The following is a 72089-nucleotide window of genomic DNA, read 5'->3' on the forward strand; positions in this document are numbered from 1 at the left end:
TCAAGGTGTGTACAGTCTATTAGGGGAGACAGACATTAAACTAAATTAGAAGTAGGGAAAGGAGCAGGGTATATGGATATGAACATGAGCGCCATGGGCACGTGGGTGGGTCACCACCAATCCCGGCCCTCCCTGCCACATCTCGGCTCTGTTGCCCCATCCCCGCTGCACCAAGCCCCAGCCCCAGATCACGTCTTCCAGCCCCAGTCATCCCCATCCTCAGCACCGCCTACATAGCCACCCTTAGTATTCAGGGTTTTACTTCTTTGTTTATTCCCTGGGGTCCAATATTAAAATTGCTCACACGGTTGTTCTGGCTTCCTTAACCATTTGGATCCACTCTCTCTCCTCCATTAGAGGGAAGGGACCATGTCTCTTACTTCTTTTAGGCTTCCCAAAATGCCCAGTACACACAAAAGGCACCCAGTGCAGCACTGGGCACATAGCAATAAAAATAACCATGATTATGGGATTCGTTGAGCGCTTACTATGTGCCAGGGACTGTACTAAGCTCTAGGGTAGGTACAAGCAAATCGGGTTGGACACAGTTCCTGTCCCATGTGGGGCTCCCAGGCTCAATCCCCATTTTACAGATGAGGTAACTGAGGCACAGAGAAGTGAAGTGACTTGCCCAAGGTCACAAAGAAGACAAATGGCGGAGCCAGGATTAGAACCCAGGACCTTCTAATGCCCAGACCCATGCTTTATCCAGTATTCCATGCTGCTTCTCAGTAGTCACCCAGTACAGTGCTCCATACACAGAAGGCACCGAGCACAGTGCTCCTCACGTTAGGCCCTTACTACAATTCTCCACACACAATTGGTGCTCACACTGTGCTCTGCACACAGCGGTTGCCCACTCCAGTGCTCTTGCAGACAGGTTCCAGTAATAACAATAATAATGGCATTTGTTAAGCGTTTACTATGTGCAATGCACTGTTCTAAGCGCTGGGGAGGATACAAGGTGATCAGGTTGTCCCACGTGGGGCTCGCAGTCTTAATCCCCATTTTACAGATGAGGTAACCGAGGCACAGGGAAGTTAAGTGACTTTCCCAAAGTCACACAGCTGACAAGCGGTGGAGCCAGAATTAGAACCCATGACCTCAGAATCCCAAGCCCGGGCTCTTTCCACTGAGCCACGCTGCAGTACAGTGCTGGTGATACTGGCATTGTGCTGCCTTATTCTGCTCCTCCTTGACCCCCCACCACAGCCCAACAAGATCACCGCTGCTACTGTGGAACAATTTTCAAACCACAAACACCACTTGGGGACTCTTTCTTTGATTGGAGCCAAGTTCCGGCCCCCTTAGGGAGGGCCTCGAGGCTGGGGACAGAAGGCTCAAATGACCTTTTCCCCCCACCCTTAATACTAATGATGGTATTTGTAAAGTGCTTACTATGTGGCAAGCATGTTCTACGCGCTGGGGTAGACAAAAGCTAATCAGGTTGGACCAGTCCCTGTCCCACATGGGGCTCAGGGCCTTAATCCCCATTTTATAGATGAGGTAACTGAGGCCCAGAAAAGTGAAGTGACTTGCCCAAAGTCACACAGAAGTGGCGGAGCCACAATTAGAACCCAGGTCCTTCAGGCTCCCAGGCCCGCACTCTAATCACTAAGCCATGCTATTTCCCATAGGCAGAGTTTACCCACCTGATGTTACCTTCCAGTCAGTCCATCAGTGGTATTTGATTGCTGACTGCATGCAAGGGGCTGTACTCGACGCTCAGCAGAGTCTAGTACTATAGAGTCGGTAGCTAGAATCCCTGTGTCGGAGGAGATTCCAGTCTAGAGGTAGAGAGGGGGAAATTTGGGGTGTTTCCCGAGCCAGTGTGGGTGCCGACATCCTGTACAGCCCCCAGCCCCACGAGCAGCTGGGCTCCTCTGCCCCCAGACCATCCACTTCTAACCAGCATCCAGCCACACTTTAAATCATACGTCATTTATCGAAGAATAAAGATCTCCACTTAAGGCTTGGAAATAAAATCCCCCAAAAGGGGCCTGACCATTTCATTCCCCAGCCCCACCTCCACCCTCACCCCTCACCGGGCACCCCTCACACATTCAGCACACCGGGAAACACTTCAACTTTTATTATCTCTAATCAGTCGTTTGGGACTTTTCCAAAGTGCAACAGTTATACGTGCCTGTAGGGGACTATCACAGTACAAAAAAAAAATTATAAACAAAAGGCAGTGACACAGCTTGTCATAAATGTTTTGGCAGTATTCTAGTTGCCTATCTAGAACTAAATATACACACACCGATGTATAACATCACCATTATTGTCTACCCCACACAGATGTATAACATCACCATTATCGACTAGCCCTCTGGGCAAAGCCGGGGCGGTCTTCCCAAGCAGACACGCCACGTTCCTAAGGAAATGTGGGGTGGGGACAGGAGGAAAGCCATCTCCCAGCGGGAGGGGGCTTTGATTGTCGTGATGGAGAGAGGAGGGCAGGGGCGACCCAAGGGCACAACGAGAATCGCGTGGACACAGAGGTCTCCTCCGAGGAACCTGCCCCAACTAAGCCTGGACCAGGGAGCGGAGAGTGGGGTGGGCCCTGGAATGAGGCAGGAAGCCAGAATGAGGTAGGAATTGTTTGGGCTGCAGTAGGGGAGACGCCCTGCGCTCGGTTTCACAGGTGGGACTATCGGGCCGGGCCGGGTCCTGAGTGAACCTTAGTGGCCTCCGCACCCTTGGTTCTTCCCGTACAAGGTCCAGGGTGGGGACATAGTAGCAGCAGCGTCGGGGGGCTGTTTCTGGCCCTTCTGGGGCATGCCTGCCCAGAAGGAATGCAGAAGTGGAAGCTGAGCTGGCTCTTCCTGGAGGCTCCCGCTGCCCATTCGGGGCTGAACCCAGGAACCCCTTGGAGGGAAAGCTGACCTCCCCACCTCCTGCCCTATGGACCCACGAGAAATCATGTGGCTTCCTCAGGGCAGTGGGGAATGGACAGAAACCAAGGGTTGGCTGGTGCCTGGGCTTCAGAGGTCAAGTGTGACCCAGTCGGGCCTGATCCAGGGCCAAGCTGGAGATTCTTTCTCCGCTCTGGCCCCTGGTCACTTTCCCAAGGTCTAGGCTGGCCTGGGGGCCTGGAGCGGGAGGTGGGCACAGAGGTGTCGGGGCTGCATGGGCTTGGGGTGAAACCCGGGCCAGTTTAGGCGGGGAGGGGTGTCTGATGCTGCCAAGGAACCTACCGCCTCCGTTGTTATGGCTCTAGAGGAACGGAGTCACTGCTTAGGACTTTTGGCAGCATCAGCTGGGCTGGTTCGGGGCACCTCCAAATACGATGCTCCCCATCGACTACAGAGGGCAGGAGAAACCCTGCCCCACTCAGATCGGGGGACCTACCCCACAGGGGGCACAGAAAAGGGGGTGCCTGCAAGGTGCAGCCCCTCAGGCCTCCCCGCTTTAGGCTCCTGGCCAGAGGACTTTCTCCTCAGATTTCGCTAGAAGCTGCGACGATGAGCTCTGCTCTCTGCTCCATTCTCGTCTCAGCTGTGGCCACGACCCTATGGGACCCAACCCCTCAGAAAGACTTCCGGTTCGATGCTTCGAATGGTAAAAACCCGGCCCCTCCTGAGTCCCCGTGTGGGATTGTGCTTTGGCTCGAGGACAACGTGTCACAAGCTCCACACATAGAACTATTGAAGACAGTAGTAGTAGTAGTATTATACACAGTTAGTACACCGACTAACTCAACTAGGCTCAACGCTAGCAGAAATCCATTCAGGGGAGGGCTCCTGTCCATCCTGTGAATATCCCATTGGCCTTCTGCATCCCGTGAATGTTAACAGAGGAGGATGCTATTGCCCTGGTGCCTGGGATTGTCACAAGTGGTTTTGGATCTTGAGCTGGGCCCGGGTCTCCAGGAGGAGAACTCCACAGGCGTCCGGAGCGGTCCCTTCTCCGGTCCAGGGTGGGTAGAGCAGTGGATGGCGTCCTGGGGTGGACAACTATTTACATAATTACAGGGGGCAGTGGGGGGTGGCATCTGCAGCAAAGGGACAGGGAGGCCTTGGGCCAAGGGTGGGGAATTTCCAGGCAGCCACAGATGCTGCTGAGATTCTCCCCCTCCTCCCTGCTGAGAAGTGCACACTAGAAATGTCCACTTGGGCCCAGCGAGCCCAGTTCCAGGGCCCCGGGGGTCCGTCGGGGCCACTCACCTCTTTTGGTATAGGCCAGAGGCTTCTTGGGGCTTCTTAATTGCAATAAAGTGGTTTTCGGCCAGATGGGGAGGGGCGGGGGGGACACGGATGCATCCCGGGACTAGGGGGGTTGGGGGGACTGTGGGAGGCTGCCCTCCACCTGCTCCAACGATTCGCTGTCAGCGTCATTGTCCGCCAGGTCGATGTCCTCGCCGGTCTTGTTCTCTACCTGGATGTTGAACCAGCTGGTGGAAACCTTCTCGGCGCTGCTGTGTTCAAACATAGGGGAGCTGGGGAGCGAGCAAAGGGCCCGTGGAGTCGGGGAGTCGGGGGGGGGGGGCAGCGGCAGGGTGGAATTCCAGGGCTCCCACCCTTGGGGGTAGAGGCATCCCCTCCAGAAGTGGATAAGGGGACCACGACCCCCAGAATGGCACCACGGCCCCAGGGGCATCGGGGGGAGCCGACCTTCCAGCCCGACACGCTCCGCCCACCGCCTTCCCACTCCTCCTGGAAGACCAGACCCTGCAAAGCTGCCCCTGGGCGGGCAGGGAGGAGCGGGGGCTGTTCCCATCCTCCTGAACTGAGCCATACCACTCTGCGGGCCCCCGGGGACCGGTGCCCGGGGTAACCTCTGCGGTTGGCCCCTCAGGGGGAGGCACTTAACCTCAGCGGACAGTGCCAGTGCCTCTGACACTGTGGCACAATGGGAAGCAACGGCTCCTAGCACAGGGGCTCGGGGACTGAAACCCACAAAACATTCTCCTTCCCCCCTCATCCCTGCTTTCCTCGCCAACCTTTCAGTAGAGCCGGGTAGAAGCAGAGCAGCTTCCATAGATGGATTTGTTCCTGTGAGCAATCTATCGCTTGGCTTTACCACTCCCAAACCCCCTCATACCCTTCCGACTATGCGTCTAGGCATCATTTTATGTTGATTTGTCACCCTCATTAGACTGGGTTTCTCAACAGTGGGAACTGCAGCTCTTATTTCTGTCTGTCTCCCAAGCACCTTCTGTAATGCTTTGCCTACACTAGGTGCCCAATACAGTACTCTGCACACAGCAAGCACCCAATACACTACTCACCCTCCCTCTGCATCACCTTTACCCTTTGATTTAGACCCTCCCTGAGCCCTACAGCATTTACGTACAAATCCATAATTCATTTATACTCATGTCTGCATACCCCACTACACTGTAAATTCTATTTATTCTGATGGTATTGACACCTATTAATTTTGCTTTTTTTTTGGTCTCTCTCCCCCTCCTGGACCGTGAGCCCGTTGTTGGGTAGGGACCGTCTCTACATGTTCTCTACATGTCTCTACATGCGCTGAGAAGCAGCGTGGCTCAGTGGAAAGTGCATGGGCTTTGGAGTCAGAGGTCATGGGTTCAATTCCCAGCTCCGCCAATTGTCTGCTGTGTGACATTGGGTAAGTCACAACATCTCTGGGCCTCAGTTACCTCATCTGTAAAATGGGGATTAGGGCTGCGAGCCCGACGTGGGACAACCTGATGACCTTGTAACCTCCCCAGAGCTTAGAACAGTGCTTGGCACATAGTAAGTGCTTAATAAATGCCATTATTATCATTATGTTGCCGATTTATACTTCCCAAGCACTTAGTACAGTGCTCAGCACACAGTAAGCGCTCAATAAATGCGAATGAATGTAAGCTTGTTGGGGACAGGGAATGTGTCTGTTATATCCTACTTTCCCAAGTTCTTTGTACAATGCTCTGCACACAGTAAGTGCCCAATAAATACGATTGAATGAATGAATGTAAGCTCGTTGGGGGCAGTGAATGTGTCTGTTATATCCTACTTTCCCAAGTGCTTAGTACAGTGCTCTGCATACAGTAAGCGATCAATAAGTATGACTGATGGATTGATCTGCACACAACAGGCACCCAGTATGCTACTCTGCACCCAGTATAGTCCCGGGACAGTGCTCTGCATACAGCAGGCTTCTAGTACAGAGCCTAGGGGAGAGGGAGGGGAGGCTGGCAAGTTATCTGAAGTCCAGACCCTATAAAGGGCCAATCCCAACCAATCGGGTAGGAATACCTCCCCTGCTCTTCCCCAGTTACCGGGGTCAATTAAACAATGGGGTTTTTTTTTGAGCAGCTTACCATGTGCAAAGCGCTGTACCCAGCAGACGGCTCGCCCGAGGTGACTTAGCCAGAGCTCGGGAATTCCACTGCCTTGGAAAGGTGGGCAAGGCAGATGGGGAATTGGTGGTCCCCAGAAAACTCAGCATCAGGGCAAGGGGTTCCCAGTCAGTCCGTCAGTCAGTGGTACACTGAGTGCTTGCTCTATGCACAGCATTGTACTAAGTGGTTGGGAGAGTACAATATAACAGGGAGTTGGTAGACACACTCCCTGCCCACAAGGAGCTTACATTTGGGCAAAATCTCCCAAACCTCCAATCTGTAGGCTTGACTGTGTCTGCCCGGTCTGTGTGAGGTGTGGGGGATGACAGGTCAGCGAGCACCACATAGTGGGCGAGAAGATGGTTAGGACCATGGAGCTGGGGGGTGTGGAGGGGGTGGCCAGGGAGCAGGTACCTGTACCCTGTTACTCTTGCTGAGGTCGTCCTCCTCACTGGTGTCGGAGTCCAATAGGGGGTTGACGTAGTCTCTGTCGGCGCAGCTGAGTCTCCGCCTGTCCAAGCTGTCCTCCCACTCCTCGTTCTCACAGGTGTCACCCACGTGTGGCTTGACCCTCTCACCTCTTGTCGGGGCCACGGCCGAGTGGTCACTCTTCAGGAAGTCCTGTTGGATTTTCTCGTACCTCTAGGGATACACAGCGGGCCCTGATTACTATGGGCTGAAGCCCGGGCTATGTTGGGCTTCGGAGTAACGGTGAGAGCAACGACGGGGTTTACTAAGTACCCACTGGGTGCCGAGCGTTGTGCTAAGTGCCAGGCTGGTCGCGGAGGGAGAGAGAGCAGGGATCTTAAGCCCCGCTTTGTGAAGGAGGAAACTGAGGCCCAGAGAAGTGAAGGGAGTTGCCTAGGGTCATCCAGTGAGCCCGGCATTCCCAGCAGCCCGGACCCCTCTGGAACTCCGCAGCCCGGCCCCTCCGCCCCTGCAGCGCCAGCCCACAGTGGGCGAACCTCCTTGTAGTGGCTGGGCAGCATGGTCTCCACTGTCTCGCTCAGCTCGTAGAAGGATGGTCTATTCTCGGGTTCCTTGTTCCAGCACTTGAGCATGATGTCATATCTGGAGAGGGAGGGGAAGGGGATGGGCCAGGGAGGGGAGCATGCAGGCGTTGGGGGGAGAAGACTTAATAATTATAACACTAATAATAATAATAATAATAATAATAATAATTGAGGTATTTGTTAAACGTTTACTACATGACAAGCACTGTACTAAGCTCTGGGGTGGAAACAAGCAAAATTTGGTCGGACATAGTCCCTGTCCCATGTGGAGCTCACAGTCTCAGTCCCCATTTTACAGATGAGGGAACTGAGGCAGAGAGAAGTGAAGCGATTTGCCCAAGGTCACCCAGCTGAAAAGCGGCGGAGCCGGAATCAGAACCAATGACTTACACCTCGCTGGTGGCGTGTTCCGGCTTGGGCATTCGATAGCCGCTCTTGATCTTCTCATAAAATGTGGCGTTGACCGTTATGCCCGGGTAGGGTGCGCGCCCTGTGGACAGAGCGGTACCATTTGCGTCAACCGCGGTGTGCCCTCGCGGCCTCGGAGGGTCCGGCCTTCGGTGACTTAGCCAGCACTTAGGAGACCGGATTGCCAGTTCCACAGCCGTGGAGAGGTGGGCAGGGCGGATGGGGAATTTGTGGTCCCCAGACACCGTGGCGTTGGGGTAAGGGACTCTCACAAGAATGAGAAGCTGGCAAGGCCAAAGGGCGACACAAGGAAAGGGGGTGAGCACGGGACTCCCTTCCCCAAAAAGCTGCTCAGCCTGAAACGCCAACAGGGATGGAGGAGATTGGACAGAGCCATGGACGAGGAGTTCGTGCTGGATCAGTGCTGGGGAACTGGAGGGAGAGTCAGGGGTGGAAAGGGGAGAGTCAGGGGTCCCATGCTGGGTTGACTGGGTGGGGGGTGACAGGGGTCCGTGCTTGGTCACCGGAGGGAGGGTCGGCGGTGGAGAGGGGAGAATTAGGGGTCTGTGCTGGGTCACTGGTGGGAGAGGCAGAGATGAAGAGAAAGAGGTGCATGCCCATCCACAGCATGAGGGTGGGTGTCCAGGAGGGAAGCTGGTGACCAGTCCCTTCCGGCGGGCCAGCTGGGGGGCTGCCAGGGGGCAGGGCAGGGGGGTTGAGAGGGACGTACCAAGAGAGAAGATCTCCCACAGCAGGACCCCATAAGACCAGACATCACTCTGCCTGTAGTACACGTTGTCGAAGATGCTCTCCGGGGCCATCCACTTTACGGGCAGGAGCATCTGCTGTATGGAGGAGGAGGCATACAGAAAGGACTCAAAACCAACACCACCCCTGCCGCCCCCAGGAATAATAATAACAGGACTAACAATAATTACGGTACTTGTTGAACTCTTTCTCTGGCTCAAATAATAGTAATAATATTAATAATAATAATAATAACTGGTATTTCTTAAGGGCTTACTATATGTCAAGCACTGTTCTAAGCACCGGGGTGGATCTGAACTATGATATTGGACATAATCCCTGTCCCACGTAATAATAATAATGGCATTTATTAAGCACTTACTATGTGCAAAGCGCTGTTCTAAACTCTGGGGAGGTTACAAGGTGATCAGGTTGTCCCACGGGGGGCTCACAGTCTTAATCCCCACTTTACGGATGAGGTAACTGAGGCACAGAGAAGTTAAGTGACTTGCCCAAAGTCACACAGCTGACAGTTGGCAGAGCTGGGATTTGAACCCAGGACCGCTGACTCCAAAGCCCTGGCTCTTTCCACTGAGCCACGCTGCTTCTCTGCAACTACCTGACTGAACGATTGACTGGACAATTCTCTGCCCTCGGCCCGTCCCCTCCCCTCCCCTCCAGCATCTTGAAGCTCCACGAGCTAGGCAGCCTCCCCCCAGCCCACAAAATTCATGCTTATGGCCACCCCTGGACCCTGCGGGCTAGGTCTGAGCTCTACGTACGCAGCTCTTAGCCATGTAGCTGGAGTTTTGCTTGAGATTCCTCGCCAGCCCAAAGTCGCCGATCTTCACGATCTTCCCTCGGGTCAGCAGGACGTTCCGTGCGGCCAGGTCCCGATGGATGCACTTTGGGGAGGGGGAGAGGGGCGCGGTCATCGTGGGGGCCACAGCCTCCCCAGTACTCGGTGGCCAGTCGCTTACCATGGACCCGGGGCTCTTCCCTCTGCCCAGCTCACCAGGGTCGGGGTAGAAGTATTGAAATGCTGCAAGGAGATAGTCTGAGTACATGGTGGGCGAAGGGCCTACATGTGTCTGGAGTCAAGAGGAGGAATCTAGACTTTGGTCGGGGAGAGGCCCATGCCCACTCCAGAAGTGCCCATTTCCACCAGAAACATGGACACCTGGACAGGGACCCCCGAGCCTCCACCCCCACCCCCGCACTGCACACCCCACTGCACCCTCCCAGAGACACGCACATTTCTCGAAGCCAAGAACTCCATCCCGCGGGACACCTGGTAGGAAAAGCTCAGCAGTTCCAGCACGCCAAAGCCTTCCGAACCGTCATCTGACAGGAGGTCCAGGACTTCAGGTTTTGCCAGTGGTCCTGGGTGAGGGGAGGGCAGAGAGAGGATGTCAGGAATCCAGGATGCGTTCCCCCCATGACAGAGCATTGCCAACCTGGAGGGCCGGGCGGGCCCCCCACGAGAAGCCCCCGGAAAGGGTCTCCTGCCCCAATTCCGGGCACCGGGCCCCACCATGACTGCAGAATCCTCCTGTCGTCGAGACCGCCCTCCCCAGCCCCAGGAGAAAAAGGCCACTACTAGCCCACAGTCTCCAGCTCTCTACTCCTTGCCTCATTCTGACCCCATCTCCTGCCACTTCCTTCCTCCTCCTCCTGCCCTAGAGATTATCATTATTATTACTATTATAATGGTATTTGTTAAGTGCATACTATGTTCCAGGCACTGCACTAAGCACTGCACTAAGCACTGCGGTGGACACAAGCAGATCAGGTTGGACACAGTCCCCATCACAGTGTCAATCCCCATTTTACAGATGAGGTAACTGAGGCACAGAGAAGTGACTTGACTAAGATCACGCTGCAGACAAGTGGAGGAATTGCGATTAGAACTCATGACCTTCTGGTTCCCAGGCCCGTGCTCTACCCACTGGGCCACGCTGCTCCTCCTGCTAAGAATTATGGTGCTTGTTAAGTGCTTACTATGTACCAAGCGCTATTCTAAGCACCGAGATGGATACGAGGTAATCGGGTTGGACACAGTCCCTAGCTCACGTCTCAATCGCCGTTTTACGGATGAGGGAATTGAGGCCCAGAGAAGTGACTTTGCCCAAGGTCAGGCAGCAGGAAAGTGGCAGAGACGGGATTAGAACCCAGATCCTCTTACTCCCATGCCCATACAGAGGACTTGGCTCCCAAGGTGGCAGAGCAAATGATCCCGGGCCACGTGCCGCAGCCCCCAAATGGCCTGGCATTTGCGGCATTTTCTGTCCAGCCAGCCTCCACCGGTAATGCCCTCAGCCCTTCACCTGGACGTGCTGCCCCCTGCCCACCTCTCCACCCGACAGTCGCAGGGACCGTCACTCACCCGATATGGACTTCTTGTCGCGGGCACAGGCATTTATGCAAGTCCACATGCTCGGACGATTCTTTCCTCTCCAACTTGGACACGTTCTGCGTGCCGACCTCCTGTGTCACGTCCGCGTCGTCCCGATTTTTTTCAGATGTGAGACAGGTGTAACTGCATTGGCCAAAGAGAAGTGTTAGGAAGGGGGACCCCGGACCCTCTGAGGGAAACATTCGTCTAGGAAACAGGTCTTAATGGAGGGGGCAGGGGGCTGGCCCTGATGGCCTCTCATTGGTCGGGGATTCTACAGAGCGGGGCCACTTCCGGCCCCTCCTTCCCACTTTGGCAAAGAGACTTCCCGCATCTGATTCCTGATTCCTCCCCAGCCCCGGGAAAGCCCCCATTTACAGAAACAGAGGCCCAGGGACCACCGGATCTTGAGAAGCACCTGCCAGCCCACCTGACTCTCCCGTCTCCACCTCTGACTCTCCTCCAGTGACCCAGCACAGACCATCCAACCCCCGACTCTCCCCTCCCAATTCCTGACTCTCCCCCAGTGACCCATCTTGGACAGTCCAACACCCCTGCCGCTCCTGTCTCTATTTCCCGGCCTTGAGAGTGGGCGTTCAGGAGGGCGATCAGTACACGGCCCCACCCCCTCTGGTTTCAGGGAGACACCCAGCATGCCCCGCCCTAGCCCACTTAATGGTGCTCTTGTCGTTGGGGCTCAAGGTGTCCAGCTCTTCCTCCGTCTTCTCCGAGTGGACAGCCAGAAACCTGTTGCGGTTCTTGCGCAGGTAGTCGCCCAGATCGCCGTAGAGGCAGTACTCCATGATGATGTAGATGGGTCCTGAGGCCGGGTTAATGGCAAGTGAGTGGGGTGGCAGGGGTGCACCCACAGAGCCCCAGTCCCTTCACCCCAGTCGTCCCTCGGCCCGACGTGCCGGGGCATGTCCCTGGCCACCCACACCCACCTGATTGGGTGCAGGCTCCCAGGAGGTTGGCAACGTTCAGATGGGGGCCCAGATGTATCATGATGTCCAACTCCACCAAGAGGGCCTGCCTCTCGCTGTATCGAGACGTGGCTGTCAGGGTCAAGAAAAACACATCGGTCAGTCTGGGCAGTCCGGCCCCCAGGAGCTCGAGCGCCCGCGGCACGGCTGCAGACCTCCAGGGGTCCCCCACCGCCCGACTTCCCAGCCATCAGGATGTTGTAAAACAAATTTCCCCGATATCTCCCATCTCCTGTAGACTTCAAGTGCCTGGTGGGCAGGGATCGTATCCACCAACTCTGTTATACCGTACTTAGCACAGTGCTGTGCACACAGTCGGTACTCGGTAATTCCAAGCACTGCCCCACTCCTCACGGCACACAGAGGCCTCTCCGTCCACTCGACTCTATGACCCGAGCCTGGCCACTTAATGGTGGCCAGTTAATGAGCCCAGAGCACTGGCTGAAGGTCACCAGTCTTAGAGCAGGGTGATGGGTGAAAGGCGAGCCCCCACAGCCACAAAGAGGGGAGACCATGATGACAGAGATGCACGAGACCCCCAAGATGTGGGAGGAGAGAACATTTCTCCAACAGTTTTCCGCACCTTCCCCACCCCAGACCACCAATATATGGCAACGGGATAGTAGTTTCACCCTTCCCGGCCTCGGGGAGGGGCTGACAAGGGGCGAAGGGAGAACAGGAAGGGGAAGGTGGGGGCCCTGGATAATCCACATGGTGGAGAAACAGTCCCTAACAGTTTACGACGGTCACCATGAGTGGCGTGTAAGCAGTCCCTGAGCATTGCCTATCGTTCCCCCTATTACGACGATCACCGTGAGTGGCGCAGAGCAGTTGCGTTGCGGCTGGGGGCCCGGCTTGGACTGCACTCCCTTTTAGGGGCTGAGGGCATTGCAGGAAAAATGTAAGGCGGTTGCCCTGCTCTCAAGGAGCTCCCCCTGGTGGTGGGGGCTGTTCTACATGAGCTCTCCCTATTACAATAATAATATTTGTTAGGCGCTTACTATGTGAAAAGCACTGTTCTAAGCGCTGGGGAGGTTACAAGGTAATCAGGTTAATAATAGTAATAATAATAATAATGGTATTTATTAAGCACTTACTATGTGCAAAGCACTGTTCTAAGCGCTAGGGAGGTTACAAGGTGATCAGGTTGTTCCACAAGGGGCTCGCAGTCTTCACCCCCATTTTACAGATGAGGGAACTGAGGCCCAGGGAAGTCACACAGCTGACAAGTGGCAGAGGCAGGATTTGAACCCATAACCTCTGACTCCAAAGCACGGGCTCTTTCACTGAGCAACATTGCTGGTTGTCCCGAGGTGGGGGTGGGGGTGGGGCGCTCAGCTTTAATCCCCATTTTACAGATGAGGTCACTGAGGCACAGAGAAGTTAAGTGGCTTGCCCAAAGTCAAACAGCTGACAGTTGGCAGAGCTGGGAAAATAATAATGTTGGTATTTGTTAAGCGCTTACTATGTGTAAAAGCACTGTTCTAAGCGCTGGGGTAGATACAAGGTAATCAGGTTGTCCCACGGGGGGCTCATAGTCTTCATCCCTATTTTACAGATGAGGGAACTGAGGCCCAGAAAAGTGAAGTGACTTGCCCAAAGTCACACAGCTGACAAGTGGCAGAGCCGGGATTTGAACCCACGGTCTCTGACTCCAAAGCCCGGGCTCTTTCCACTGAGCCACGCTGCTTCTCCAAGACAGACAGACCTGGGCCCTACGGAGGAGGAAGAGCTGGAAGGTGGGATGAGGAATGTGTGCAGCAGGGGCGTGGTTAGTTAGGGGAGGCTTTCTGGAGGAGGGGGGCTGAGGAGAAGGGCTCTGATGGGAGTGGGGAGGCTATTTCAGCTGGGGAGAATGAGGGGCGGGGGCACGTAATGGCACGGGAGAGGGGACGGTGGTTGAGGAGGAGAGGCCAGCCAGCTACAGGGCAGCTGGCCAGTGGAAAGCTGAGGGGCCAGAAGGGGAAAAAACTCAGTCCAGGAGAGTGGGCGTGGGTGTGTCATATGAGGAGGGGACAGGGGCTTGTTGAATGACCTTGAACAAGTCACCGAACCTCTCTGGGCCTCAACCTCCCCATCTGTAAAATGAGGATGAGATTCCTGCTCCCCCTGACTGTTCGGGGGCGACAGGGACTGTGTCCAACCTGATAATCCTAAATTTACTCCAGCGCTCAGCATAGCCCTCGGCATGTAGTATGCCCTTTATCAATACCACTACGAGAGAGATTGGGGCGGAGAGGCGAGGAGCTGGGGAAACCAGCAGCACCCACCCACCCTGTTGCACCCCAGAAGAGCGAGTCAATCCCAGGGGATTCACCCCGGCAGGGTAGGGGGATGGAGAGAGAAGGGTGGCGACTCCTGGGGGGTCTCAGAGGGAGGGCCCACCCGGTCCCCCCCGCCATGCACCTATGGAAGCCCCCAAGGGCATCGGGAGAGTCACTCACATCCTAATATTTTCACAGCCACCTTCATCTTGGGCTGGGACTTGCTCAGTCCGTTTGCAGTGCCTTCAACCACCTGTCCAAATGCTCCGGACCCAAGGAGTCGACCTGTGGGTGACAGGGCTGGTCAGGGCAGGAGCGAGCCAGCCCCGCCTCCCTCCCACTGCTTCCTGCCTGCCTGCCTTCCTGGGGACCCCTCCGGGAGGGCTGTGACTTGGCCGGCGGGCTCGTGTTGCATGTGCGGAGGTGAGTGTGCGTGTGCCTATGGGGGTATGGATTTGTGCACGTGTCAGGGTGTGCGTGGGCAGGAGTGCTGCACAGGAATAAAGATCCCCACTCTCCCTCCCTCGTAGACTGTGAGGAGCAGGGTCTGTTTCCAATCTGACGGTTTTGAGTCTACGCAGCACTTAGCACAGGGTTCTCCATTAACACAGGTTCTCCATGCTCACTCTGATCCTCAGACACTCCAGCATCCACATGGATGTCCCTGGTGACTTCTCTGCCGCCCACATTCTATCTCTCCTTGATGCAGCCAACCTCCTGCTCCACCACACCTCGCCCACTCACCAACTTGGTCACACCCTCGACCTCGGCATCTCCTACCGCTGCAATATCTCCACCCTCACCAACTCTGAAATCCCTCTCTCTGATCATACCCGTCTCACCTGACTCCTCTCTACAAATATCTCCAAGTGCTGTGGGGAGGGGAAGGAGGTAGGGCGATGCGGAGGGGAGGAGGAGAGGAGAAAGGAGGCTCAGTCTGGGAGGGCCTGCTGGAGGAGGTGAGCTCTCAGTAGGGCTTTGAAGGGACGAAGAGGCTAGTTTGGCGGATGTGTGGAGGGAGGGCATTCCAGGCCAGGGGAAGGATGTGGGCCGGGGGTCGACGGCAGGACAGGCGAGAACGAGGCACAGTGAGGAGGTTAGCGGCGGCAGAGGAGCTGAGGTTGCGGGCTGGGCTGGAGAAGGAGAGAAGGGAGGTGAGGTAGGAGGAGGTGAGGTGATGGAGAGCCTTGAAGCCGAGAGTGAGGAGTTTTTGCTTGATTCGTAGGTTGACAGGCAATCACTGGAGATTTTTGAGGAGGGGAGTGACATGCCCAGAACGTTTCTGTATGGGTAGCAGAGTGAAGTATAGATCGAAGTGGGGAGATTTAGGAGGATGGGAGATCAGAAAGGAGGCCGATGCACGTAATCCAGTCGGGATAGGATGAGAGATTGAGCCAGCAAGGTAGCCGATCTGGACGGAGAGGAAAGGGCGAATCTTGGCGATGTTGTGGAGTTGAGACCGGCAGATTTTGGTGACGGATTGGATGTGTGGGGTGAATGAGAGGGCGGAGTCGAGGATGACACCAAGGTTGCGGGCTTGTGAGGCGGGAAGGATGGTAGTGCCTTCTACAGTGACGGGAAAGTCAGGAAAAGGACAGGGTCTGGGAGGGAAGATAAGGAACTCAGTCTTAGACATGTTGAGTTTTAGGTGGAGGGCAGACATCCAGATGGAGATGTCCTGAAGGCAGGAGGAGATACGAGCCTGGAGGGACAGAGAGAGAGCAGAGGTCGAGATGTAGATTTGGGGGTCATCAGCATAGAGATGATAGTTGAAGCTGTGGGAGTGAATGAGTTCCCCAAGGGAGTAAGCTTAGATAGAAAACAGAAGGGGACCAAGGACCGACCCTTGAGGAACCCCTACAGTAAGGGGATTGGAGGGGAAGGAGGAGACCCGTCTACCTGTTTTGTTTTGTTGTCTTCCTCCCCCTGCAAGACTGTGAGCCCGTTGTTGGGTAGGGACTGTCTCTGTTGCCAAATTGTACTTTCCAAGCACTCAGTACAGTGCTCTGCACACAGTAAGCACTCAATAAACACAACTGAACGAATGAATTAAACGGCCCATAAAGGCACTGTTAGTCCTCACTATCGCTAGCCAGTCGCCTTCGCCCCCTAGGCCGCTCGCGTGGGGCAGGAGTCCCCGAGGCTCGGCAGCCGCCATGTACCGAGCACCAGCTGGTCCTTCGGAACCTCCCAGCGCGAGTCGTAGGGGAGCAGCACCGGTTCCATGCAGAACGACTCGTGGCGGTTCTGGCTCATGGACTCCATGTACCTCCATCGGATCACAGAGCGCGGCCTCTGCAAGGCGAGAGGGGCATCAGCCCGGGGAGGCTGGGCCGAGCAGAGACACCGGTCGGCCCCCGTGGAGAGGAGGTGGGAGGGCTCTGCCCGGGGGTCGGGGCTGGGGGGGGAGCTGACCTGTTTCCACGTGATGACCATCATGATGAAGGAGACGATCACAACCAGGGGCACCAGGATGGCAGCAACCAGGTTCACCTCAATGCACAGGACTGGGGGTGGAGAAATCCGAGGGTCAGCACAGCCCCGGGGTGGGAGGAAGGGTCCAAAACTCCTGCCTACCCACCTACCCCACACGGGAGCCCCCGCTCCAGACGTCGGCCCCGTCGGCACTGTTCCCAGTGTACACGTCATTCCCGATTTGGGCGGAGGTCCCCGGCAGTCCCCGCCCCCGCCACTGTCCCCTACCAACTCACCGGGGGCCTTGAGCTTCAGCTCCCGCGTCACGGCCCCGAGGTGGTTCTTGGCCAGGCAGCGAACCAAAAGGGTCTCCTCCACCTGCTGGAAGGTCACCTGACTCTCAATCATGTCCCGGTCGCCCCTGTGGGCCACCATGGTGATGTCCGATGTGTTGGTGGCCAGGAGGGTCCACAAGGTCTCATTTTTGCACCTGGGGAGAGCAGGGAGGCCGAGACTGAAGCAGGAGGGAGGCAGGATTTATCCAGCATTCCCCCCACCACACCCGACACCCCTGCTGGTCCCCGCACACTCTGCTGGTCATCTCAGAGAAGAAAACGGGCCAGGAACTGCACTAAGTCCCCAGTGGACCGCAGCTCCTGTCTAAGCCCCCTACTGAAACCCTCAGCGGCCCCAACGTCCCTTGGCCCCTCAAAGCGCATACCCCTCCACCCCCCCCAGGACCGCTGGGCTCAGACCGCCGGTGCACACCCTCAGATCGGGACCGGGGAAGAGGAAGTGGTCAGGCTTCGTGGGCTGCTCTGCATACATTTTAATGTCCGCGCAAATCAGCCAGTCGATGTCGGGCAGCGGGATCCCTTCGGCGACACAGCGGACGGTCTGGCGACCCTCCGAGCCGTGGGGGTCGTCCACCAGATCCAAGATGGAGGCCGGCACTGAAGGGAGAGATGGAGCGAGAGGGGTGTGGGGAGGGAACGGCTTTCAGCACTGGGCCTGGGGCACGTCGGGCGTGCGGAGCGCCATGCTGGATGCCTACTTTGAGCAGGGCGCTGTGCCGGGCACCCACTACTGTGAAGGGCCTGTGCTGGGGAGAGACCCCCACATTTACACGAGCGCCACCCCCGCCCTATAAGACCAGCTGTTCTCCCCCTCCGCCGAGGACCGAACAAGAGAAAAGGGGCTTGAACCGCAGCAAGACGCAAAAAGAGCGGAGACTGGCAGTGCCTCGGGAACGGGGCTCTCTGGGAGCCAGTGGCCAGCAAGCGTGGAGCCGAACCGCCCCAAATAGTTACTCTCCACCCCTTTGGAACTCGCCATTTCTAGTAGTGGGGAATGGGGAGCCCGTGTGCTCTATTCTGAGCTTGTCACTGAGAACTAGCCCCACAAAAAGCTCACCAGCCCCGTGACTAGGGTGAGTCTTCAGAGCTTTTCTAAAAACCCGTCTCCCCGGGAAACCTTCCCTAATTGACTGAATTAGTCAATGGTATTTATTGAACACTTACCTGTGCAGAGCGCTATACTAAGCGTATAAGAGAAGGCAGTATAATAGAGCTGGTAGGTTTTATCCCTGCCCTCAAGAATCTTACAGGCTAGACTAATTTCTACAACTCCAGTCATATCAACCTTCAACACTTCCTCATTTTATTTCTACACTCAGCACTCGCGCAGGCAACTGATTTAATCCTTCTGCCTTTATCTGTACATTTAATTGTTCAGCTATTTCACCCAGTCAGAGGTCATGGGCTCCAATCTTGGCTCTGCCAACTGTCAGCTGTGTGACTTTGGGCAAGTCACTTAACTTCTCTGGACCTGTTACCTCATCTGCAAAATGGGGATTAAAACTGTGAGTCCCCCGTGGGACAACCTGATCACCTTGTAACCTCCCCAGCGCTTAGAATAGTGCTTTGCACATAGCTAAGCGCTTAATACCATCATTATTATTATTATCTACTTTAATCAATCATATTTACTGAGCACTTACTGTGTGTAGAGTACTGCAGTCAATCCATAAACCAATCAATGGTGTTTACTGAACACTTACTATGTGCCAAGCACTGTGCTAAGCACTTGGGAGAGTACGATGTAAAAGATTTAGTAGATAAGATCCCTGTAAGTAATTTTTGCCAGCCACCCATAGTAGATCATGAGCACGCTGAGTGCAGGGAACACGCATCTGGCTACTGTTATACTCTCCCAAGCGCTTAGTACAGTGCCGTGTGTACGGCCGGTGCTCGGGGAATCTTGCTGATTCATTGATTGGCTGACTGGATGGGGAGCGGCTGCCCTGCTCTCACCCCCGGACCGGAAGCGTTGCCCCTAAATCTTACCGTGAACCCTGCAGCTCAAAAGTGTAGCTCGCAATATCATCCTCATTTTGCACCACAATTGTGTAGTGCCCTCTGTCTTCCTCCTTTGCACGGATCAGCTTCAGCCTGCTCTGATACCTGGTGACATCGAAGAGGACCGACGGGAATACACTCATTAGGCACCACAGAAAACCCACACGTAGAAGGTTTCTCGCTAAATCATTCTGCAAAAGGGGAAAGTCTTCATCTCTGCTATTTCACTTCAACAGCAGGAAAGCAGTATGGCCTAGTAGAAAGAGCACTGGCCTGGGGGTCTCCCCCAGGGTGCCAGGACCGTGGAAGGAACTGCACGCTGGTTGCCCCACAGGATGCCCAGTGCAGACCTGTGCCCACGCCCGTCCCAGGGCAGGCAGGGGAGGGGAAAACAGGGGAGGCGACAGACCCCGAGGGCATCTCCTTCATCTGGCACAGCCCAGGTGGGGCCAGTGGTCAAGGTGGCTTCGTCCCGCACCAAACAGACATTTCAGATGGAAGGGACCTTCTGGGTTCTGACTATAAGCTTGCTGTGGGCAGGGAATGTCTCTGTTTACTGATAATAATAATACTAATAATAATGACGGTATTTGTTCATCCATCCATTCATTCATTCAGTTGTATTTATTGAGCGTTTACTACGTGCAGAGCACTGTACTAAGCGCTTGGGAAGTACAAGTTGGCAACATATAGAGACGGTCCCTACCCAACAGCGGGCTTACTATTCATTCATTCATTCATTCATTCACTCGTATTTATTGAGCACTTACGGTGTTCAGAGTACTGTATTAAGCGCTTGGGAAGTACAAGTTGGCAACATATAGAGACGGTCCCTACCCAACAGCAGGCTTACGATGTGCGAAGCATGGTTTTAAGTGCTGGGGGGATACAAGGTGATCAGGTTGTCCCACATGGGGCTCACAGTTTTAATCCCCATTTTACAGATGAGATAACTGAGGCACAGAGAAGTTGTGACTTGCCCGAAGTTACACAGCTGACAAGTGGCAGAGCCGGGATTAGAACCCACGACCTCTGACTCCCAAGCCCGGGCTCTTTCCACTGCGCCACGATCGTACTCTCCAAAGTGCTTAGTACAGTGCTCCGCACACAGTAAGCGATCCAGACTGAGCCCCCTCCTTCCTCTTCCCCTTCTCCTCCTCCCCACCCCGCCGCCTTACCTCCTTCCCCTCCCCACAGCACCTGTATATATGTATACGTGTTTGTACGTATTTATTACTCTATTAATTTAATTTGTACATATTTATTCTTTTTATTTTGTTACTATGTTTTGTTTTGTTCTCTGTCTCCCCCTTCTCGACTGTGAGCCCACTGTTGGGTACATGTTGCCAACTTGTACTTCCCAAGCGTTTAGTACAGTGCTCTGCACACAGTAAGTGCTCAATAAATACGATTGAATGAATGAATGAATGATAAGTACAATTAAATGAGTGAATGAAATATCCCACACCAGGGCCAGAGCAATCCAGATGGCTCTTGTGTAGTTTATTTTGTTTTTTATAATGGCATTTATTAAGCGCTTACTATGTGCAAAGCACTGTGCTACGTGCTGGGCAGTGTTCTAAAAGCATTTCTGTCTGTCTGCTCCAGCAGTCTTGAGGGGGACCCAGGAGGCTGGGATCCCCATGTGGCCAGCCTCCAGAGGAGGCAGCCGGCCAACGGCCAAGCTAGGGAGTTAGTGGGGTGTCGCAGGGCTGGGGGAGCCAGGTCTCCGCAACAATTCATTCATTCATTCAATCAATCGTATTTATTGGGCGCTTGCTGTGTGCAGAGCACTGTACTAAGCGCTTGGAAAGTACAATTCGGCAACAGATAGCTACAACCCCTACCCAACAACAGGCTCACAGTCTAGAAGGAGGAGATAGACAATGAAACAAAGCAAGAAGACAGGCATCAACCTCCAGCCGTGGAATCCCAGGGGCCCTGGGCCTGGCCGCCGCTGCCTCTCCTGGGGCCAGGAGCCCCGACACTTCACCTGAACCCGGGCCGGGCTGGAGCCCGACATTCACCATACGGGGCCAGAACCTCCTGACATCCCCGCCTGGGTCACTGTGGTCACTCCGGAGCAGGCGTCCCCTCCCTCAACGAGGAAGTTATGGGCCACTAGACCTGGAGCTTCTTTAGAGCAGGGATCACATCTAACTCTGTTCCACTCTCCCCAGCATTCATTCATTCATTCAATTGTACTTATTGAGCGCTTACTGTGTGCAGAGCACTCTACCAAGCGCTTGGGAGGTACAAGTTGGCAACAACTTAGTTGCACTTAGTGCAGCGCTCTTCACACCACAGCCTGGAAGCTCTCTCAGAGCAGGGACTGTGTCTCCTAACTCTGTTGTCCTTCCTCAAGTGCTTAGTGCAGTCCTTTGCACACAGTAGGGCAGGGGTTGCTCTTCTAATCCTAAGGGACCCTCCCAAATATACGGCATAGTGCTCTGCATGCCATAGGTGCCCGGTACGGCATTCTGCACCCAACGTCCTCAGTACAGTGCTCTGCACACAATAGGCACCCGATACAGCTGCAAGAAGCAGCATGGTCTAATAATAATAATAATAATAATAATAATAATAATGGTATTTGTTAAACTCTTACACTGGTCTAAGCGCTGGGGAGATACAAGATGATCAGGTTGTCCCACGTGGGGCTCACAGTCTTAATCCCTGTTGGGTAGGGACCGTCTCTATATGTTGCCAACTCGTACTTCCCAAGTGCTTAGTACAGTGCTCTGCACACAGTAAGCGCTCAATAAATACGATTGAATGAACAAATGAATCCTCATTTTACAAATGAGGGAACTGAGGCACAGAGAAGTTAAGCAACTTGCCCGAAGTCACACAGCTGACAATTGGCGGAGCCGGTATTTGAACCCATGACCTCTGACTCCAAAGCCTGGGCTGCTTCTCTCCTTCTACAGCCCAACCCTCACCCTCCGCTCCTCTGCCGCTAATCTCCTCACCGTGCCTCGTTCTCGCCTGTCCCGCCATCGAACCCCGGCCCACGTCATCCCCCGGGCCTGGAATCCCCTCCCTCTGCCCATCCGCCAAGCTAGCTGTCTTCCTCCCTTCAAGACCCTACTGAGAGCTCACCTCCTCCAGGAGGCCTTCCCAGACTGAGCCCCTTCCTTCCTCTCCCCCTCGTCCCCCTCTCCATCTCCCCATCTTACCTCCTTCCCTTACCAACAGCACCTGTATATATGTATATGTGTTTGTACATATTTATTACTCTATTTATTTATTTATTTATTTATTTATTTATTTATTTGTTCATATCTATTCTATTTATTTTATTTTGTTAGTATGTTTGATTTTGTTCTCTGTCTCCCCCTTTTAGACTGTGAGCCCACTGTTGGGTAGGGAGTGTCTCTGTATGTTGTCAACTTGTACTTCCCAAGCGGCTGTTTCCACTGAGCCACGCTGCTTCTCTAGTGGACAGAACACGGGCTCGGGAGTCAAAAAAAACCTAGATTCTAATCCTGGCTCCACCAGTTGTCTGCTGGATGACCTTGGGCAAGTCACTTCACTTCTCTAGGCCTCAGTTACCTCATCTGTAAAATGGGGATTAAAACTGTGAGCCCCCCGTGGGACAACCTGATCACCTTGTAACCTTCCCAACGCTTAGAGCAGTGCTTTGCACATAGTAAGCGCTTAATAAACACCATCATTGTTATTATGTGGGACAGGGACTGTGTCCAACCTGATTAGCCTGTGTCTACCCCAGTGCTTAGCACAGTGCCTGGCATATAGAAAGTGCTTAACAAATACTGAGCGGCGTGGCTCAGTGGAAAGAGCCCGGGCTTTGGAGTCAGCGGTCATGGGTTCAAATCCCGGCTCCGCCAATTGTCAGCTGTGTGACTTTGGGCAAGTCACTTCACTTCTCCGTGCTTCAGTTACCTCATCTGTAAAATGGGCTTTAAGACTGTGAGCCCCCCGTGGGACAACCTGATCACCTTGTAATCTCCCAAGTGCTTAGAACAGTGCTTTGGACAAAGTAAGCACTTAACAAATACCATCATCATCATCATCACCACCTTGTAACCTCCCCAGTGCTTAGAACAGTGCTCTGCACATAGTAAGTGCTTAGTAAACACTATTAAAAAGAAAATACTATAAATAAGGGACGGCACTCTGCACGTAATATGTGTTCAGCATAGAGTAGGAGTCCAACACAGCACTTCGTATATGTAGGAACCCCATACAGCACTCTGCCCTCAGGCGTCCAGCAGGGGCCACGGACTCGTGAAAGGGGTGTGGGACAGCACTGGGGGAGACCCCGCGGGGGAAAGCCTCCGTCACCTGTACTCATGGGTCTTCTGCAGGCTAGTGGAGATCCCAGTCATGTTCTTGGTGAGCGACTCGTTGTTCTTCAGCCAGGACACCCTGGGCGGGGGGTAGGCCTCCAGGTCCACGTCAAAATGCCAGATCGCGTGCAGGTTCACGGCCTCCACCGGGTCGGAGACAGGCTGGAGCCAGACGAAGCCTTTCTCTGGGGACAGGAGGGGGGTTCGATGAGCAGGGTGGAGGCCGGTTGGCCACGAGCCCCGCCCCGGGGAATGTACCTAGGACGGCGATGGTGACCTTCTTCGTCTGCTGCACCTCCCTGGTGACGTGGCCGACGGCACACTCGTAACTGCCGCGGTCCTTGGCCGTGGCATTGGGGACCGTGAGGGTGAACACCAGCTTGACGGACGGGACCGTAATCTTGTCCATCTTGACGACTCCCTTGTCCCTCTGTGACGGAGAGAGGGGGCGGGGTTCAAGCCACCCGGCTGGGAGAGGGGACACCCGGGGGGAGGACAGAGGGTCCTTTGGGCTTTCCTGGGTCGGATGCGCCGTCCTTTCTCCCTGCCCTTTGGCCTGGAACTGGGACCGGGGTGGGGGGGGGGGGGGTGGACCGACAGATGCCGAATAGGTGAAAATGGGGGTGGAAGAAGGGGAGGAAGAGTGAGAAGCAGGAGGGAAGATACCGGGGCAGGGGAGAGAGAGGAAGAAGGTGGGAAGATGGAAGAGGAAAGTGGGGGCAGAGAATCAGGAGGAGGAGATGGGGGGAGAGACTAGGCAAGGAGGCGTGCGCTTGGGCAGTGGAGGGAGGGGAGGGGAGGGGAGGGAAACAACTCTCTCCTGCCCACGAGGGCCGGCGAGGTCGCGTCCCGCAGATCCACAGAGGAGAAAAGGCCGTTACCTGGACAGTGACCGTCAGCTTGGCTCCCCGACTCAGGTTCCGGGCTCCTCTCAAGCCACGGGTGGCCTCGCCTCTCCCACCTCTGATCCCTCCTCACAGCCCCGCCTTGGTCTGAAGCTCTCTCCCTCCTTACAGCCGCCCGACTGCCTGCAGACCTTCAAAACCTCCTAAAACCCTTTCCTGTTCCTCCTCCTCCTCCTCACGAGACCTCTCCCCAGGTCCCAACCTCACAACATCATCCACCATAGTACCGGAAGCGCTTTTTGTTCCTCTCAGCACGCATTCCCTGTGGCTCAATCACTTAGTAATTCACTTCTTCACTTCACTCTGCTTCTCTCTGCCCATCTCCTCCAATGACACTAGAAGTAGTAGTACGGGTATTAAGCAGCGTGGCTCAGTGGAAAGAGCCCAGGCTTTGGAGTCAGAGGTCACGGGTTCAAAATCCCGGCTCTGCCGCTTGTCAGCTGTGGGGCTTTGGGCAAGTCACTTCACTTCTCTGGGCCTCAGTTACCTCATCTGCAAAATGGGGATCAAGATTGTGAGCCCCACACGGGACGACCTGATCACCTTGTACCCTCCCCAGCACTTGGAACAGTGCTTTGCACATAGTAAGCGCTTAACAAATACCTGAGTTCATTATTATTATTATTATTAAGCAGTTAGTGTATGAACTAGGCACTGGGAAAGAGTACACAGATGGGGATTAGACCCAGTTCCTATCCCTTGAAAGGGCTCGAAATCTATGAGGACAGAGACCATGCGTTTTTCCTCCGTCGTACTTTCCCCAGTGCTTCGTACAGTGTCTAGCACCTAGGATGGTGTTTTACCCCCACAAGGAACTGAGTAGACTCCCAAGGCGGTACTCCTCCCCCAGTAGGCGCTTAATCGATTGACGGAGGGGGTGTCTCCGCCACTTGGTCTCCCTGTCCATCGGGCCTGAGGTCGTGCCTCCGGTGCTCTGCACACAGTAAGTGCTCAATACCTCAGTCCTCCTACCTCACCTCCCTTCTCTCCTTCCACAGCCCAGCCCGCACCCTCCACTCCTCTGCCGCTAATCTCCTCACCGTGCCTCGTTCTCACCCATCCCGCCGTCGACCCCCGGCCCACATCCTCCGCCTGGCCTGGAATGCCCTCCCTCCGCACATCCGCCAAGCTAGCTCTCTTCTTCCCTTCAAAGCCCTACTGAGAGCTCACCTCCTCCAGGACGCCTTCCCAGACTGAGCCCCCTTTTTCCTCTCCTCCTCCCCATCCCCCTGCCCTATCTCCTTCCCCTCCCCACAGCGCCTATATATACGTTTGTACAGACACATTGCTCTATTTTCCTTGTCCATATTTACTATTCTATTTATTTTGTTAATGATGCTCATTTAGCTTTAATTCTATTTGTTCTGACGACTTGACACCTGTCCACATGTTTTGTTTTGTCGTCTGTCTCCCCCTTCTAGACTGTGAGCCCGTTGTTGGGTAGGGACCGTCTCTACGTGTTGCCAACTTGTACTTCCCAAGCGCTTAGTACAGTGCTCTGCACACAGTAAGCACTCAATAAACACGATGATTGAATGAATGAACAAATACGACTGAATGAATGAGACTCCTTCTGCGTCACCCTAACTCGCTCCCTTTATTCATCCCCACTCCTAGTTCCACAACTTACGTCCAGACCTGTAATTTACTTATTTCTACTAACGTCTACCTCCCCCTCTAGACTGCAAGCTCGTTGTGGCCAGGTACTGTGTCTCATATTATTGTATTGCACTCTCCCAAGTGCTTAGTACAGTGCTCTGCAAATAGTAAGCATTCAATAAGTACGCTCGACTGACTCCTGCTCGAAGCCCCATCCCCACCACACCCTCACCAATAGGCGCGCCGGAAGCGGGACGTACCGCCTCCCCCGGGTAGTTCCACTGGAAATCGACCAGCTCGATGCCCAGGACGGAACAGGTGACCACGATGGTTTCGCCTGTCTTGTATACCGTCTTCGGGGCCTCCATCTCCAAGACGATCTCCTGGGAGACTGCAGGCGAGCCAGGGAGGTCAGGAATGGGCAGGGGAATCACCAACCCAGTCTCTGCACGGTGCCCAGCCCGGGGCCCCTTGGGGGCCAGACCCAGCCAACTGGCCAGCAAGAACGCCGAACCAAGGGGTCCCCAAATAACTGTGGGATTTGTTAAGCACTTCCTAAGTGCTTAAGCGCTGGGGTAGATACAAGCTAATCGGGTTGGACACAGACCCCATTCCACATAGGACTCACAGTCTTAATCCCCACTTTTACAGTTGAGGGAACTGAGGCACAAAGTAGTGAAGTGACTTGTCCAGGGTCACATAGCAGACAAGTGACAGAGCCAAGATTAGAATCCGGGTCCTCCTGAGTCCCAGGCCCGGGCTCTATCCACTAAGCCACGCTGTTTCTGGCGCAGACCCACGCCACCTGGGACTCATGATTTCTGACTGATGGGGAGAGGCAAGGTTATTGGCCCCATTTTACAGATGAGGGAAAATGAGGCTCGGAGAGACTTAAGTGACTGACATTCAAGGTCACCCGGCAGTCCAGGACAGAGCCGGGACTAGAAGTCAGGAGTCCTGGCCACCCAGGTGCCCTGCCTCCCTGAAATCCTCCCACGAGCAGGTGGCCCCAGGGAACTGTCCTCCCCTCGGAGAAAGAAGCGGTGGCCTTCCGGGAGGATGCTCTCGGCCCTCCGGAAAAGGGACCGAGTTCGCCGGGCCTCAGGTGCTCAGGGAACCTCCCGCCAGGGACGGCACGGACTGACCGGGGGCAACAGGGATACCTCGCAAGGTGTGGACGTTAAACTCGGGGGTCCGGAACTTCCTGCCACGGATGGTCGTCTCACACGTGTAGGACCCCGTGGCGAAGTGACCCAGGAAGCCTCTGCGTCGGTCGTAGGTGGCAGAGACCTCCTTGCCATCGCTGGAGTGCAGGGTCACCTGCGCCTGCGGGTCGGTGGGGCGACAGGGGATCACGGTGGAATTGCCTTCCTCCACGACGATGAAGCGGTCGACCATGACGGAGGGCACAAAGGTGACGTCAGGGTCTGAGGGGGGAACGGTGACGACGAAGGTATGTGTTAAGCGCTCACTGTGTGTCTGGCACTGTTCTAAGAGCTGGGGTCGATCCGGGCTAATCAGATTGGACGCAGTCCCTGTCCCACATGGGACCCCCAGTCCTGATCCCCTTTTTACAGATGAGGTAACTGAGGCAGAGATGTGTCTTGCCCAAGGTCACACAACAGACAGGTGGCAGAGCCGGGATGAGAACCCAGGTCCTTCTGAGTCCCAGGCCCGTGCTCTAGGCGTTAGGTCACGCTGTTTGAACTGAGTGGTTGGTTTGGCGGGGATGTCCGGGGGTGGAGGAGGGACGGAGGGCATGCAGAGGATGAAACTGTCATCACCACCAAGGGGTGGGGTGTTGGACTGGACACCAGAGCACTGGACTGAGCGCCTGCTGTGGGGAGAGGGCTAGCCTGGACAATTGCTGAGGGCAGAGTGCTGGACTAGATGCCTCACTGTGTGCGAAGCACTGAACTGAACGCCTGTTGTAAGAAGAGTGCTGAGCTGGGCACCTGCTGTGGATAGAGTGCTGGGCTGCGCGCTTGCAGTGGGCAGCGCGCTCGACTGAATGCTTGCTTTGGGCAGAGAACTGGGGTGGGTGCCTGCTGTGAGCTACATTCAGGAGGACAACCAGCACACGGTTCCTCCGTGGACTCAGATCCCCTGGAGTTCCCCATCTCCACTCTGGATAATAATAATAATAATTATGAAACTTGTTAAGCGCTTCCTATGTGCCAAGCACTGCTCTAAGCGCTGGTCAGACACAAGTTAATCAGGTTGGACACAGTCCCCGTCCCATATGGGGCTCATACTCTTCATCCTCATTTTACGGATGAGGGAACTGAGGCCTGGAGAAGTGAAGTAACTCGCCCAAGGTCACACAGCAGACATTAGTACAGTGCTCTGCACACGGTAATCGCTCAATAAGTACAATAGAGCTCACTGTTGGGTAGGGACCGTCTCTATATGTTGCCAACTTGTACTTCCCAAGCGACTAGTACAGTGCTCTGCACACAGTAAGCGCTCAATAAATACGATTGATTGAATGTGGCAGAGCCAGAATTGGAACCCAAGTCCTTCTGACTGCCCTTCACTGGCAGAACAGCTCCCCGCCATTTCTGTAAGGGGGCTGGTCCAACCCCCAACCACGGATCTCCCCTTCCAGCGCCCCCGGATGGAAGCCATGGTCGGCTTCTCCCCCGCCCCAACGGGCCCACCTGCCCACGGGGGCCTCCCACACCCACCAGGCACGTAGACGTAGATATTCCGGCCTATGATCCCGGTCCCCTGGGCCTGCGTGTCGTTGTAGTAACAGGTGTAGAGGCCTGTGTGCACGGCTGAGGCGTTGGCCACCTCCAGCACGGACAGGAAGTTGCTGCAGTTGTTCTTCTCACTGCGGATGGCCACGCCGGAGCTCTCGTCATCCAGCGTGGGGAACCGCCAGCTGATCTCGCTGTCCCCGGTGCACCACAGGGAGAATGACCTGTTCAGGGGCAACACCAGCTCCTCCTCGTTCGGCGTCATGGCGGGAACCGGGGACTGGAAGGCTCCGCGTCGCAGACCTGAGTGGGGGGAAGCCAGTTGGAGCCGGTCCAGTCTGACTGGACCCTCCGCAGGGGGCGTCCCATCCTTCAACTTGGGGGCTCCCTCTTTGGGAGATCCCCCAGACCTCCCCGAACAACAGCTATTGCGCTCAAGACCTCCCCCTCACCCGCTTCTGCAACTCACAGCCTTTGTTTTCCGGAATCTGGGTTGGGGCACCCCACGTGGGCCCTGGGGAGCCAAGGACCCCTGGGTTCAGCCCAGGGAGCTGTGACCAGTAGCTGGACCTGGGTAATCCGACCCTGGGACTCCCTCCAGGAGCAAGCTCAGCCTCAGAGAGCCCACCCTCACCCTATCCCTCACCCCCAGAGCCGGGCCCCTCTCTTGACAGAAGGAAGTCACGGAAATTCCTTTGGGTCACTAGGGGTAGCCGACACTCACTCCTGCCGGGAACCAGTGGCCGGGGGCAAACTCAAGAGTTGGTTTGGCCCTGTCGGTGGGGGGGGAGGGGGGGGGCTGCCACGCCTGGCAGAAGGAATGAGGGGGAGAGGAATCTCCCATTCCCCTGAGGCAGCTGAGACAGAATCCTGTCCTCTCCCCTGACCCACACTCAGTGGAGTGTCAATGGGGACCCTCTGCCCTTGGGAGCTTGGGGCCAAACCAGTCTTTTTTTTCTCCCTTCCCCAGGTGGTACGGGGGTGAGGGGCAAGGCCCGGGATGCGAGAGCAGGGCCATATTGGGAGACGAACCCCCCCGACAACTATCATCACTTTGCTGGGGTGGATTGCTGCAGACCCCTTGGGTCTGCACACAGAAACATCTAGAAGTGGGGGAGGATTCTGCCTCCCCCCAACTCCTGGCTCTGAAGGGAAGTGATCCAAACGCCCTTCATGAATCCAACCTCCCACCCTTCCCTCCTCGACTGTCTTTGGCCTCTGGATCACCTCCCCTTCCCCAGCCCCAGGGCTGGAGGGGGTCATGGGCCTTACCTGACAGCAGATACCCCAAGACCAGGAATGTCCATGGGAAAGGACCCATCGTTGACGGAGAACTGGGGGAACCAAGACAAGTCAAAGTCAGAACGAGGGTTGGGGGTTTTGGTTCCATTGAGCCCACTCTCAGCCGACCCTGACCCCTCTCGGGCTGTCCTGTCCCAGTCTGAGAAGCTGGCTGGATTCCACTCCAGCCCCAGGGATCCTGTTGAACTTTCCACCCCCTTCCCAGGCCTCTTTCAGGCCCCTTCCCAGACCACCACCACCCCGCCCCACAGAGGGGCCCTGCGCCATCCCAGATTTCCATTTCTAATCAACACCGGGATGATCCAACCCGTGTCCCCCGTCTCCACCCCCACAACGGAAGGTGACCAGCGGGGAATGAGCCAGCTAGGAGCTGACCACATCCCTTCCATCGAAGACAAACGTCTTCCTTTTCCCTTTGATATCGCCCTCCCGACTCACAGGCACCAATAATATTAATAATTGGGATACGTGCTTACTATGTGCCAAGCACGGTGCTAAGTGCCAGGGTAGATACAGGATAATCTGGTTGGATACATTTGTGTGTAGCTGAAAAAATCCCAGCCACTACCCTCTCTCTCTCCCCGCCACTCTCCCCAACTCTTCTGGACTTTGGTTCTTCTAGCCTGTGAGCCCGCTGTACTAAGCGCTTAGTACAGTGCTCTGCACACAGTAAGTGCTCAATAAATACGATTGATTGATTGATTGTTGGGAAGGGATTTGTCTCTGTTGTCGAATTGCACTTTCCAAGTGCTTAGTACAGTACTCTGCACACAGTAAGCGCTCAATAAAAATGACTGAATGAATGAACTCAATCTCTAACAATGATTTCTAGAAGCAGCGTGGCTCAGTGGAAAGAGCAGGGGCTTTGGGTTCAGAGGTCATGAGTTCAAATTCCGGCTCTGCCAACTGTCAACCGTGTGACTTTGGGCAAGTCACTTAACTTCTCTGTGCCTCAGTTACCTCATCTGTAAGATGGGGATTAAGACTGTGAGCCCCCACCCCTCGGACAACCTGTTCACCTTGTAACCTCCCCAGCGCTTAGAACAGTGCTTGGCACATGGTACGTGCTTAATAAATGCCATCGTTATTATTATTATTATTATTATTATTATTATTATTATTATTATTATTACTATGGTGCTTGTTAAGCACTTAGTATGTGCCGAGCACTGTTCTAAGTGATGGTATAATTACACGAGTTTATTAGATTGGACAGTCCCTGTCCCACACGCAGCTCACAATCATCCCCGATTTACAGATAAGGTAACTGAGGCCCAGACAAGCCAAATGACTTGCCCAAGTTCACACCGCAGATGTGTGGTGGGGCCGGGATTCGAACACACGTCCTCAAACTCCCAGGACCCTGCTTCTCTCTTTCTCACACTAATCTCTCTTTCTCATTCTCATCTCTCTCTCATTCATTCAATCGTATTTATTGAGCACTTACTGTGTGCAGAGCACTGTACTAAGCGCTTGGCAAGTACAAGTCGGCAACATATAGAGATGGTCCCTACCCAACAACCGGCTCACAGTCTAGAAGGGGGAGACAGGCAACAAAACAAAACATGCAGATGGGTGTCAAGTCATCAGAATAAATAGAAGTAAAGCTAGATGCACATCGTGAACAAAATAAATAGAACAGTAAATATGTACAAGTAAAATAAATAGAGTAATAAATCTGTACAAACATATATACAGGCGCAGTGGGGAGGGAAGGAGGTAGGGCGGGTCCGCGGATGGGCCCCTCGCCCGGCTGGCCCTCTGGGCCCACTTTGGTCTCCGCTGCCCGGACCCGCGGAGGCGGAGGGGGGCATCCTGCCGAGGCCCGACTCTGAGGTCCGAGGAACTAGCAGATCTACACTACACCAAGACAATTCCTCTCCAGGCCCTTCAAATGATAATAATAATAATAATAATAATAATAATAATAATAATAATAATAATAATAATAACATTTATTCAGCGCTTACTATGTGCAAAGCACTGTTCTAAGCGCTGGGGAGGTTACAAGGTGATCAGGTTGTCCCACGGGAGGCTCACTGTCTTCATCCCCATTTTAATAATAATAATGATGGCCTTTATTAAGCGCTTACTACGTGCAAAGCACTGTTCTAGGCGCTGGGAAGGTTACATGGTGATCAGGTTGTCCCACGGGAGGCTCACAGTCTTCACCCCCATTTTGATAATAATGATGGCTTTTATTAAGCGCTTACTACATGCAAAGCACTATTCTAAGCGCTGGGAAGGTTACATGGTGATCAGTTTGTCCCACGGGGGGCTCACAGTCTTCATCCCCATTTTAATAATAATAGTAATAATGATGGCCTTTATTAAGCACTTGCCACGTGCAAAGCACTGTTCTAAGCGCTGGGAAGGTTATAAGGTGATCAGATTGTCCCACGGGGGGCTCACAGTCTTCATCCCCATTTTAATAATAATAGTAATAATGATGGCCTTTATTAAGCACTTACTACGTGCAAAGCACTGTTCTAAGCGCTGGGAAGGTTACAAGATGATCAGGTTGGCCCACGGGGGGGCTCACAGTCTTCATCCCTATTTGACAGATGAGGGAACTGAGGCCCAGAGAAGTGAAGTGATTTGCCCAAAGTCACACAGCTGACAGTGGCAGAGCCGAGATTTGAACCCATGACCTCTGACTCCAAAGCCCGGGCTCTTTACACTGAGCCACGCAAGACACTGTTCTAAGCACTGGAAAGGTTACAAGGTGACCATGTTGTCCCATGGAGGGCTCACAGTCTTCACCCCTATTTGACAGACGAGGTCACTGAGGCCCAGAGAAGTGAAGTGACTTGCCCAAAGCCACAGAGCTGACAAGTGGCGGAGCCGGGATTTGAACCCATGACCTCTGACTCCAAAGCTCTTGCCACTGAGCCACGCTGCTTCTCTTCAAACCGTGCTCAGCGCTCAGAAAGGTGCTTGGCACATAGTGAGTGCATGCAAATACCATCATCATTGTACATATTCTACTTGTTTTATTTTAATATGTTTTGTTTTGTTCTCTGTCTCCCCTTCTAGACTATGAGCCCACTGTTGGGTAGGGACCGCCTCTATATGTTGCCAACTTGTACTTCCCAAGCGCTTAGTACAGTGCTCTGCGCACAGTAAGCGCTCAATAAATACGGTTGAAGGAAATCATTATTATTATATTATCCAAAGGCTCACTGAAGGCACCCTTCCTCCAAGAGGTCTTCCCCAATTGTGACACTTTTCTTCCTCTCTCACTCCCTTCTACATCACCTTGATTTTTGATTTTTCAAAAATCACCCTCCCTTTGATTTTCCCCCGTCTCCACCCCACAGCACTTCCGTCTTTATTTGACGTTTTATTTCTTTATACAAACTTCCGTTTATTTGGATTGAAGTCTGTCTCCCCCACCTATAGACTACGAGCTCGTTGCGGGGGATTGTCTCTCTTCATTGCTGTACTGTACTTTCCAAGCGCTTAGTACAGTGCTCTGCACACAGTAAGCGCTCAGTAAATACGAATGAATGAATAATAGTGATTACTATGATATTTGTCAAGCGCTTATCATGTGCCAAGCACTGCTTTAAGCGCTGGGGTGGATACAAGGTAATCAGATTCATTCATTCAGTCATATTTATTGAGCGCTTACTGTGTGCAGCACTGTACTAGGAGCTTGGGAAGTACAAGTTGGCAACTTATAGAGACGGTCCCTACCCAACAGCGGGCTCACAGTCTAGAAGGGGGAGACAGAGAACAAATCAAAGCATATTAACAAAATAAACTAAGTAGAATAAATATGTACAAATAAATAAGTAGAGTAATAAATACGTACAAACATATATGCATATATACAGTGCTGTGGGGAGGGGAAGGAGGTAAGGCAGGGGGGATGGGGAGGTTGTCCCACGGGGGGCTCACAGTCTTCATCCCCATTTTACAGATGAGGTAACTGAGGCTCAGAGAAGTGAATTGTCCAAGGCCACACAACAGAGATGTGGCGGAGCAGGGATTCGAACCCATGGCCTCTGACTCCAAAGCCAGAGCTCTTTCCACTGAGCCACACTGCTTCTCTTCCTTGCACTTCCCAAGCGCTTAGTACAGTGCTCTGCACACAGTAAGCGCTCAATAAAAGGACTGACTAAATGAATGAATAATAATGATTATTATGGTATTTGTCAAGCGCTTACTATATGCCAAGCACTGCTCTAAGCGCTGGGATAGATACAAGGTAATATCAGGTTGTCCCATGGGGGAACTCACAGTCTTAATCCCCATTTAACAGATGAGGTATCTGAGGCTCAGAGAAGTGAAGTGACTTGCCCAAGGTCACACAGCAGACATGTGGCAGAGCAGGGATTCAACCCATGAACTCTGACTCCAAAGCCCGAGCTCTTTCCACTGAGCCACGCTGCTCCTCTTACTTGAACTTCCCAAGCGCTTAGTACAGTGCTCGGCACACAGTAAGCGCTCAATAAAAGGACTGACTGACTGAATGAATAATAACGATTATTATGGTATTTGTCAAGCGCTTACTATGTGCCAAGCACTGTTCTAAGCGCTGGGGAGGATACAAGGTGATCAGGTTGTCCCACGGGGGGCTCACAGTCTTCATCCCCATTTTACAGATGAGTTCACTGAGGCACAGAGAAGTGAAGTGGCTTGCCCAAGGTCACATAGCAAACAAGTGGCGGAGCTGGGATTAGAACCCACTTCCTCTGATTCCCCAGCTGGAGCCCTTTTCACTGTCAGCCAGTTTTCAGTATTGATTGAGCACTGACTGTATGCAGAGCACTGTACTAAGCGCTTGGGAGAGTACAATGAAATAACATAAGAGAAAAGGGGGAGATAGACATTAATAGAAATAAATTACAGATATGGTTGCAAGTGTCGCGAGGCTGGGAGTGAGGATCCGTTCAATCGCATTTCAATCGCATTTATTGAGCACTTACCGTGTGCAGAGCACTGTACTAAGCGCTTGGGAAGTACAAGTTGGCAACATATAGAGACGTAGAGACGGTCCCTACCCAACAGTGGGCTCACAGATGAATAAAGGGAGCATGTCAGGGTGATACAGAAGGCGTCTTTCAGTGGCTCAGTGAAAAATAGCACGGGCTTCGGAGCCAAAGGTCATGGGTTCGAATCCTGGCTCCTCCACTTGCCAGCTGTGCGACTTGGGGCAAACCATTTAACTTCTCTGTGCCTCAGTTCCCTCACCTGTAAAATGGGGATGAAGACCGGGAGCCTCACGTGGGACAACCTGATCACGTTGTATCCTCCCCCGGCGCTTAGAACAGTGCTTTGCACATAGTAAGCGCTAAATAAATGCCATTATTATTATTATTATTATTATTATTATTATTATCCCATGTGCCTCAGTTACCTCATATGTAAAATGGAGATGAAGACTGTGAGCCCCACGTGGGACAACCTGATCACCTTGTATCCTCCCCCAGAACTTAGAACAGTGCTTTGCACATAGTAAGCGCTTAATAAATGCCATTATCATTATGAATAGAAAAAATAAATCACAGGTACGGATGCAAGTGTCGCGGGGCTAGGAGTGGGGATGAGTCTTTCATGAGGAGTCTTTCATTCTTTCAATCCTATTGCTTGCCAAGCTGCTTCGCAGTACAGTAGTTAGTCCAGTGCTTTGCACAAAGTTGGCGCTCAATAAAAACGACTGAATGGATGAAACGGCTGCACGTTGCCTGCCGAACTCCGGTTTCCCCAGAGTTGGGGGGTGTTTAGGGTGTTTTTCCCCCAGCGGCCGAGCCCCGAGTCCCGCCCTCGCCCGTGGGGTGCAGGGTGCCCTCCCCCATCCCCTCTCCGCACATAATAATACTGATGGTATTTATTAGGCGCTTACTATGGGCCAAGCACTGTTCTAAGCGCTGGGGAGGTGACAAGGAGATCAGGTTGTCCCACGGGGGGCTCACAGTCTTCATCCCCATTTCCCAGATGAGGGAACTGAGGCCCAGAGAAGTGAAGTGACTTGCGTGAAGTGAAGTGACACATGGATGAAAAGTGGCAGAATCGGAATGCGAACCCATGACCCCTGACTCCAAAGCCCCTGCTCTTTCCACTGAGCCACACTGCTTCTCTAATAATAACAATAATATCATATCCTAATAATACTGATGGCATTTATTAGGTGCTTACTATGTACCAAGTACTGAGCCACACTGCTTCTCTAATAATAATAATAATAATGTTGGTATTTGTTAAGCGCTTACTATGTGCAAAGCACTGTTCTAAGCGCTGGGGTAGACACAAGGTAATCAGGTTGTCCCACATGGGGCTCACAGTCTTCAACCCCATTTTACAGATGAGGGAACTGAGGCCCAGAGAAGTGAAGTGACTTGCCCAAAGTCACACTGCTGACAAGTGGCGGAGCCGGGATTTGAACCCACGGCCTCTGACTCCAAAGCCTGTGCTCTTTTCCACTGAGCCACGCTGCTTCTCAATAATAATAATAATAATATCATATCATAATGATATCACATAATTATAATAATATCATAATAATACTGATGGCATTTATTAGGCACTTACTATGTGCCAAGCACTGTTCTAAGCACTGGGGAGGTTACAAGATCAGGTTGTCCCACGGGAGGGTCGTGGTCTTCATCCCCATTTTCCAGATGGGGAACTGAGGCCCAGAGAATTGAAGTGACTTGCCCAAAGTCACACAGCCTACACGTGGCGGAGTTGGGATTTGAACCCATGACCCCTGACTCCAAAGTCCATGCTCTTTCCACTGAGCCACACTGCTACTTTAATAATAATATCATATCATAATAATATTATCATAATAACATTGATGGCATTTATAAGGTGCTTACTATGTGCCAAGCGCTGGGTCATGCTGCCTCTCTAATAATAATAATAATAATAATAATAATAATAATAATAATAATACCATATCATAATAATGATATCATAATAATACTGATTGCATTTATTAGGCGCTCACTATGTGCCAGGCACTGTTCTAAGCGCTGGGGACGTTACAAGACAAGATCAGGTTGTCCCACGAGGGGTTCGCAGTCTTCATCCCCATTTTTCAGATGAGGGAACTGAGACCCAGAAAAGTGAAGTGACTTGCCTAAAGTGACACGGCCGACACGTGGCGGGGGCGGGATTCGAACTCCTGACTCCTGACTCCAAAGCCCGGGCTCTTTCCACTGGCGCGGCCGCCAGAGGGGGCGTCCCGCCCCGTTCACCGCTCAGAGCATCTCGCCGGTACCGACACCAGAGGGCGAGCCCCCGCCAACTCAGAGCATCTAGCCGGCACTGCCACCAGAGGGCGCTCCCCGCCCCCGCACTCCCAGCTCAGGGCATCTCGCCGGCGCCGCCGCCAGAGGGCGCGCCCCCCCCACTCCCCGCTCAGAGCATCTCGCCGACGCCGACGCCAGAGGGCGCCCCCTCCACTTCCCGCTCAGAGCATCTCGCCGGCACCGCCGCCAGAGGGCGCGCCCTGCCACTCCCTGCTCAGAGCATCTCGCCAACGCCGACGCCAGAGGCCGCGCCCCCTCCCATCTCCCTACCCGGGCATCCTGCCGGTACCGCCTCCAGAGGGCGCCCCCCACCCGCTCCTCGTCGCCCGCCCGGCCGCCATCCCCTCATTCATTCATTCATTCAATCGTACTTATTGAGCGCCTACTGTGTGCAGAGCACTGTACTAAGCGCTGGAGAAGTACAGGTTGGCAACAACGGGCTCACTAGTGTAGAAGGGGCCTGGCGGGCAGGGTGGGGGAAGCCGGCGGCCAAGGCCCGGGAGCCGCGGGGGGGAGGAAGGGAGAGAGGACGGGGTGGAGAGTGGACACTAAGGCTGGAGTGGCTAAGTGGAAAAACCACGGACTTTGGAGTCAGGGGTCATGGACTTAAATCCCAACTCTGCCACTTGTCAGCTGGGTGACTTTGGGTGAGTCACTTCACTTCTCTGGGCCTCAGTTCCCTCATCTGGAAAACAGGGATTAACACTGAGCTCCACCTGGGCCAACCTGATCACCTTGCAACCTCCCCGGGCCTTTAGAACGGTGTTTTGCACACAGTAAGCGCTTAATAAATGCCATCATTATCATCATTCTCTTTGCCTCAGTTACCTCATCTGTGAAACGGGGATGAACACGTGGGCCAATCTGATCATCTTACAAACTCCCCGGCGCTTAGAACAGTGTTTTGCACATGCTAAGCGCTTAATAAATGCCATCATCATATTTATTCTCTGTGCCTCAGTTCCCTTATCTGTAAAACGGGGATTAAGACTGTGAGCTCTACGTGGGCCAACCTGATCACCTTGCAACCTCCCCGGCGCTTAAAACAGTTCTTTGCACATAGTAACGCCTTACTAAATGCTATTATTATTATTATTATCATTATCATTATTATTATTATTCCCCCAGCTCCATCACACTGCCCGACGGGGCCTCGGCACTCATTCATTCATTCAATCGCATTTACTGAGCGCTAGTAAGTGCTTAATAAATGCCATCATTATTATTATTCTCTGGGCCTCAGTTCCCTTATCTGTAAAGGGGGATGAAGAGTGTGAGCTCCACGTGGGCCAACCTGATCACCTTGCAACCTCTCTGGCGCTTAAAACAGTTCTTTGCACATAGTAACGACTTAATAAATGCCATTATTATTATTACTATTATTATTATTCCCCCAGCTCCATCACACTACCCGGCGGACCCCCGTCCGATGCCGTCCTGTCCCGGGGCCTTGGCACTCATTCATTCATTAATTCAATCGTATTTACTGAGCGCTAGTAAGCGCTTAATAAATGCCACCATTATTATTATTCTCTGTGCCTCAGTTCCCTTATCTGTAAAACGGGGATGAAGACTGTGAGCTCCACGTGGGCCAACCTGATCACCTTGCAACCTCCCCGGCGGTTAAAACAGTTCTTTTCACGTAGCAACGACTTAATAAATCAAGCAATCAATCAATCAATCGTATTTATTGAGCGCTTACTGTGTACAAGGCACTGTACTAAGCACTTGGGAAGTACAAGTTGGCAACATATAGAGACAGTCCCATTATTATCATTATTATTATTACTATTATTATTATTCCCCCAGCTCCATCACACTGCCTGGCATACCCCCGGCGGATGCCGTCCCGCCCCGGCGGTCTCGGCACTCATTCATTCATTCAATCAATCATATTTACTGAGCGCTAGTAAGCGCTTACTAAATGCCATCATTATTATTATTCTCTGTGCCTCAGTTCCCTTATCTGTAAAACGGGGAAGAAGACTGTGAGCTCCACGTTGGCCAACCTGAACACGTTGCAACCTTGCCGGGGCTTAAAACAGTTCTTTGCCATTATTATTATTATTATTATTATTATTATTATTATTATTATTATTATTATTACTACTATTATTCCCTCAGCTCCATCACACTGCCCGGCAGACCCCCGTCGGATGCCGTCCCGCCCCGGGGCCTCAGCACTCATTCATTCATTCATTCATTCAATCAATAGTATTTATTGAGCGCTTCCTGTGTGCTGAGCACTGTATTAAGCGCTTGGGAAGTACAAGGTGGCAACATATAGAGACGGTCCCTACCCAACAGTGGGCTCTATCGTACTTACTGAGCGATTACTGTGTGCAGAGCACTGTACTAAACGCTTAACTCGAAGGCCTGGGGTTGCAACTCTTAGCCGGGGACCCCGTCCCCTCCAGCCTTGGGACGAACCCCCCCGGGCCCCTGGCAGAGGGGAGGGCCCCCTGCCCCGAGTTCAATCGACATCAACGACGACCTGGGCCGCTCCAACGTCGACCCCCATCCCTTGCCCCGGTCCTCCCGACGGTGCCCCTGTGGCGACAGGACTCGTCGCCGTGGCGATAGCCCGACACCGACCCGACCTGGACGGGGCGGCCCTCCGCCGTCCCGCCTCTCACCTCGGATCGCACGAGGACGTTCGCTCCGCTCCTTCCCGGGCTCCGGGGGCCTTGGGTTTCCCGCCAAACGAGTTCCCCTTTCCCCACCGGAGAGAAAGAGACAAAATGAAAGAAAAGCCAAAAAAAGGAGAAATCAGCCTCAGGGGAACAGGGCCCAAATGGAAGAACGAAAAACACACAAAGAAAGGGGAATCGCACAAGAACCGACTCCAAGGGTGCGGCCGCCAAACTCCAAATGAGTTTAGGGTCGGGGGGTCTTCTTGGTCTCCTTACCCGGACCCCCAAAGTCCCCGCCCCGTTGACACCAGAGCCGGTCCTTCCCTGGCTCACCTGCAAAACGCCGTGTGTGAGGGGGGGCGGGGGTGTGTGGGTGTGTGTGGGTTGTGTGCTGTGCGTCTGGGTGTGGATCTGGGTCTACACCGTGGCAATCCCGGGCCCGGAACCCCTTCAGTTCCCGTCAACCGTGCACACCCTCCCCAGATTCGGGTGCAAACTCCCTGGAAATAGGCAATTCTCACCTTGGAAAATACCGAATGCCCTGGAAAAACAAAAAAAAAAACCTCACTCTTCTTCCTGACTCTGTGCTAGCCCAGAGAGGGGGGAAAAATGCAATATCCTTTCGAAAGGAGAGAACAGGGCTGAAATTCACATGATGGCAGCCCCTCTAAGGCTTTGAGAGAGTCAAATTAAAGACACCATCAAGGCACATCCCAGGGCCATGAAATGGTGAGCCCCGGGTGATTTATTATTGTTAATCCCGTGCAAAAAGAACACGTCCAGGATTCAGGGCGGCTTTTTCCCAAAACTCCTTAGTTATGGACAAATTCATCCAATCGTATTTATCGAGCGCTCACTGTACGAAGCACAAATTCATTCATTCATTCAATCGTATTTATTGAGTGCTTACTGTGCGCTGTAGTAAGCGCTTGGGAAGTACAAGTTAGCAACATATAGAGATGGTCCCTACTCAACAACGGGCTCGCAGTCTAGATGAATGCAAACGTTAAACGAGAAAGAGAACAAGTCGTTAGAATTGGCATCGCAGCTTTTCTAGCCAGAGAAGCGCATCCCATCAGTTTGAAGTGAATTCCAAGGATGAAGAAGAAGCTATCTGATTCAAAAATTACCAGCTGGCAAGTTTTATGAAAGGCTGGAATATATTGGAGCGTTCGGATGCAGGTAGCATCCGTATCAGATTTATAAACTGTACTTTGTGGTGCTTTCCAAAATAAAAAAAAAAACATCACATTCACCCCCCACTTTCCAATGAACAGTACATACTGAATCTTATACTGATGTCCATTGACGAGAAATGGTCTAGGAGGTAAAGAGAAGTACAAAGTTAAAGTGCAAGCACTGATCATTGCAGTGACATCGGGGGGTCTCACCTTCCTGCAAAACAGACAGTATGGTCACGATTCGGCTGGGCAAAATTGAAAGGCGAGAATTAAGAAGTTATTTCAAGCACACTTGCCTGTTTATTGATATTGTAACTAGAGTTACGAGCAGCTCCATTATACTTTATCCAAGAAAGAGTTCCTTTAGTCTCCCTTTCAGGCTGTAAGAAACAATATTTTAAAATAAATCAAACGAATACTTAATAAGTGCTACACACCAAAGTAGTGAGTCACACTGGGATTTTTCCTTCGGACAAAGCTTTCATTTCAATTCATATTTCTATTAATTTCATATACTGGGATTTACCCCAACAAAGAATATCAACTTTGCCTCTTACAAGCAGAGTGGGTTTATATTTTTACCTATATGTAAGACTAAAGAACAGATTGTGTGTAACCTTCGCTGATAAAAGATGTCACACTTAAATGCACCTTAAAACAGAAAATTATTACCTGTGAAAGGTTTACGGAGAGTTTTCTTTCAAATTATTAATCACTTCACGTTTAATACGTAACTAACCTTTGCTTCCTCCATCTGCATGATATTGGCTTGACAGTCAGAAATACTATCATTGATGTAATCGATGTTCGCAGTTGTTGATTCCGTCTCCTCATTAATGCTATGTACATTTTTATCCCCACCTCCATTCTCTTTGGTGGCCTGCTCCCTTCTTTTCGAAAGTTTCTGTCTTCTTTCTGGGAGTTCTTCACGTTGCTATTTCCCACCCACCCCCAAAAAATGGTAAATAAAATTACAAAAGGAAAACGGCAATGCAAAGACGATATATGTTGATTTTTCTGAGGGATTCTGCCAAACAAGATTCCAATGATTCCTCAAGCTAGGTTTTGAAATTGGAACAAAAGGGCTGGAATTATCCAAAATATAGATTTATTCTTTTTTCTGGCAATAGTGTACTAAATCAGTGCATTCTTCGGTATTTTTAGAGCAAGGACAACAGTGAAATCTCTGATAAGCCATACCTTTAGCAGCCTGTTCATATCAGTCTCCATACCGGAAGTTGTCATTCTCTGTGACCCTACGTTCAAGTCGTTGCCACTTCATCTGGGCAGTTTTTGACGTGAGCGCTCGACGGGTCATTCCCCTTTTCAGGTATTTCTTCCTGTGAACATTTCTATGACATTTTTATCTGAAATTCTTTTAGAATGGATCACCCACGCAGCAAACCTTTCAAATTGAGTGTCTCATTTGAGAACAACCCTCGCATGAAAATGCTCTCACACCACCTAGGAAACCTCTTACCTGGTTCCACTGGCTGCAGTTGCTGGCAGTGCTTGCACTCCTGCAACAGGAATTCTCATTTTCTGTTAGGATCCAGCCTTAGTTGAATCAGGGTCTCCGGCAGCTACAGTGGAACTCGGGTCTTGAGCAGGAGAACCAGGGGCACTCGGTTTTCGACTAACCTTCCCCGCTACTCTATCAGACATGGGTCTTACTTGCGGCCGAAGAGCTGTTCCCTGAAACAGTGAGGAAAATGCATCATTCGTCTCCTCTTTGAAGTCATTCCATTTCTCTCCAAAGTCACAAAGATTTCCCGGAAGTAACTGGAGGTTCTGTTCCCCTACCTCTTCGGTTTTACGTCGAAGAAACCACTTCTTGATTTAGTTTCTGAGCTTCCAAAAGCCTGAATTGATGCTATAAATATTATCAAATAAATCAGGAGTGAAAACAAAGGAAAATCTAGTGTTTACTTTTTATGCTTTTCCCTTAGACTGTAAGCTCATTGAGGGTAGAGCTTTTACCAACTCTGTTGCACTATTCTCTCTCAAGCACATAATACACTGCAGACAATACACACTAAATAAATACCACGGATTCGTTGATTGCCCGTGTGTATCTTCTTTCTCTGTCACCTCCCCACCCCAACTACGCATATCTTGTTTATCCATTCAAGTGTCTCTAGGATAGAGGTCCCTTAGATTGTACACTCTTTTACAGCCGGGTATGTGTATCTGTGTTTCTGCGGCTGGTACTTCCCTAAGTGCTTAGTACAGTGTTTTGTACTCAGTTGATTGTATTTGTATTTATCGTATTTATTGAGCGCTTACTGTGTGCAGAGCACTGTACTAAGTGCTTGGGAAGTACAAGTTGGCAACATAGAGAGACGACCCCTCCCCAACAGTGGGCTCACAGTCTAGAAGGGGGAGACAGAGAACAAAACAAAACGTCTTAACAAAATAAAATAATTAGAATAAATATGTACAAATAAAATAAATGAAATAAATAAATAGAGTAATAAAATAGAGTAATAAAATAGAGTCATAAAATAAATAAATAGCTTACTGTGTGCAGAGCACTGTACTAAGCGCTTGGAAGGTACAATTAGGCCACAGATAGAGACAATTCCTACCCAACAATGAGCTCACAGTCTAGAAGCCGGGGAGACAGACAACAAAACAAATAGACAGGCATCAATAGCATCGATATAAATAGAATTACAGATATATACACATCATTAATAAAATAAATAGAATAATAAATTGTGGAAGATGAAAGAACATTGTAAAACCTGTCGTGTTAATTCAATCAGTAGTATTTATTGAGTGCTTACTCTGGGCAGAGCACAGTACTGAGCACTTGGGGGAATATAATAAAGAGAGTAGACACTATCTTTGCCCTCGAGAAGGGTAGAGTGGTGCGGCCTACTGGAAAGGGCACGGGCTTGGAATTCAGTTCTAATCCCGGCTCCACCACTTGTCTGTTGTGGGATCTTGGGTAAGTCACTTCACTTCTCTGGGCCACAGTGACCTCGTCTGTAAAAGGGGGACTAATACTGTGAGCCCTATATGCAAAAGCCCTATTGTGCCTGACCATTTAGATTGTTTAATAATAATGATAATTGTGGTTATTTAATTTAATAATTTAATTTAAGAATTATGAGAAGCAGCGTGGCTTAGTGGAAAGTGCCCTGGCTTGAGAGTCAGAGGACATGGGTTCCAATCCCAGCTCCGCCTCTTGATTGTTTGTGTGACCTTGGGCAAGCCACTTCACTTCTCTGTGCCTCAGTTCCCTTATCTGCAAAATGGGGATGAAGACTATGAGCCCCATGTGGACAAACAGATCACTATGTATCTACCCAAGCGCTTAGAACAGTGTTTGGAACATAGTAAACGCTAAACAAATACTATTATTATTATAAGTTAAGCATCTGTCATATAGTATGCACTTAACAATTAGCCCAATTATTATTTACAAGTTGATGCTTGTAAATACCATCATTTGATTCACTACATCTTTTAATGTGCACGTTCAATTAATATCTATGGGCTCTAGATAGAGAGGGAGATGGAGAAAGCAAAAATATGCACCTCTACCCAATCACTTGTATATACAGGTACATTATCATTCATTTTGATTTACTCTTTAATTTACTTTATATATATATATATATATGTATATATATATATGTATGCATATATATATGTATGCATATATATGTATGTATATATATATATAGATAGATAGATACATAAATATGTATTTACCTCTATATTTGAAAACCTGCCCATCTGTTTCATTGGGTTCCTGTTTTATTTTGGCTCTTTTGCAAAATACTTTGCAAAATATACTTTTTTGTAAAAACTTTGTCTTCGCTCCACAATAGTCTACAACCTCCTTGTTACTGCTGTGCTCTCCCAATAATACATACAGAAGCTTTCTTTTTTTAAGATTATTTAATGGGGTGTAAGAATTCTTAAAGTGTTCTTAGGTAAAATAATCTGACTATGCTTTATTACCTGGTTGCTCCTGAACTGAATTTTTTTTTCCTTCATTGGGAATTGTTAACCAAAGAGTGGTAATCAAGGAGGGGAAATCATGAAGCAACACTTTTATTTAACATGTAAAGTAAGACCCATGTGGAGTCAAATTTAGAAGGTGTTTTTTTTTGTTTTGTTTTGTTTTTGTTTTTACCAAGCATAACGTCCTCTGGTCCCAGAGGAGCAAACTGGAATGAAGCCTACATCAGTAGGCTTGCTAATAAGAACTATGATACAATTATACAATTTGCTTCACTATCACTATTTATTTTCATTTCATCAGTGGGATTTGGAATCGTCTACAGAAATGCATATTTGTAAATGGTAGCCGCAGAAAATAACATATTTTATTGGGCGCGGATTTCAAAATTTTAATAATGTTATTCATTCATTCAATCGTATTTCATTCATTCATTCAATCGTTTTTATTGAGCGCTTACAGTGTGCCGTGCTTTGGAGAGTACAATATAACGAACAGACACACTCCCTGCCCACAACGAGCTCACGGTCTACAAGGGGAGACAGACACTTAAAGAAACAAAGAAATTACAGATATATAAAGATATGCAACAGATATGTTTAAGAGAAGCAGCCTGGCTCAGTGGAAAGAGCACGGGCTTGGGAGTCAGAGGTCATAGGTTCTAATCCCAGCTCTGCCAATTGTCAGCTGTGTGACTTTGGGCAGGTCACTTAACTTCTCTGTGCCGCAGTTACCTCTTCTGTAAATGGGGATTAAGACTGTGAGCCCCCTTTGGGACAATCTGACCACCTTGTAACGTCCCCGGCGCATAGAACAGTGCTCTGCACATAGTAAGCGCTTAATAAATGCCATCATTATTATTATTACGAACATATGTGCTGAGGGGATGGGAGGGAGGATAATTCTATTTATTCATATTGATGCCTGTTTACTTGTTTCGATGTCTGTCTCCCCCCCGCCCCACCGACTGTAAGCCCGTTGTGGGCAGCGATTGTCTCTATTGCTGAACTGTATTTTCCAAGTGCTTAGTACAGGGGTCTGCAGGCAGTAAGCGCTCAATAAATGTGACTGGTTGAATGAACGAATGAATGAATGACGGAGGATGCAAGAAAGTAGCAAGTCAGTGATGCAGAAGGGAGTGGGAGAAGAGGAGAGGAGGGCTTAATCAGGGAAGTTTTCTTGGAGGAGGTGTTATGTGATTATCTCCCTTACTGGGAGATGTTAAAGAATTTGCTTGTTCTTGCAAACATTCTTTAGTATTGGCAGAGGCATAATAGCAGGCACCAATAGTCTTAGCCAGGATGGCATGCCTTGTGGGTTTTTTAAAAAAATTATTATTCTTTGTCAATTGATAGAAGACCTTCTTGAGGTAGGTTTTGGAACCTATTATATAGCAAGAAGCTTCAAGATCATTCTAACGTGTGGCTGAGGCCTTGAGGAGTGTCCGAACACTTTCTCATATTGTTCTTCTTATATCTCCTGGTCTTTTAAATAATAGTAATAGTATTATAATTATTAAATTATTATTAGCATTACATGAAAACACTGGGGTAAACTACAAGAGAATCATACCGGAACAGTTCCTGTCCCACACCGGGTTCACAGTACAAGAGAAAGAGAGAACAGGGTTGTTGTTTTTTTAATCACCATTTTACGTTCATTCAATTCATTCAATCGTATTTATTGAGCGCTTACTGTGTGCAGAGCACTGTACTAAGTGCTTGGGAAGTCCAAGTTGGTAAAATATAGAGACGGTCCCTACCCAACAACGGGCTCACGGTCTAGAAGTTTACAGATAAGGAAACCAAGGCGCAGGGAAGTTAAGTGGACTTCCCAAATAATAATAATAATAATAATGATAATAATAATGGCATTCATTACTCACATGGGGCTCCAGACTCCCAGACTCATGCTCTCCCCAATAATCCACGATGCTGCCTTCTAGGTGGGAAGGTTCTCTATTGTAAATCCACCACTACCTCTGTTGGCAGTTCCAGACAGCTTCTTCCTATTACGATTCCCAGTTTTCAGTGGCACGTGGCAACTGTGGCTGTGACAACTTGAAACCCACATAGGGAAAGTAGATCCTGACAAGTCCCAGAGGAGTCGGCGAGAGGCCCGTCTGGGTAGCAGGCTGAACTAAAGCCACGATTTCAAAACCAATGAGCAGCGTGGCTCAGTCACGGGCTCTGGAGTCAGAGGTCATGGGTTCAAATCCCAGCTCTGCCAATCGTCAGCTGTGTGACTTTGGGCAAATCAATTCCCTTCTCTGTGCCTCAGTGACCTCATCTGGAAAATGGGGATTAAGACTGTGAGCCCCGTGGGACAACCTGATCAGCTGGTAACCTCCCCAGTGCTTAGAACAGTGTTTTGCACACAGTAAGTGTTTACTAAAATGCCATTATATAAAAAAGATCAGTTTCACTGCCTAAAATCAGATTGCAATCAGTGAATCGATCAATGGTATTTACTGAGTGCTGTGTGCAGAGCCCTGTGTTAAGCATTTGGGAGAGTAGAGTACAACAGAGTGGGTAGACACGTTCCCTACCCACGGGGACTTTACAATCTATATTCAACGTGGAAAACAGCATGACCTAGTGGTAAGAGCACGGGCCTTGGAGTCAGAGGACCTGGGTTCTAATCCCGGTTCTCATACTCCTCTGCTGTACGACCTTGGACAAGTCACTTCACTTCTCCATACCTCAGTTCCTACACCTGCAGGAAATGGGGATTCAAAAGACTACGACCCCATGTAAAGACTAGGACCCCACGCTGAGAAGCAGCGTGGCTCAGTGGAAAGAGCCCGGGCTTTAGAGTCAGAGGTCATGGGTTCAAATAATAATAATAATAATAATAATAATAATAATGGCATTTATTAAGCGCTTACTATGTGCAAAGCACTGTTCTAAGCGCTGGGGAGGTTACAAGGTGATCAGGTTGTCCCAAAGGGGGCTCACAGTCTTCATCCTCATTTTACAGATGAGGTAACTGAGGCACAGAGAAGCTAAGTGACTTTCCCAAAGTCACACAGCTGACAATTGGCAGAGGTGGGATTTGAACCCATGACCTCTGATTCCAAAGCCCGGGCTCTTTCCACTGAGCCACGCTGCTTCAAATCCCTGATCCGCCACCTGTCAATTGTGTGACTATGGGCAAGCCACTTAACTTCTCTGTGCTTCAGTCCCCTCATCTGTAAAATGGGGATTAAGACTGTGAGCCCCCCCGTGGGACAACCTCATCCCCTTGTAACCTCCCCGGCGCTTAGAACAGTGCTTTGCACATAGTAAGCGCTTAATAAATGTCATCATTATTATTATGTGGGACAAGGACCGTCTGATCTACCCCTGCACTTAGAGCAGTGTTTGACACACACAGTAAATGTTTAACAGATTCCATTAAAACAAACAAAAACAAAACCAAAAAATGTATGGGGGCATTACCTTTCATTTAATGTAACAATACTATTAATCATAAAAAATATAGATAATTCAGGAAATAATAATTATCCCATAACTTTTCCCAGAAATTCCACAGATAGTAATAATAATATCAGTAATGATGGCATTTATTAAGCGCTTACTATGTGCAAAGCACCGTTCTAAGTGTTTGATTCCACTAACACAGTGATAGCAGTGTCCTAGAGTTAAAAATCCTCCAACTCACGTCTCGTTTCTGTTGGTCTTCTTTAAGCTGCGCGATCTCTCTGTTTCTTCGAGATTCTGTCATCTTGTTCTTCTTTCTTTTGTTTCATTAAGCGTACCTATAGAGGTAAGCAAGACGAGCTCATTTATACTACATTTCCACATTAAGGAACATGGACAGTACAATAGATGGCCTATGATCTACCCTGACTCACGGCTTCTTCGAGCCCTCCCTCAGCCCTACAGCACTCGTTCATATTCATTCATTCGTTCAATCGTATTTATTGAGTGCTTACTGTGTGCAGAGCACTGTACTAAGCGCCTGGGCAGTACAAGTTGGCAAGATATAGAGACGGCCCCTACCCGACAACAGGCTCACAGTCTGGAAATGGGCTCACGGTCTAGAAACGGGCTCACACTCATGTCCATAGCTGTCCGTTATTTATTTATATTAATGTCTATCTCCCCCTCTAAACTGTGAACACGTTCCCTGCCTCTGTTATACAATAATCTCCCAGGAGGTTAGTAGAGTGCTCTTCACACTGTAGGCGCTCAATAAATACGACTGATTGGCCGAGATTGTCTAGGTTTAAGGCCTTCTCCACCACCGACTTGCCTTTCTAGTCTCACCTCTGCCTTCCTGTTTTGGGGAAACTGCCATGACTCTCTAGACCTATTTTCCCCACTCTCCACCCTACAATGTGGAGTAGGAGCCATTGGCAAGTGACTGATTGAAGAGTCCCATCAGGGAGGTGAGAAAGGAGGAGTGCCTGCACACTTTTTATGCTTAATGTACGTTAATGTCCTAAAATTATTCTGAAAATTTTATGAGCGCCTGCACACTTGCTACGCTTAATGTACGTTAATGTGTTAAAATTACTCTGAAAATTTTACGATAGAAAATTGTATTCAATGAACTGAAGTTTTGATTAACTTGGATCGTACATTTCCCAAAAATAGCTGATCTAAAATCTGTTATTCTCTTGTGATTTTAATGTCGAACACAGCAAAATCTATCTTCCAATGTGACACAAAAGGTTTCATCCTAGATGGCTGCAAAATGTCTAACAAGGAACAGTGAATTTTTAACTCTACTGAATGACAGCCAATCTATCTTTAATCATAACATCAGGTCAAAGCATAGCATTTGCAATTAAAAATGGAGAACACTTTGCAATCTCATAGCTTCGCTCTAAATGCCAAGTTTCCCAGACTCCAAATTTAGTGTTTCTTTCAAAGAAAATCTATACCTTTGCCTTTTTCATTTCTGTCGCATCCTGCTGCAATTTCTTCAGCGGTTTTTCATATTGAGTTTGACTTTTCAGCACTCGTGCGTGCTCTTTCTGAGTAGTCTGGAGTCGCTGAAGTTCTTTACTCATGGTCTGCGGCTTCTTATATTCAGATTTAACATTTCTGGCTTTCTCTTCTGAACAAGATTCCACCAGGCCTTAAAGACAAAAGGAAATTTTCTTCTATTAATTTTTGCGTAACTTTAGAATTCACGATGAGCAATCATTCAATGACCTCACAGCTACTTCCGATAGCTTGAGAACATTTTCTATTCCTCTCACGCTTAATTGTCATTTTGACCGTTGCTATGTTAAGATTTCCCAAAGAAAACCCAAGACATGATTTTACGTGGCCTAAATTTAATGGATGAATAGAATATTCTTAATATTGAAAACATCAATGATGGTCAAATCAAGAAGACTGAACTGACCACTCACTGTGTACAGAGAACTCTACTAAGTGCTTGGGATAATACAATACAAATAGAGGTGGTAGATATCTTCCCTGCCCACAAAGACTTAGACATAGTCATAGACATAGACATAGTCTAGAGGGGGAGACAGACATTAAAATAAATTAGCAGATCTGTACATAAGTGCTGTGGGGCTGAGTTTGGGGTGATTATCAAGTATTTAAGGGTTACAGATCCAAGTGTACAGGCAAACATCAAGCATATTAAGGGGTACAGATCCAAGAGCATAAGAAAAGCAGAAGGGAGAGGGTGTAGGGGAAATGAGGGATTAGCTGAGGAAGATCTATTGGAGATGTGACTTTAATAAAGTTTTGAAGTTGGTGAGTTGGGTGGTCTGTCACATCTGAAGGAAAAGGGGAGTTCCAGACCAGAGAGAGGACGTGGGCAAAGGATTCAGCGATGAGAAAGATGAGACTGACGTACATTGAGTAGGTTGGCATTAGAAGAGCAAAGTGTGCAGATTGGTTGTAGTACAAAATTCAGAAAACGTAAGGTAAGAGGGGACAAGTTGATTGAGTTCCCTAAAGCCAACGGTAATGAGTTTCTTTTCGATGTGGAGGCTTGTGGAATTTAAGCGCTTACTATGTGCCAGGCACTGTTCTAAGTGATGGGGTGGATATGAGCAAATTGGGTTGGGCGCAGTCCCTGTCTCACATGGGGCTCACAAACTTAATCCCCATTTTAAAGATGAGATAACAGAGGCACAGAGAAATTAATAGGCTTTCCCAAGGTCACTCGGAGGACAAGAGGAAGAGCCGGGGTTAGAAGGTAGGTTCTTCTGACTTCTGGGTCTGTTCCCTACTCACTAGACCATGTTACCTCAGAGGTGGTGAGGAGCAGGGAGACGTGAACAGAAATTTTTTTTATTAATAGTATCTATAAAAAACACTGTAGGAGTTTACAATTCTGAAATAAACAGCAAATCAACTCATAATCTAGATAGGACACTTGTTCTAATGCACATTTCACGTAGGTCTTACTTGAATTTTTCTTCCCATAAAAAAATGGAAATGGGAAAATAAAATCACACACAAAGGTAATTACATTAATTTCCAGTTCTTGCCTACATTCTGAAGCACTTGATCTCTTCCGAGCCGAGTATTCCGAATTTTACGCTGTAGCATCATTAGTTTCTCTTCGTACTGCTTCTTCGGGGTCTGCAGCCCTCGCTGACTGTTTTCGAGTCCATCGATCAGCTTTGGCTTTATCGCAATTTCACATGTAATGTTGGCTAAGTCTGCCTGGTAATTAGCTATTTCAAAAGAAATGAAAAGAAAAGAAAATCATCAGGCATATGTCAAAAAGGTGTTCCTGAAAGGAAGAGAGGCAAAGAAAAGAACAGAAAAATGATCATTTCTTGTTCACTCAGGATGTAATGTGAGAGTTATTTGGGCACACCACACAGAGCTTGAAGATACTGACTGATCTCAGGGCCTGAGACAGCAGATACCAACCGCATTAAGGATGAAAAGGAACAACATATTGATTAAATGTAATAACGGGCCAAACAAAACATTGTCATCTGTGAAGCTCAGGAAACCGTGCGGGCTTATGTGGGACAGCAGACTTATAATATCCTTCTAGGGAATAGAGACAAGAAGGCCCTGAAGAGCCTGGCGCAGACACTGAAGATGCAGGGTTCGGAAAATCGGAAAATGCTGCAAATCTTCAGCATTCTGTTCCCTTCGACTGTCACAGATATGAATCATCTATTGAAAACCAAGTGGGAAGGAAGAGGGGGTGGCCAGATAAACAGTGAAGAAAACAAGGCCATGTGCATGTAGACTCAGGGCAGCCCTGACAACCACTGACAACTAGAGACAGCAGATATCAGGGGCCAGGGGGAGCAGACTGCCCACTTAGAACATTAATTCATTCATTCATATTTACTGAGCACTACCTGTGTGCAAAGCAGTGTACTAAGTGCTTGGGAGAGTACAATATAACAATAAACAGACACGTTCCCTGCCCACAACAAGAACACGGATTCCGGGGCTGAGTTCCAGCTGGTTCTGGTTTACTTCTGACAGATGACGCTTTTTTAATGATAATTATGATCATGATGGTATTTGTTAAGCTCTTATTATGTGCAAGTCACTGTTCTAAGCGCTGGGGGGGGATACAAGGTTAACAGGTTGTACTGTACTCTCCCAAGCGCTTAGTACAGTGCTCTGCATAAAGTAAGTGCTCAATAAATATAATTGACTGACTGATCTTTTCTTCTCTGGATGAGAATGGTTTCTTGAACTTTCTCCCTCAAGAGCACACAATCTTCACACACCCAGAATAGAAATATCTAAAGTGCCAGATATTTTTAACCATGATACACATTTTTACTCCAGATAGGTAAAGTCTATTAAAACCTTTAATTTCTTGATCATTTAGCATTCTATGGGGTCTTTTTCTGTCGGGCCACAAATACAAAAAGCAATGAGATTAGAATCAGTGCTGGATTAAGGTTTGGAATAACAAAAATGCATTCTTGTGGGGAGAAGCAACGTTCTTAGATTATCCTCCCTCACTTTGATTCAGTTGTACTTCCCAAGCGCTTAGTACACTGCTCTGCACACAGTAAGCGCTCAATAAATACGATTGATTGATTGATTGATTCAATAGCATTTATTGAGCGTTTACTGTGTGCAGAACACTGCACTAAGCGCTTGGGAAGTACAAATTGGCAACATATAGAGACGGTCCCTGCCCAACAGCGGGCTCACAGTCTAGAAGGGGGAGACAGACAACAAAACAAAACATATTAACAAAATAAAATAGAATAAATATGTACAAGTAAAATAAATAAATAAATAGATTAATAAATACGTACGAACACATATACATATATACAGGTGCTGTGGGGAGAGGAAGGAGGTAAGGTGGGGGGGGTCACTTCACTGACCCCAGATACTACAAGGTCCCACTGAGTAATAATAATTATAACTGTGGCACAGATCTCAACAATGTGGTGGGTGGGTGGGTGTGCTGCCAGAGGATGGGGGGAAGAGTAGAGGTAAATCTAAGTGCTTAGAGGGTAAAGATTCAGGGTGGATAGATGAGGGTTTAATCAGGGAAGTTCTCCTCACAAAGATGTGACTTGATAAGGGATTTGAAGATGGGAAGAATGCAGGTCTGTTCGAGACTGTGAGCCCGTTGTTGGGTAGGGACCGTCTCTATATGTTGCCAACTTGGACTTCCCAAGTGCTTAGTACAGTGCTCTGCACACAGTCAGCGCTCAATAAGTAGGATTGAATGAATGAATGAATATGACCGGCCATCCCAGAGAGTGAGGAAAAAGGTTACCACAGAAATCTTTCCAGGAGGGCTCCAAACTACCCCGTCTTGGGTTTAAGAAAGAGTCCCCGGGGGTGCTTAGAAGATAGAGATAGAGAGTGCAGCATGGCCTAGTACATAGAGCCCAAGCCTGGGAGTCTGTAGGTCACGGATTCTAATCCTGTATCCACCACTTGTCTGCTGCGTGACCTTGGGCAACTCACTTCACTTCTCTGTGCCTCATTTACCTCATCTGTAAAATGTGGATTGATACTGTCATCATCATCAATCGTATTTATTGAGCACTTACTATGTGCAGAGCACTGTACTAAGGGCTTGTGAGCCCACATGGGGCAGGGATTGTGTCCAACTCGATTTGCTTGTATCCACCTCAGAGCTTAGTATAGTGCCTGGCTCATAGTAACAAATACCATTATTATTATTATTATTATTACTATTATTATTATCATCATCATCATCATCATCATCATCATCATCATCACCATCAGTGGAAGGGTCCTGGGCTGGAGCAAGATTTCCAGAGCAGCCCTGTCCCCCACAGAGATGTTCCAGGGGGACTGTCCCAAAGAGACATTCTGGGATTGTCCCACAATTCTGAGACAGTGACTGCAGAAATTCCAGAATACTGCGGAAGCAGCATAACTTAGTGGAAAGAGCACGGGCTTGGGTTCTTTAGAGAAGCAGCGTGGAAAGGGCACGGGCTCTGGAGTCAGAGGTCATGGGTTCGAATCCCGGCTCCGACACTTGTACGCTGTGTGACTTTGGGCAAGTCACCTAACTTCTCTGGGCCTCAGTTCCCTCATCTGTAAAATGGTGGTTAAAACTGTGAGCCCCCCCGTGGGACAACCTCATCACCTTGTAACCTCCCCAGCGCTTAGAACAGTGCTTTGCACATAGCAAGCGCTTAATAAATGGTATCATTATTAATAAATGCTATCATTAATCCCACCTCTGCCACTTGTCTGCCATGTGACCTTGGGCTAGCCGTTTCACTTCTCTGCGCTTCAGTTACCTCATCTTTAAAATGGGGACTAAAATTGCTAGCCCCACGTGAGACAACCTGATTATCCTGTATCCATCCCAGCACTTAGAACGGTGCTTGGCACATAGCGCTTAACAGATAGCATAATTATTATTATTATTACTATCCACTTCACCACGGTGTGGGTCCATCTCAGTGGTTGTTACAGTGCAGGACAGGAAGTGATCCCAGGCTGGACCAGAATTCCAGCAGCCGCAGTGGAGCAAGGCCTCCTCCCCAAAGAGATGAATTCATGGTCCATCCCCAGATTAGCTTCAGACACTGGTCGCAGAGAGAGCTTTTGCGGGGGATCAAGGGAGGGGGAGAAGGTGGATGGTGGGGAAAACCCCTTCCGTGCGACCCAAAAACTGATTCAACAATGAGCAACATAAACTATTAACCTTCAGTTTATGTCTGAATTGATGTAAAAAATTCTACCAATTAGAAATCTGAAGTATTGTTATTTTAATAATAATAATAATAATAATAATAATAATAATAACAATAATAATAATGTGGTATTTGTTAAGCGCTGGAACGAGCACGAGCTTTGAAGTCAGAGGTCAAGGGTTCAAATCCCGACTCTGCCACATGTCTGCTGTGTGACCTTGGGCAAGGCACTTAACTTCTCTGAGTCTCAGCTACCTCATCTGTAAAATGGGGATTAAGACTGTGAACCCCACGTGGGACAACTTGATCACTTTGTATTCCCCCTCAGCCCTTAGAACAGTGCCCTGCACATAGTCAGTGCTTAACAAATGCCATTATTATTATTATTATTATTATTATTATTATTATTATTATGTGAAAAGCACTGTTCTAAGCGCTGTGGAGGATACATGGTGATCAGGCTGTCCAATGTGGGGCTCACAATTTTAATCCCCATTTTACAGAGGAGGTAACAGGCCCAGAGAAGTGAAGTGACTTGCCCGAAGTCACACAGCTGACAGCTGGTGGAGCCGGAATTTGAACCCCTGACCTCTGACTCCAAAGCCCGGGCTCTTTCCACTGAGCCACGCTGCTTCTCTAATTTCACTAAGGAACTTGGAAATAGTTAACTTTCATTCATTCATTCATTCAATCGTATTTATTGAGCGCTTACTGTGTACAGAGCACTGTACTAAGCGCGCGTTTACTGTGTGCAGAGCACTGTACTAAGCGCTTGGGAAGTACAAGTCAGCAGCATATAGAGACGGTCCCTACCTATCAACGGGCTCACAGTCTGGAAGGGGGAAACAGACAATAAAACAAATCATGTGGACAGGTGTCAAGATGTCAGAACAAATAGAATTAAAGCTAAACTTTATGATGGGATTTATAAAAAGCTTACTCCTAAAGGAAAACAATTCTGCGATTTATAAAAAGCTTACTCCTCAGGGAAAATAATTCTGAAACTAATGAAATTAACAGTATACGTTCAAACACAAATAACTCTCTCAATGGATCCTTGAAACCAGGCCCTTGGAAATAGATGAGAGAAGAATTTCGCTTTCATGCCTGTTTTCCCCCAGGGGGTCCTTGTTAGTTTGGAATCCTGATTGGGTGCATGAGTGGCCTCTTTACTCTTATCTCCCAGGGTACTTAATGCATTGCCAAGTGCCAACTGAAAGAAATGAAAAATGATATTACCAAAACAATCTTAGGGAAAGAAATCACTCCAATTATACACAACTTATAATTTTAAAAAATTTAAATTTTGAATTCAAAGTCAATTTTACTGGATTTGGTAAATTTGAGATTATAGTTAATCAGTTTTAAGATGAAATCCTGATGCATATTACTGTATAATTTGTCCAATTTAGATTTGATCTGAGGATTCTTGGAATATTGTTGCTTCAATATGGATAACCTCTAGCACCCTTGGATTTCTGGTGTGTCATTTGGTGCCCTCAAATAATTGGATGTTTTTCTTGATTTAATAAAACAATGAATAAGTGCTAAGCCTCTGACATTGCAAAAGTATTCGCCCACGGAAAAAACCCAAAACACGGACTCTAACACAAAACATATGCTAAATTTACTTTGGTGAGTTATTTCTTTATAAATAACAAACAACATCTAGAGATTAAATGCATCTCAGCTCCATTAAACGCCAGAATAACATGAACTCTAACAAGAAATACCACTAGATAGCATGGTTTGTAAATAATTTTCAAAAGCAATTTAGCAAGTTCTAATGTCAGCTGTGTGACTTTGGGCACGTCACTTAACTTCTCTGGGCCTCAGTTCCCTACCTTGATCGACACATTAGTTACTACAAATACATTTCTATTAGTCCTATTTCATAGCACTGTATCCTTAATTATTTGGTTTACTTCTCAAATTATCTTACATTTATCCACTTTTGGAGAAGCAGCGTGGCTCAGTGGAAAGAGCCCGGGCTTGGGAGTCAGAGGTCATGGGTTCAAATCCCGGATCCACCAATTGTCAGCTGTGTGACTTTGGGCAAGTCACTTAACTCCTCTGGGCCTCGGTTACCTCATCTGTAAAATGGGGATGAAGACTGTCAGCCCCACATGGGACAAACTGATCACCTTGTAACCTCCCCAGCGCTGAGAACAGTGCTTTGCACATAGTAAGTGCTTAATAAATGCCATTATATTTATATATTTATATTTATTTTACCTCATTTGTAAAATGGAGATTAAGAGGGTAAGCCCCCTGTGGGACTACCATATCACCTTGTAACCTCCCCAGTGCTTAGAACAGTACTTTGCACATAGTACGTGCTTAATAAATGCCATTATTATTATTATTTTTAAGTGAAAGACTAGAAAAATCAAATATGAATATGTCAAATAGCTATTATGTGCTAACATTTTGATATGTACTAGAATTTTAAAATAGTTTCTATATTTACTTGGCCATTAGTAAAAGCAAATAGTTTAAGCTTATTAAATATATAACTAAGATGAAAGATAGATAGGTTATGTTTTATCAAATCCAAAAAGCCCAATTATAGTTCAGAGCAATCCAGGAATTGGTTTCACAGAGAAGTATAATCAGAGCAAAATCAATGCATTTCTAATTCACTGCCTATGAAGTTAGTCACCGCAGCCACATGAATCTGCACATTTCTTTCCCTCTTTAAACATCTTCTGCAGACGAGATGGAGTGAAAAGAAAAGCTTGCACGTACTGATAGCCTAGTAAAACAATTTTTGATCTTACAAGCCCACAGTTGATAGAAATTCCTTCTTTGTTTCTCTCTCCAGTAGCTCCTGTTCATTTTAATCTCTCTGATCCTGGCAGTCCAACAAAGTGGAATTTGGAAGTGAGGGTTTCAAATTCATTCATCGGAGGTGATTGAGATATGATCTTGTTATCAGTCACATTTTCCTACAATCGAGAAAATAAAAATCCAAAAGACTTCATGAAAACATCATTTCTTCTATCCACCTGCCCTTCTGGGTTACCTGTGCACTTGGATATCTGTTCTTCCTCCTACTTGCGGGGCTTGACGATCTTGCATCTACCCCAGCGTTTAATACAATACTTGTCACAATGCTGCTGTTAATAGTAATAATAATAATGGCATTTAAGCACTTACTACATGCCAGGCACCATTCTAAGCATTGGAGTAGATGCAAGCAAATAGGGATGGACACCAAGACTGTCGCACATGGGGCTCATAGTCTAAATTCCCATTTTACAGTTGAGCTACTGAGACATAGAAGTTAAGTGACTTGCCCAGGGTCACAGAGCAGGAAAGTGGCAGAGCCAGGATTAGAATCCAGGTCCTCCAGTCGCCCAGGCCTGTGCTCTATCCATTAGGTGACACTGCTTCTCAAAGTGCTTAACGATTACCACAGTTATTATCATTGTCATCCTTATTATAATTGCTATTATTATTATTATCATTATTAAAACCTCACCCCTTCTGGAGTGGAGGCTGGGTAGAAGGTTGGAGTCCCTGGACAGGAATCACCATACTATTGGCCCTTCAGGAGGCTCAAAGGCCATCCACTGCCCAGATTGACCTCCCCACTTCTGCCAGGATCCCAGGGTGTGAAATCCCCTCACCCTCACAGGACCAGAGTATACATGTGCAACCACGGTCTCTTTCCTGGAGGAATCCGATAACCTGGACCTCCCACCGGAAAGTGGATAAATGTGGCCACATTTGTAGTATTTTATATTAACTTGTTTCCACTGTTTCAAGAATAACCTTCCACGGTATTCTTATATATGCTGCCATCCCAAGAAAAATTTCTTGCATCAGCCTTTCTTGCCCCTCCTCCGAATATTTCTATTCAATTTGAAGCTCTCTCCTTTCTCAAAGATGAGGTGGAGTCCTTTCAGGAGGAGAGAACCTCTATCAGTAACTATCTCAAATCAGACATGGACTGTCTCCTACCAGATGGAGAAATCCTCAATGTGCTCCTGAGACACCTTCACCCCCACCCCCAATTAAATGGGGCAAATTATCATCTGGATGGAGATAATATCTGGTTACAAGGAGACCCTTTCAGTGTGGAGAGAGGGGACATAATCTAATCAGAACATTTTGTCTTGTCTGTCATCCCCTTCTAGACCGTGAGCCCGTTATTTGGTAGGGACCGTCTCTATATGTTGCCAACTTGTACTTCCCAAGCGCTTACTACAGTGCTCTGTACACAGTAAGCGTTCAATAAATACGATTGAATGAATGAATGAATGAACATCACCTGCCTGGACAGAGCACGCTAATCTTATCGTGATCAGAACCAGATTGTCCAGGGTGTGACGGTGAGTTTTTGACAATGCAGTTCATCGACGGAGAAACATAATATCCTTGAAATTGAGAATTCCTGTTTATCGAAGACTAGGCATAGGTTGCTTCACAATCTGTCATTGTGTGGCTAAAGTATACTAGTTTCAACAACAGTGAATATTCATTCATTCATTCAATCGTATTTATTGAGTGCTTACCGTGTGCAGAGCACTCACTGTACTAAGTGCTTGGGAAGTACAAGTCGGCAGCATATAGAGACGGTCCCGACCCAACAACGGGCTCACAGTCTAGAAAGGGGAGGCAGACAACAAAACGAAACATTCTTAATTTGATAAATATGAATTTCCTATGTTCTAGTCACCATTCCAAAATTCAATATAAAGGAGGTATTCTGGTGTCAAGTAAATTCTAAATAAGTTTCTTTTTCTGAAAAATGTATACTATACAAATGTATTTTATCATCCACAATATTTTTAAAAAGTCAGACTGCTCTTTCAGTCAGAACACAAATGTTAAAATTAAACCAACTTTGAAAACCGCTACCTGATTGTGTTCAATATTAACGTTGGTATAGATGTAGAATATATATATATATATATATATATATATATATATATAATAGTAATAATAATGCACTGAAAAAAAGAAACCTCTACATAAAAATAGTTTAAAAGTCTAAAGGGAAAAAAATCACCACTTTTAAGATGCTGGAATTTGAATAATTGAGCTAAATTGTCTTTACTAATTCCATAAGTAAAACAGGTTAGTCAAGATGTGTTCAGATGAAAACAAGTGAAAATTATTTAATATTACCTCTAAGAACTGGGAATTCACTTTGAGATCTGGAGGCGGGAGCCCATTCTTAATAACGGCTTGTTTCTGGATACACTTAGAAAGATGTTTAAAAGCCCATGAGATAATACCCTGCTCTTCTTCAGTGATATGGGCATCAAATCCTGTCCCCATGGTGCAGATTTTGCCAGTACCTGTCTAAATAACAAATAGAGAGATGAACTGCTCGTCTTATTTTTTTTAAAAAAGCAACCACCATGGACATGGTAAAGAAAAAAACGCGTGGCTATGAAAAGCCATTACTGTTAAAAGCTCATTCTCTCTCATGGATCAGTGGAAAGAGACCGGGCTTTGGAGTCAGAGGTCACGGGTACAAATCCTGGTTCCGCCACTTGTCAGCTGTGTGACTTTGGGCAAGTCACTTTACTTCTCTAGGCCTCAGTTACCTCATCTGTAAAGTGGGGATTAAGGCTGTGAGCCCCCCGTGGGACAACCTGATCACCTTGTAACCTCCCCAGCGCTTAGAACAGTGCTTTGCACATAGTAAGTGCTTAATAAATGTCATTATTATTATTATTATTATTATTATTGTTATTATTATTCAGATGTCACAAATGAAAAGAAATATGTCTGTCTGGCTTTATCTCCGCCGCTTAAATGAAGCCAAGGAGCTCCTTGACTCCAAAAACTTCTAGTTGTGAAAGCAAGACATAATAGCTAGCACCCTCCATTATCCCACCAGTTCTCCAGGAAAGGAAGCAAATTACTGTGGCAAAAACTTTGTCAAACACAGATGAGCCTGGGACCTGATCCTCCACTACCCTCCCATAACAAAAAGAAAGGGAGCCAATGCCCCCTCCTCTACCTGATTAATCACCCCTGTGGTGGGGAATGATACCGTTTTAGAGTTTAATATTTTTACGTGCATTTCTTAATGTTTAAGATCTTGAGCCACTCAACCAATTGAAAGGAACCCCAGAACCTCTGCTCCAAACTCCCTTAGGAGCCTTGGCTGTAAACACCCATGGGAATGGCTTTGACCATTTGCGAGAGCGAAAGAGAAAGACAGAGACAGAGACAGAGAGAGTGTTTATGTACGCACGCCCACACGCACATGACTCTGAATGTGTATAACTAAGCTTTTATACTCAACTGAACATCCATTGAAGATTGTCTGCACATAACGATAGGCTATTGCACACCCTTACGTCTATGCTATCTGCAGTAGCTGTTATTGATATTGCATTTTGGTATCCTGATCATATCAAAAAGTTTAAAAATTGGTAGTTATCACTTTTCCCACAAAATAGTCATTCATTCATTCAATAGTACTGATTGAGTGCTTACCGTGTGCAGAGCATGGTACTAAGCATTTGGGAGAGTACAATAAACAGACACATTCCCTGCCCACAAATAGCTTACATTCTAGATGGGTAGACAGGCATTAATAAATAAATAGATTACAGATATGTACATAAGTGCTGTGGAACTGGGAAGAGGGAATGGGTAAATAGAGCAAGTCAGGGCGAGGCAGAAGGGAGTGGGAGAAGAGGAAAGGAGGGCTCAGGTAAGGAAGGTCTCTTGGAGGAGATATGCCTTCAGTAAGGCTTTGAGGTGCGGGAGAGTCATTGTCAGATTTGGGGAAGGAGGCCATTTCAGGACGGGGCAGGTTGTCCGTGAGGGGTCAGTAGCAAGATAGACGAGATCGAGATACAGTAAGAAGTTTGGCATTAGAGGAGCTAAGTGTGCAGCTGGGTTGTAAGAAGAGAGTAGCGAGATGAGGTAGGAGGGGGCAAGGTGATGGAGTGCGTCTAAGCCAATGTTGAGGAGTTTTTGTTTGATATGGAGTTGGATGAGCAGCGACTGAAGCTTCTCGAGGAGTGGGGATCCATGAACTGAATGATTTTGTAGAAAAATGATCCAGGCAGCAGAGTGAAGTATGGACTGGAGTGGGGACAGACAGGAGGCTGGGAGGTCAGCGAGGAGGCTAGCATAGTAATCAAGGAGGGACAGGAAGAGTGATTGGATTATTGTGGCAGCAGTTTGGATGGGGAGGAAAAGGTGGATTTTAGCGATGTTGTGAAGGTAGACATGACAGGATTTAGTGATGGGTTGAATATGTGGGTCGGATGAGGGAGAGAAGTCAGGATACTGCCACGGTTTGGGACTTGTATGATAGGGAGAGTGGGGACATCTACAGTGATGGGAAAGTCAAGGGGAGCACAGGGTTTGGGTGGGAAGATAAGGAGTTCTGGTTCGGACATGTTAAGCTTGAGGTGACAGGAGAACATCAAGTGGCGATGTAATAATAATAATAATAATAATAATAATGGCATTTATTAAGCGCTTACTATGTGCAAAACACTGTTCTAAGCACTGGATGTCTTGAAGGCAGGAGGAAATGAGAGACTGTAGAGAGGGAAAGAGATCAGGGCCGGAGATGTAGATTTGGGTATCATTCATTCATTCAATTGCATTTATTGAGCGCTTACTGTGTGCTGTGTACTGTGTACTAAGCGCGTGGGAAGTACAAGTTGGCAACATATAGAGACGGTCCCTACCCAACAGTGGACTCACAGTCTAGAAAGTGGGCTCACAGTCTGCATAGAAGCAGCAGTTGAAGTCATGGGAGCGAATGAGTTCTCCGGGAGAGTGAGTGTAGATGGAGAAACACATCACTACCGTGTTTTCGAAAGTTAAATTGGTTTGCAGCTATTAAAATGCATGTAGTCTTCCAAAGTACAGTACTCACTTGTCCATGGGCAAAAACGGAGGCATTATATCCCTCAAAACAACCTTCGATGAGTTTTTATATGCACTGGGCACAGATTTGTTCTCGCTGTAATTCATTATCGAACACGTACTCAAAAGTAAAGGCCTTATCCTTCCTCAAGAACACATGAGGTTCTCCAGGTGTGACACATGTACAAATACGGCATCCTTCACTTTTCTCTTGGGCGAGCTGAGGTTGGATTCTATGAAAAATAAACATAATAGTAAGTTCAACATTTAAACATAATAGCAATAGGTGTTTAAAAAAACCTTCAAAAATTCGATGATAACAATTCCCTCATCACACTAACGCTCTAGAACAGTCCAATTTATAAGCATGCACACAAAATCAATCCCTCTCAAGGCACTCAAGCCACGCAACTAAGGTAGAATTTCTCTGAAATCGATTGTGGTTGAGCCCTTTCTCTCTAAGATGGAGCAGCTTCTTGGCTCGGGGCAGAAGGGTGAGAAATCTACCTGTCTGGAACTCCAACTCTATTTTTCAATATAACTATTTATGTCCAAGAACCAGCCAGCCTGCCTATCTTCAGAAGGCTAGAGCTCGCCTCACCCCCGGCTCCCGAAACCGAAAACTGGGAAGATAGGTGAGAAAAAAGTTATCTTTCCTTAGTTTCCAAGTACCATGTTCTGAAGCTTCCCTTCAGTCTGATGAGGGAGAACGCCGGTTCGGAAGGATAGGTAGCCCATGCCCACTTGTAAATATTCTTACGTCTGCCCACCTGTTAGAGTGAAACGGGCAGAAAACGTGTCCTGTAATAATAATTCCAGCAGATGTATTTTACTATTATTGCCTTATGCGGTCGAGTCGTGTCCGACCCACAGCGACGTCGCAGACACATCTCTCCCACCTCCATCTGTAATCATTCTAGTAGTTTATCCGTGGAGTTTTCTTGGGAAAAATATGGAAAACTTGAGTCTCCGCCCTCTCCTCTCTACCACGCCGCTGTTGCCCAGCACAGGTGAGGTTTGACTGGTAGCAGATTGCCTTCCACTCACTAGCCACTGGCCAAGCTGGGAATGGACTGGGAATGCCTCGGCTTGACTTTCCCTCCTGCAGCTGTGACTGGCAGAGTACTGGAAACTCTCCAGGGGCGACACTGAGAGGAAGAAGCAGTGTGGCCTTGTGGAAAGAGCACGGGTTTAGGAGTCAAATGACCTGAGTTCTAATCCAGCTCTACCAGTTGAGTGCCGCGTGATCTTGGGCAAGTCACTTGCTGGCCTTATTTTCCTCATCTGTAAAATGGAGACTCATTCTGTTCTCCCACCTACTTAGACCGTGAGCCCTATGGTGGTCTACATCTGCCCCGGTTAACTTATATTTACCCCAGGACTTGGAACAGTGCTTGAAACATTGTAAGCGCTTAACAAATAAAATTGGTAGAGAAGCAGTGTGGCTCAGTGGAAAGAGCACAGGCTTTGGAGTCAGAGGTCATGGATTCACATCCCGGCTGTGTGACTTTGGGCAAGTCACTTCACTTCTCTGTGCCTCAGCTCCCTCATCTGTAAAATGGGGATGAAGACTGTGAGCCACCCGTGGGACAACCTGATCACCTTGTGACCTCCACAGCACTTAGAACAGTGCTTTGCACATAGTAAGTGCTTAATAAATGCCATTGTTATTATTATTATAGGTGCTCAACAAATGCCACAATTAATTTTATTATTCAGAAAATTAGACACAGTCCCTGTCCCACATGGAACTGAGTGAAGACCCACTCCCCGGTGCCGCTCGTGTTCAAATCCCTACTGAGAGCTCTCCTCCTCCAGGAGGCCTTCCCAGACTTAGCCCCCTTTTTCCTCTCCTCCTCCCCATACCCCCCCACCCTACGTCATTCCCTTTCCCACAGCACCTGTATATATGTTTGTACAGATGTATTACTCTATTTATTTTACTTGTACATATTTACTATTCTATGTATTTTGTTAATGATGTGCATCGAGCTTTATTTCTATGTATTGTGATGACTTGACACCTGTCCACATGTTTTGTCTTGTTGTCTGTCTCCCCCTCCCTCCTTGACTGTGAGCACGTTGTTGGGTAGGAACCGCCTTTATCTGTTGCTGACTTGTACTTCCCAAGCGCTTAGTACAGTGCTCTGCATACAGTAAGCACTCAATAAATACGATTGATTGAATGAATGAATGAATGAATGAACTCACAGGGTAAGAGGGAGGAAGAACAGATAGACATACCATCACTATTTTACAGGTGAGAAAACTGAAGCACACAGTGAAGTGACTTGCCCCAGGTCACATCATATATGTTGCCAACTTGTACTTCCCTAGCGCTTAGTACAGTGCTCTGAGCACAGTAAGCGCTCACTAAATACGATTGAATGAATGAATGAGCATCAGGCAGGAGGTGAACCTAAGGTTGAATGGTATCCTGTCACTGGTAGGGGCTGAGGTAATAATAATAATAATAATAATAATAATAATAATAATAATAATAATAATAATAATAATATATTATTATTATTATTATTATTATTATTATGGTATTTCTTAAGCGCTTACTATGCGCCAAGCACTGTTAACTCTGTCACTGGTAGGGGCTGAGGTAATAATAATAATAATAATAATAATAATAATTATTATTATTATTATTGTTATTATAATGGTATTTCTTAAGCGCTTACTATGCGCCAAGCACTGTTAACTCTGTTATACTTTCCTAAGAGCTTAGTATAGTGCTTTGTACCCAGTAGACAACCAAAAATACCTTTACTACCACTATTACTTCTTTTTTAGTACTACTATCACCATCACACCACTACCAGTACTACCAGTAGAAGCCGCATGGCTTAATGGAAATAGCCCGGGCTTGGGAGTCACAGGTCGTGGGTTCCAATCTCGGCTCCGCCACTCATCAGCCGTGTGACTTTGGGCAAGTCACTTCACTTCTCTGCCCCTCAGTTACCTCATCTGTAAAAGGGGGATTAAGACTGTGAGCCCCGCGTGGGACAACCTGATTACGTTGTATCTACTCCGGCGCTTAGGACAGTGCTTGGCACACAGTTAGCGCTTAACAAATACAGTGATTATTATTATTATTCATTCATTCATTCATTCAATCGTATTTATTGAGCGCTTACTGTGAGCAGAGCACTGGACTAAGCGCTTGGGAAGTACAAATCGGCAACAGACAGAGACAATCCCCACACAAAAATGGGCTCACAGACTAGAAGGAGGCAGACAGACAACAAAACCAAACCAGTAGATAGGTGTGAATACATATTATTACTACGACTGTTATTACTAGTACGGACCGTCTCTATATGTTGCCAACTTGTACTTCCCAAGCGCTTAGTACAGTGCTCTGCACATAGTAAGCGCTCAATAAATGCGATTGAATGAATGAATAAATACGATTGAATGAATGACTGAATACTAGTACTCCTGAAGCAGCGTGACCTAGTGGTTACAGCATGGGCCTGGGGAATCCGAAGAACCCGGGTTCTAATCTGCTGTTGGATTTTTAGTGGGTCACACGCTCTTGAGTCGCATCCAGCGATGACTTCCTTCATTCGTTCATTCTATCATATCTATTGAGTGCTTACTGTGCGCAGAGCACTGTACTAAGAGATTGGAAAGTACAATTCGGCAATGTATAGTGACAGTCCCTACCCAACAACGGACTCACGGTCTAGAAGGGGGAGACAGACAGCAAAACAAAACAAGTAGACACATGTCAATACCATCAAAACAAACAGAATTATAGATATATGCACATCATTAATAAATTAAATAGGGCAATAAATATGTACAAATATACACAAGGGCTGTGGGAAGGGGAAGGGGGTACGACAGAGGGAGGGAATGGGGAGATGGGGAGGGGAGGAGGAGCCGAGGAAAAGGGGGGGGCCTCAGTTTGGGAAGGCCTCCTGGAGGAGGTGAGCTCTCAATAGGGCTTTGAAGGGAGGAAGAGAGCTAGTTTGTCAGATGTGTGGAGGGAGGGCAGTCCGGGCCAGGGGGAGGACGTGGGCCTGGGGTCTATGGCGGGACAGGCGAGAACGAGGCCCAGTGAGGAGGTTAGCGGCAAAGGAATGGAGGGTGCGGGCTGGGCTGGAGACGGAGAGAAGGGAGGTGAGGTAGGAGGGGGCAAGGTGATGGACAGCCTTCTGTTTTTTCATCGGCACTGAAAGAATCACTTTTTTTCACCCAGCGGGCGTTTGCGGAGAAAGAGTGATGAGGTTACTCAGGTAGGGCCAGGGGAATTTTCTGGAGACTGAAACAAAGGGAACATAAATAAGGAAGGAAGAAGTTTTATTTGAATGTTTAAGAAAGGGTAATAAAGCGTACTCTGAAGAAATACAGCAAATGGCACAACAGTCTGACATAAACCTATAGCTTGACTGTTTTAAAATAGAGATATCAGGAAAAACATAACACCAAAAGATACTCATTCATTCATTCAATCGTATTGATTGAGCGCTTACTGTGTGCAGAGCACTGTACTAAGCTCTTGGAAAGTACAATTCGGCAACAGATAGAGACAATCCCTTCCCAACAACGGGCTCACAGTCTAGAAGGAGGAGAAAGACAGCAAAACAAAACAAGTAGACAGGCATCAATACCATCAGAATAAATAGAATTATAGAAATATTAACATCATTAATTCATTCATTCAATCGTATTTATTGAGCGCTTACTGTGTGCAGGGCACTGTACTAAGCACTTGGGAAGTACAATTCGGCAACAGATAGAGACAATCCCTTCCCAACAACGGGCTCACAGTCTAGAAGGGGGAGACAGACAACAAAACAAAACAAGCAGATGGGCGTCAATACCATCAGAAAAAAAATAGATGAACTGTGACCAACCATGTTGCCTTGTATCTATATCTACTTTGTATCTATACTAGCTCGTAGTATAGTGCCTGGGAGAGAAGATAGCCGGTCGCTGACTCTGGCAGCCCTGGGGATTCCAGAGGGCAGATGGGGATCAGCGCTGCAGGTGGCAAAAGCAGAGCTAGCAAAACAGCAATAGTGTTAATAATAATAATAATAATAATAATGGCATTTATTAAGCGCTTACTATGTACAAAACACTGTTCTAAGCGCTGGGGAGGTTACAAGGTGATCAGGCTGTCCCACAGGGGGTTTCACAGTCTTCACCCCCATTTTACAGAGTAGGGAACTGAGGCCCAGAGAAGTGAAGTGACTTGCCCAAAGTCACACAGCTGACAAGCGGCAGAGACGGGATCTGAACCCATGACCTCTGACTCCAAAGCCCGGGCTCTTCCCAGTGAGCCACGCCGCTACATAGTGTTGATATAAAGGGAATTGTGGGGGTGAATTTGTCATTACAACAGTGCTTGGCACATAGTAAGAGCATAACAAATACCATCATTATTATTATTATTATTATCTCAGCACCTACCAATGACAGGATACCATTCAACCATCAGCAGTGATTTCCTCAAACCTCAATGTGTGGGTATTTGTTTATCTCTCTCTCTCTCTCTCTCTCTCTCTCTCTAAATTATTGTATAATTACAATTACATATAATATATTAATATATTTCATATGTAATTACACAATAATTTATAATATATTAATATTATTAATATATTTATATGTAATTGTAATTATACAATAATTTGTATATATTTATATACACCTCTCTCTCTCTCTCTCTCTCTCTATATATATATATATATACACGCACAAATGTATGTACCCCCCACACATATGTATATACATACATATCTAATTATAGCATAACTAGCTTTAGAATACCAGTATCATGCTGCATGACTTTATATGCTTATATTTCCCACAGAGACTGAGTAGGTCACTTAAGAAAGATAGCTAAATAAAAGGTGCCATTAAAACCTTTCAGGTAAGTAGTAAAACTAAAAAAGTCATTCATCAGAACTGCCAGGAGAAAAACTTAAAATTTTACATTGTAACACAATTTGGAGATCGTAAACTGACAAAATTCCTTAAATAGTCTGGGAAGAAAAAGGTAGAGAATAAGTATTTGGACTGCGCAATTCCAAATATTTTGAAAAGTCTTGAACATAATAATAATGATGATGGTATTTGTTAAGCGCCTACTGTGTGCAAAGCACTGTTCTAAGCGCTGGGGGGATACAAGGTGATCAGGTTGTCCCATGTGGGGCTCACAATCTCAATCCCCATTTTATAGATGAGGTAACTGAGGCACAGAGGAGTGAAGTGACTTGCCCAAAGTCACCCAGCTGACAATTGGCAGAGCCAGAATTTGAACCCATGACCTCGAACGCAAAAGTCCATGCTCTTTCCACTGAGCCATGCTTCGTCTCTAACATACCACTATATCTCACATTTTCACAACTTCTCCACGATTCTATAATCTGTATTAATATAAACAGGACTATCACTTATACCAGACCAACAATTGTCAATCATATTTATTGAGTGCTTACTATGTGCAGAGCACTGTACTAAGCACTTGAGAGGGTACAATGTAACAATCTAACATACTTCACATATCAGACCAACAATTGTTAATCATATTTATTGAGTGCTTTACTATGTACTCAGCACTTGGGAGGGCATGATATAACAATCTAACATACTTCACGTATATCAGACCAACAAATGTCAGTCATACTTATTGAGTGCTTACTACATGCAGGCCACTGTACTAAGCACTTGGGAGGGTACGATATAACAATCTAACATACTTCACTTATATCGGAACAACAAATGTCGATCATATTTATTGAGTGTTTTACTATGTGCAGAGCACTGTACTAAGCACTTGAGAGGGTACAATGTAACAATCTAACATACTTCACATATCAGACCAACAATTGTTAATCGTATTTATTGAGTGCTTTACTATGTACTCAGCACTTGGGAGGGCATGATATAACAATCTAACATACTTCACGTATATCAGACCAACAAATGTCAGTCATACTTATTGAGTGCTTACTACATGCAGGCCACTGTACTAAGCACTTGGGAGGGTACGATATAACAATCTAACATACTTCACTTATACCAGACCAACAATTGTCAGTCATATTTATTGAGTGCTTACTACGTGCAGACCACTGTACTAAGCACTTGGGAGGGTACAATATACCACTCTAACATACTTCACTTAAACCAGACCAACAAATGTCAATCATATTTATTGAGTACTTACTACTTGAACAGCACTGCACTAAGCACTTGGGAGGTTAGGATATAACAATCTAACATACTTCACTTATACCAGACCAACAATTGTCAATCATATTTATTGAGTGCTTACTGCGTGCAGACCACTGTACTCAGCACTTGGGAGGGTACGATATAACAATCTAACACACTTCATTTATACTAGACCAACAATTACTGAGTGCTTTACTATGTGCAGAGCACTGTACTAAGCACTTGGGAGGTTAGGATATAACAATCTAACATACTTCACTTATACCAGACCAACAATTGTCAATCATATTTATTGAGCGCTTACTGCGTGCAGACCACTGTACTCAGCACTTGGGAGGGTATGATATAACAATCTAACGCACTTCATTTATACCAGACCAACAATTACTGAGTGCTTTACTATGTGCAGAGCACTGTACTAAGCATTTGGGAGGTTAGGATATAACAATCTAACATACTTCACTTATACCAGACCAACAATTGTCAATCATACTTATTGAGTGCTTTTCTATGTGCAGAGCCACTGTACTAAGCACTTGGGAGGGTACGATATAACAATCTAACATACTTCACTTAGACCAACAATTGTCAATCATACTTATTGAGTGCTTACTACATGCAGAGCACCATATGTACTAAGCACTTGGGAGGGCACACTATAGCAATATAACATACCTCACTTATACCAGACCAACAATTATTGAGTGCTTTACTATGTGCATAGCACCGTACTAAGCACTTGGGTGGGTACGCTATAACAATATAACATACTTCACTTATACCAGACCAGCAAATGTCAATCATATTTATTGAGTGCTTTACTATGTGCAGAGCACCGTACTAAGCACTTGGGAGGGTACGATATAACAATCTAACATACTTCACTTATACCAGACCAACAATTACTGAGTGCTTTACTGTGTGCAGAGAACTGTACTAAGCACTTGGGAGGGTACGATATAACAATCTAACAACACATATACCAGACCAACAATTGTCAATCATATTTATTGAGTACTTACTACAGGCAGACCACTGTACTAAGCACTTGGGACGATGCGATATAACAATCTAATGTACTTTACTTATACCAGACCAACAAATGTCAATCATGTTTACTGAGTGCTTTACTATATGCAGAGCCACTGCACTAAGCACTTGGGAGGGTACGAGATAAAATCTAACATACTTAAGTTATACCAGACCAACAACTGTCAATCACATTTATTGAGTGTTTTACTATGTGCAGAGCACTGTATTAAGCACTTGGGAGGGTACGATATAAAAATCTAACATCCTTCACCTATAACAGACCAACAACTGTCAATCATATTTATTGAGTGTTTTACTATGTGCAGAGCACTGCATTAAGCACTTGGGAGGGTAGGATATAACAATCTAACATACTTCACGTATACCAGACCAACAACTGTCAATGATATTTACTGAGTGCTTTACTATGTGCAGAGCACTGTTCTAGGCACTTGGGAGGGTACGCTATAACAATCTAACATACTTCACTTATACCAGACCAACAACTGTCAATCATATTTATTGAGTGCTTACTACGTGCAGACCACTGTACTAAGCACTTGGGAGGGTAGGATATAACAATCTAACATATTTCACTTATACCAGACCGACAATTGTCAATCATATTTACTGAGTGCTTTACTATGTTCAGAGCACTGTACTAAGCACTTGGGAGGGTACGATATAACAATCTAACATACTTCACTTATACCAGACCAACAATTGTCACCATCAATCATACTTATTGAGCGCTTACTGTGTGCAGAGCACTGTACTAAGCGCTTGGGAAGTACAAGTTGATAACTTATAGAGACAGTCCCTACCCAGCAGTGGGCTCACAGTCTAAAAGGGGGAGACGGAGAACAAAACCAAACATACTAACAAAATAAAATAAATAGAATAGATATGTACAAGTAAAATAAATAAATAAATAAATAGAGTAATAAATATGTACAAACATATATACATTTATACAGGTGCTGTGGGGAAGGGAAGGAGGTAAGATGGGGGGGATGGAGAGGGGGACGAGGGGGAGAGGAAGGAAGGGGCTCAGTCTGGGAAGGCATCCTGGAGGAGGTGAGCTCTCAGTAGGGCCTTGACGGGAGGAAGAGAGCTATCTTGGCGGATGCGCAGAGGGAGGG

The 72089-nt window shown here is 48.1% G+C and overlaps 1 protein-coding gene and 1 pseudogene across 1 annotated transcript; both read right to left on the bottom strand.

Annotated features, from left to right (window-relative positions):
- Window positions 1-2077: 2077 nt before the first annotated feature.
- Window positions 2078-29742, bottom strand: LOC119921660 (platelet-derived growth factor receptor alpha-like). The gene is made up of 22 exons (XM_038741747.1): window positions 29672-29742; window positions 28385-28702; window positions 26861-27124; window positions 25958-26088; window positions 23452-23623; window positions 23189-23378; window positions 18876-18985; window positions 17350-17476; window positions 16820-17013; window positions 16524-16615; window positions 16271-16403; window positions 14289-14393; window positions 11806-11916; window positions 11534-11681; window positions 10871-11005; window positions 9722-9854; window positions 9249-9371; window positions 8450-8561; window positions 7702-7801; window positions 7264-7369; window positions 6720-6940; window positions 2078-4441 (listed from the first exon to the last, which is right to left on the bottom strand). The coding sequence occupies exons 1-22, from the start codon at window positions 29718-29720 to the stop codon at window positions 4273-4275; spliced, it is 3243 nt and encodes a 1080-aa protein (XP_038597675.1). The 5' UTR covers window positions 29721-29742; the 3' UTR covers window positions 2078-4272.
- A 10098-nt stretch (window positions 29743-39840) lies between these two features.
- Window positions 39841-60144, bottom strand: LOC119921708 (annotated as a pseudogene).
- Between the last annotated feature and the right edge of the window lie 11945 nt (window positions 60145-72089).

This window comes from Tachyglossus aculeatus (genome assembly GCF_015852505.1).
Source record: "Tachyglossus aculeatus isolate mTacAcu1 chromosome 12 unlocalized genomic scaffold, mTacAcu1.pri SUPER_6_unloc_4, whole genome shotgun sequence".
In the NCBI taxonomy this organism is placed as follows: domain Eukaryota; kingdom Metazoa; phylum Chordata; class Mammalia; order Monotremata; family Tachyglossidae; genus Tachyglossus; species Tachyglossus aculeatus.

What these genes read in the sequence shown, in the direction of transcription:
- LOC119921660 (XM_038741747.1), bottom strand. Translation starts at nt 29,720, where the DNA reads ATGGGTCCTTTCCCATGGACATTCCTGGTCTTGGGGTATCTGCTGTCA. An exon ending in GGCTGTGAAAATATTAGGAT is followed by an intron (nt 11,917 to 14,288) that starts GTGAGTGACTCT and finishes TGACCCTGACAG; the next exon opens with CCACGTCTCGATACAGCGAG. An exon ending in AGTTCTTGGCTTCGAGAAAT is followed by an intron (nt 9,372 to 9,721) that starts GTGCGTGTCTCT and finishes CCCTCCCCAAAG; the next exon opens with TGCATCCATCGGGACCTGGC.